This window comes from Rutidosis leptorrhynchoides, chromosome 2 (assembly GCF_046630445.1).
Source record: "Rutidosis leptorrhynchoides isolate AG116_Rl617_1_P2 chromosome 2, CSIRO_AGI_Rlap_v1, whole genome shotgun sequence".
NCBI classification, from domain to species: Eukaryota; Viridiplantae; Streptophyta; class Magnoliopsida; order Asterales; family Asteraceae; genus Rutidosis; species Rutidosis leptorrhynchoides.
In genome coordinates, this window is record NC_092334.1 from 554,484,848 (window position 1) to 554,556,936 (window position 72,089).

General features: G+C 34.8%; 2 protein-coding genes and 1 non-coding gene across 3 annotated transcripts; 1 reads left to right on the top strand and 2 right to left on the bottom strand.

Moving 5' to 3' along the window:
* Positions 1-5,702: 5,702 nt before the first annotated feature.
* Positions 5,703-9,082, top strand: LOC139889697 (uncharacterized). Its single transcript, XM_071872632.1, has 5 exons — positions 5,703-6,219; positions 6,265-6,962; positions 7,067-7,459; positions 7,526-7,674; positions 8,275-9,082. The coding sequence occupies exons 1-5, from the start codon at positions 5,703-5,705 to the stop codon at positions 9,080-9,082; spliced, it is 2,565 nt and encodes an 854-aa protein (XP_071728733.1).
* Positions 9,083-22,061: 12,979 nt separating this feature from the next.
* On the bottom strand, positions 22,062-23,750 carry LOC139889698 (transcription factor MYB52-like). Its single transcript, XM_071872633.1, has 2 exons — positions 23,542-23,750; positions 22,062-22,723 (listed from the first exon to the last, which is right to left on the bottom strand). Exons 1-2 carry the CDS (start codon positions 23,696-23,698, stop codon positions 22,062-22,064), a joined length of 819 nt encoding a protein of 272 aa, XP_071728734.1. The 5' UTR covers positions 23,699-23,750.
* A 12,675-nt stretch (positions 23,751-36,425) lies between these two features.
* LOC139895051 (small nucleolar RNA R71) lies at positions 36,426-36,532 on the bottom strand. Its single transcript, XR_011775521.1, has one exon. It is a non-coding gene; the product is annotated as a small nucleolar RNA R71 (small nucleolar RNA).
* Between the last annotated feature and the right edge of the window lie 35,557 nt (positions 36,533-72,089).

A 72,089-nucleotide genomic window follows, 5' to 3' on the forward strand; every position in this document is an offset into this window, starting at 1 on the left:
GTACATAATGTCCACGCCACTCCCGGTGTCAATATGTATGCGTTTAACTTGTACTCCGCAAGTAGGGATGCGACACTTGATGATAATGGGCTCGTTAACTGTGTCGATTGACATTACAGGAGGAACTGTGATTGGGAGAAGTTCCCAGTCATGGTGATCATTGTACTTTCTCCGCTGGCTAACTTTCTCTGCGTCGACCATATTAATGGTTAAGTCGGCGTTTTTTGTTTTATCAACTTTTTGCCATGTGAAAGTTTTAGCCTTCGACCCTTCTTCTGCGGATTTTCCCTTGTCCTTCTTAGGTGGTTTTAGGTGATCCAATTTACCTGCGCGTAGTGCCTCGAGCACTCGTTCCATCAAGTTTTTGCATCGATTAGTGTCATGCCTGTAATCGTCATGGAATTCGCAATACTTTGTTTTATCCCGCTTACCGAATTCTGTAAGCGGAGTTGGAACCGCAAAGGTTGCGCATACTGGTTCGGTTGCCAAAATTTCTTTTAGCATTTTAGACAAACTTTTAAGCAGCGCATAGTTCTGATTATTGATGCCGCGCTGATTATTGTTTCGATAATTGCCACTTGATTTCCCTTTATCATTCCTGATAGGACCACCGCTAGGATACCTTCCACGAGAGTTGTTGCCACGATTTTGATCACGCGAACGATCATCATCGTCTTTCCTCTCGTTGCGTGAACTAGCTGTTGGAATATCATTATCTTCGCCACTCCGCATATAGTCATGGCATTCATTAAGCGCTTCCGCATAAGTTGTTGGGACTGTATGGCGCAGACGCCTTACCAATGTTGGATGACGTTCTGAGTTTATACCATGTATGAGTCCAGAAATCTATTGCTCTGGCTTGAGATCTGGTATGCGCAGACACTCATTAGTATATCTTGTGAGAAATTCACCCAAAGATTCCTTGGATTTCTGCACAATATCATGACATTCGATATGAGTGCGTTTGCGTGGCCTCTGATTCTGATATTGCAGCAAGAATTTCATCCGCAGATCCATAAACCCGGCTATACTACCCGCCGGCAGTTTATTAAACCATTCACGAGCAATACCCTGCAGTGTCATTGGAAATATCTGGCACGCAACCGGATCCACCCAACCTTGAGTGCGCATTGCGCCTTCAAAACGCTGTAAGAAGTCATCTGGATCAGTTAAGCCATTGTAAGTACCCAACGTATGAGGTATCTTTGGCGCAGATGGAAACGGATATGCAGTTATATGAGGAGGAAACTTATCAAAAGTAGTTGGTAGCTCAAAAGGTGGTTTAACAGGGTCACCTTTGAGCCCTGCGAAAAAATGCCTCATCATATCCTGAACAAAATCAGGTTGTGAAAATAGGTGGACCATGTCAGGAGGTGCCGCCTGCATAAATTGGCTTACGAGATTCGCCTGCCCCTTAATATTTTGCCAGGGCTGCCCTGGCGTCTGCGGATACAACCAAGGCTGATTTAGAAAAGAAGGCAGGCTTGCCGACGCAGAGTATACGGGTATCTGAAAAGGTGCCGAAACCTGTGGCGCAGATGCCTGCGAGACCTGAGGATATGCCGCTATAAGCCCAACCGTATGCGCAGTACTTAGCTGTTCTGCGGTTATCGGCGTCCAATGTGAATTGGCATCCGGAATGACACCGAACCCCCAACTATTAAGTAATGCCTGCGAATCCGCAGGAGTCAAAAACTGCGAAATTGGACGCGGTGGTTGCCAAGATTGCAACGGTGTAAACGATGAATTCTGCTGAACACTCTGCGTCTACAGAGGGATTGAAACCGTGGTACTATAAATAGGTACCTGGCCGCAGCATACTACGTGCGGGCCTACTGTTTCACCGCTAGTGCCTACCAAGATGACCCTTGGATCCACTGCGGAAAAATCCAACCGCGTGGTGGTAATTGGCGAGTTTGCCCTTGGCGGTGTAATCCCATCTGGATATATCGGCTTATACCTCTGAAAAGGCTCGCCGGATACAGGTGGAAGATATGGCGCGTATCATGCCCCCGTAGTCATAGCCTGCGTATGCTGACTGCCAGATGGTGTGTTTTGATTATCCGTTTGAGTACGTTCCGACGAGTCCCCGGAAGTCATGATACTGTTAAAAGAAAAAATTCAAAAAATTTCGTGAACAATAAGCCTTATAATTCAAAACCTTTTAAAAGAGAAAGCAATTAAACAGTCTTGAACTAATTCGGCTCTCAATGAAAGCACCACTTGATCATGCATAAATTTTTCATAGGGTTTAACATGCCTGCTCAATACGTTAGTGGGGTTTAAGGATCTTAGAACGAGGCTCTCCGGTTCGGCTACCGTGAATAACCCCGGCCGACATGATGATGTCGGCGGGGTGGCCAAGTGATTAAGTCCACCTTTTAATGACGATCGTCGATTAGAAGGCCCCAAATAAGGTCGTAGGTGCTAGTTAATCAAGAAACTAACCTGTTAACCTTGAGAAGATGCTATATGATGTTGTTACGTAAGGTGATGATGTCTAGAATGATAGTTAGGGTTTGTATATATAGGCAAACCCTAATTCTAGAACCATCCGAGACAAAGACAATCCTTTCCATAACAAACTCCCCCGAATCACGGATGTAATTATGGAAAAGATATTTACTTGATAGCCAAGTAATTGCTGTACCGGGAACAAAGGCATTAGATACGAATCCGCATACCGCATAGCGCACATGAGCACACGCATACGCACCCTAGCGGTTGCCCGCATACATACGGGGTGCGCATGCGGGTTGCGGTATCATTAATATTAAAAACACAATTTCATCTCTGCCATGAAGTATCCACCCAGGGCACCTTTCCCATATCGTTTGGGGGTGGAGGGTAAAGGGAAGGGGGTTTTACTTGGCCGTGCCCTTGGATCGGTTTCAAGGTTTCCTCCCGGGCAGTGATGGGGGCGGGGTTATTATCGCTGCATCGGCATAGTCGAAACGGGAGATGATCGTAACAGGTGATTTAAGTCCCCTCGAATGATCCCAATCGCTATAAAAAAAATAAAAAAATAATAATCAAGTTTCAATCGCCAAGACAAACACCCCCATAGTAGTAACGAGTATTAGTTAGCATTAATAATTGTCGAATTATTACTGCACTTCGAACAACAGATTTTCATCAGACCTCTATTTTCTGTAACCTACTTTATTTAGTTATTAAAGAAACTCAACGTTTAATGTTCATAAATATAAGTCATAATAGAAAGAAGTAGGATCCCACATTCGGGGAGCAGTTAAAAAGTTTAAAATATGTCACGATAGGCAAATACGCAAATCTCTTCATACCAACTATTCATGCTAACATGATAATATGTAATGAAGTAGAGATTAGTTTACATTATTTGCATTTTAAAAGTTAAATTCTTCTTGAAACGAATATCAAAACTAGAAGTGTATGATTCATGTCCTTAAATCCGTTGCTGCAAAAAAACTTTTAGATGGTTTAACAATCCTAGACACTCACAAACACATAAAGCTTCAATTGAAGTTTGTAGGAAGGCTATCTTTGTTGACGTCCTATTAAATCATGATGTACATTAATGTTATTTTGAAGCTTGAAGATTGTTACGAGCAAACTCCTATATGAGGAGAGATTAAAGACCGGAAGGTAATGTCATATTTTCAATAGAAGGTTAGATAATGGTGTGTCGATATATAAAGAAGAAATACTTTGGAAAGAATTTGGTGTGTTGAAGGTGCGGAAAGTCTGAACATGTGAGAGTAAATTGTCTAGGTGTAGCAGATTCGGAAAAGAGTTCCAATAACGCTAATAATGTCTCCATTGTTACGGAGAATGGCGAATTCCTTTAAAGTCTTATCATTCTCATGGAGGGTCCACGCCACCATGAAAGGTTATGTTTGTTGACGGTTCCACAAGTTTACGCATGTGCATTGATTTAGCTTTAAATCTTTAATGTAAGTTGTGTGGTGGAAAATGTTGTTAATGGCTGATGAAATTCCAGGTTAGCCAAACAGGGAGAGTTGCACCATAAGTTTTCTGCAAGTTTACAATATGTGCCGAGGTATATATCTTAGAATGAGTTATTCTAAGTTGGGATACTCTTTATCAGTGGCGGACTCAGAAATGGTAGTCAGTGGTGTCACTGGAAAAAGACCCAAAACATTTTCTACTAGATGACTTATTTTAGTGGTGTCACATTAAAAAATTTACACTGTCCACTGGTGTCACTAGTTAAAATCCCCAAAAATTTTCAACTACATCGCGTATATCAGTGGTGTCCCGTGCTACCACTCACTTGTATATAGGTCCGCCCCTGCTCTTTATGGTGGAATATGGTTCTTTTAAATTTGATTGTTTGTTTAGACAATGTTTGACGTGGAAACATTATTATCTCTTGTACTGAGTTAAAGATAATGTCAGCGACATGAAGATGTGGATTTTTAAAGTTGTCGTCGAAGAAGCGTCTACGCCAGTGATACTAATGTTGGAAATATGTTCTCGGGTTGGCTAATTTTGACCGTGGTACATATATTCCCAAGGTATGCCCATGACATTAATTAATATAAAGTCCATTTATCCTATTCGGTCTCACGCAAAGGCCAATCGCAAATTGTTTGATCTACCTTCTAATCGGGAATTAATTTATTGAACATTTGATAATGGTTTAATAAATTATATAAGTTTGAGATTTATTTAATTAATTAGTTAAAAATTGTTTAACTAGTAATTAATTAAATAAAGTGTAAGTAACCTAGATACATTGTATCTAGACATGTTTGGTTTAATCAATCTTACACTCCACCTCACACGGGAAAGGTAAAAGCATGCTTGCTTTTTATTTAACCAATAAATGCAACTAGTAGAGTGTGCATTTCAACTAATCTCATCTCAAACTATTCCACATCTTTTCTCTCATATTCAAGTAACCAAAATACTTGAGATCCAAATTGGGGTTCGGTTTTGGTGATCTTCAAAGGAAGAAGAAAAGATCCGATAAGCAGAAGGTGTAGATCGAGCAAGGTTGGAACTTTGGGTGTCTACAGTTTAAAGGAACTCTCATTTGGGTTCACCGCAAGGATCTTCGAAAGGATTCAAGGAACTACAAAGGTTGTAATCTAACCTTCTCTTGTTCGATTTTATATTTTGTTTGCTAAAAGTTTTGTATATGGGTCCTTGGAAGAGTATGATTTTGTAATGTTTTGAATATGCTTCCGTTAGCTTTGTGTTTGTATCATACTCCAACAACTAAGATTGACAAAATTTGAATTAAGGGAGGATTTGTTGGATGTTAATGTTAGAATAAAAGTAACAAAAAGTCAAAATAGTCAAATTACCTTTTTAGGTAATTTGACTCTTTAGGATCAGAAGGCTGCAACTTCATCATCTCCTAATTGAAAGGGTCACAAGAATTCATATGCAGATGGATCCAATGGGCACAAGTCACAGCAAATAGCTACATTTACTTTTTAGTAAAAGTGGTTCCAAAAGGTGTCATGGAACCTAACTTAGATTAGAAATAGCTGTTGCATTATCTGGTGTATATAAACACACTTGTAACTTGTAAAAAAACCAATTCAAATTGTATCAAAAGCTTAATCATTCAATACAACGATCAGTCTTCATTTTATTTCATTAAAATCATGGTATCAGAGCTGATGGTGTAGATCTTGGATCATTACACCCATCGTTAAGCCTCATCATTTACCGTTTTTTAGTTGGCCACCATGTCGAATAACGAAGGCAGCCAATCCCCACCTTCAATACAATCAACCCACATAAGTCAAATAAACGATTTAACAAGTCAGCTAGCTGACCTGTTGAAAAATAGTGTGAATTTCCAGCAACCAAAAATATCAGACACGTTGAAAATTGGCATAAGTTTGAATAGTTCAAACTATGCATTATGGTCTAGAATGATGAGGGTTGCCATTGGAGGTAAATCCAAGGCCCTCCTTGCTCATCTAACCTTAAACCCGCCTAATTCAAACAACAAAAAATATGAACATTGGGAACAAGAGGATCTCATTGTTTTTTCATGGTTAATACAAAATATTGAACCAAATTTGGCTAGCAATCTCACTTCTTTCTCAACAGCCAGGCTATTGTGGGAAGCATTGATCATCACTTATAGTAGTGGTTCTGATAAACTGCAAACTTATGATTTATATGTCAAAGCAACAGAGATGAAACAAAGCAATTCCACTTTTGAAGAGCTTTGGATCCAAATGCAAGGGATTTGGGGTGAGCTCGAAACTCGAGACCCAAATCTAATGTAAAATGCTGCAGATATCAACAAATACAACAAAATTCGAGCTGAAAACAAACTTTTTCAGTTTTTAAAGGCATTGGATCGAAAGCACGACACTATCAAGAGAGAATTGCTCAAATTAACTCCATTGCCAACGGCAGAGGAAGCGTATGCTGCTGTACGAAAGGAAGCAACCCATCAAAAAATTTTAGGGTTATCACAAAACGACTCCTCAACCAATCATGGGATTGCAACCAGTTTAGTTGCAAACGATGTCAAGGAAGCCTCTGTTCATCTAACCAAAACCCACCGGAGTGGGTTTCCACCAAGAATAGACAAATCAAAATTTAAATGTACAAGGTGTGGGAAATCGAAGCATACGATTGATCAGTGTTTCGAGATCAAAGGATATCCAGAGTGGTGGACAAAGCCAAGCAAATGCAAAGGAGCAATGGCAGTAGCGGCTGAGGAAACCACCACCACCATGGACCACGGCTTAAGTGGAATTGCAACTACCACAACTGAATCGATTGGTACACCCTTAAAACCCTTTATCACTTTATTTTCTGATATAGGAGATATAAAGGAATCTAGGGTTAATTGTAGGGTTAGTAAAACGAGTAAATCATATGGGAAAAAGAAAGATGAACAGGTCGAGGTTCATGGGAAGAGGGGAAAAATAAAGGGACGGTTAGGATTAACTGTGGGGATATCCCAAAAATTCGTTAGTCAAATGGTGTGTCAAACAAGACACCTGATCATTATAACGGGCCAAAGGTGGGTATGGGTAAGCCCACTAATACAAATTGGACCTTTTCCAAAATAAAAAACCATGATCAGACTAAAATTATAAATGGGCCATACACTTCAGAATCTAAGATTGGGCCCAAGACTATAACCAAAATTAATAATAATGTGCAAACAAAGCCCGGACCTATTTTGTGTCAAAACAAATACTCCGTTTTAGCGAAAACACAAAAAGATCCGCCCGAGGCCAACGTTGTCTCAAATACTTTTAAAACTAAATCTTGGATATTAGATTGTGGCGCAACGGATACTATGAAATTTGACGAAAAAGACAAAATTTTTAAAACAAACCCTAGGAAAAACAAAATTCAAACGGCTAACGGTGAAATTGTTCAAGTTAAAAATGGTGGGACTATTAAAATTTCACCAACTATTAAATTACCTAATTGTCTATATATTCCAGCTTTATCTCATAAGCTGTTATCGGTAAGTCATGTTACAAAAGAATTAAACTGTAAAGTCCTGATGTATCCGACTTTCTGCATCTTGCAGGACATTCGGACAGGACTGTTGATTGGGCGTGGCACTGAAAAAGGGGGGTTATACTATGTTGACGAGGTTTCTCAACAAGGCACTGTGTCAATTGCTCATGGAACACCTACGAGAGAAGCCTGGTTATGGCATAGGAGATTGGGTCACTCGTCAGCCGGATATTTACATGCTTTATTTCCTAGTTTATTTCCGTCAAATGTTGTTTTAAATTGTGAAACTTGTATTCTGGCCAAAAGTCATCGTAGTACGTTTAAATCTAGTAATTCTAGAACAAGTGTACCTTTTTCATTAATTCATTCTGATGTATGGGGTCCAGCTCCGGTTAATGGGGAAAAAAACATACGATACTTTGTCCTATTTATTGATGACCACACCCGAATGACCTGGATTTATTTTTTAACCCATAAATCTGAAGTATTTGAAAAATTCCGTCTTTTTTATAAAATGGTTCAAACTCAGTTTAATACAAATATACAAGTCTTAAGATCCGATAATGGGGGGGGGGGAATATGTTAACACCTCAATGAAAACCTTTTGCGAAAACAACCGAATTATTCATCAAAAATCGTGTGCCCACACTCCCGAACAAAATGGAGTAGCCGAGCTGAAAAATCGGTTAGTCTTGGAGATGACGAGAGCTTTATTAATTGAATCTAAAGTTCTGAAAAGTTTTTGGCCCGAAGCTCTTGCTTCCGCTACTTACTTATCAATCGATTACCTACTAAGATTTTGGGCACAAAAACTCCTAGGGATACTCTATCTCAATTCCACACTCTACCAAATTCATTAAACATTGAACCACAAATTTTTGGGTGCTCTGTCTTTGTTCACACTCCAAAAACTAAACGTACCAAACTTGATCAGTGTGCCAAAAAATGTGTTATGGTTGGTTACGGCATAAACCAAAAGGGGTATCGGTGTTACAGTCCTAGAAAACGTCATGTCTTCACTGCAATGAACTGTGACTTTATAGAAACTGAATATTTTTACAATACTCAACTCACGAGTGAGGGGGAGAAAGAGGATAATGACACTCTCATTTGGATAACCTGGATAACTAAACCTGGTAACACTCAAACATCGAATCCCGACAATATCCAAATAAATCCTGAATCATCAAACCCTGATCCTGAATCACCAACCCCTAATCCCGAATCACCAAACCTTGATCCCGAATCACCAAACATTGAACCAAATGAAACACCCACAAGTAATGAACAAGTTGAACAAAATAGTTCAACTTCCGCTGAATCATCAGAAAAATATGTTTTACCACAGAGAATTAACAGAGGTGTTCCACCTAAAAGATACTCTCCAGAAAAGGAAAACCAACGATCAAGGTATCCTATTGCTAATATAGCACAAGGAAACCTATCAAGTGAAGCACAAAAATTCAACTCTGCCTTATATTCCGAAGAGATTCCAAGCACTGTTGAACAAGCTATGAAATCTGAAAAATGGAAGATGGCTATGGAAGAAGAAATAGGAGCACTTAAGAAGAATAACACATGGGAAAGATGTGTTATTTCCGAGGGAAAAACACCTGTAGGATGCTGATGGGTATTCACAATAAAACGTAAACCAGATGGCACCGTCGAAAGATACAAAGCTCGTCTTGTTGCAAAGGGATACACTCAAACCTATGGGATAGATTACTCCGAGACATTTTCCCCTGTTGCTAAAATTGACACTATCCAGGTTCTATTCTCTATTGCCGCAAATGAAGATTGACCACTTCACCAATTTGATGTAAAGAATGCGTTTCTTCATGGCGAGTTAAAAGAAGAAGTTTACATGGAAGCCCCACCAGGATTTACAGGAAACTTCAATGATGGGGAAGTGTGTCGACTTAAAAAATCATTATATGGATTAAAACAATCCCCACGGGCTTGGTTTGGGAGATTTACATTATTTATGAAAAAATATGATTTTAAACAAAGTAATTCTGATCACACACTGTGTAGCGACCCGACCAAATCGTCATTGACGGCGCCGTCTACTTAGGTCCCGTTACGTGGTCATAAGTCTTTAAAACAACGTTTGACCAAAAGATATGTCGCATTCATTTCAAATGTAAAGGTTGTTCAAGTTTTACAAGAATAGTTCCACCACAAGTTACGATACAAAGTTTTAAGTACAAATGAAACTTATGCGACACAATTTAAAAGTATCCAAAAGACGCTCCATGTATGCATGTATACTCGACATCCAATGCAAGTATCAAAATAATGAGCGGAAGCATGTATCATGTATCGTTCAAGGACCTGAGAAAAACATAGAAATCTGTCAACGAAAAACGTTGGTGAAATCATAGGTTTAAGTAAGTAAGTACAAGTGAACCACAAGATTTGCATCAATGAAATAATAGTAATACATTCCAAAAGTTTGTTTCACGAGCACCCAATTATCAATGCTTAACGTTTCCTTCCATTGAACCCCATCACTTAGTGCTAGAACATACACTGTTTCTCGAAAATATATTTCATTCGTAAACGGTAGCGAACCGTTTGAATGAGGGTTTGTCAAACCCATATGGATCCATACAACATAAGTTCTCGCTTACACCCGGCAAGTGTAACTAATGATAATCGAATTGAGGATTTTGTTCTAAACTCGTATGTAGAATGTTTGTTTTCCTGTACTTGTGTTCACTTAGTTCAAAAGAATCGTTTATGTTTTCTCATCCCAAATATAAGTTCAAAAAGAGTAAAAGTGGGACTATGATCTCACCTTGAGTGCACGAGTAGTAAAGTACTTCGACAAGTAAACGTGTGCAAAGAACAATGCTAGTCTTGACCTAAACAATAGGTTTGTATCAATAACGGTAAACACAATAGGTCAAGATGTTCAATTAGTCCTATGGCTCGTTACGACTCGATTATGTAGCATGTGACTCAACTAGTCAAGTTTCATGCACGATACAAGTAACTAAGCATGTTGGAACGATCGTATAATTGTTTGGTTAAGTTTGACTAAAAGTCAAACTTGGTCAAAGTCAAAGTCAACGGGGTCGGGTTGGGTATCCGACAATTTTTCTAAGTTATATAATCATATATGAGCATGTTGGCCAAATTTCATGTTAATCGGAGGTCCGTAGCATAGTAAACATTTTTATGTCAAATGACCAAGGTAACAGCCAGTTTTAGCACAATGGGACGGCGTCCCAAATTGCTAGACGGCGTCCCGTTTTTAAGGTTGGGACGGCGTCCCGATAAGCTAGACGGCGTCCCGTTTTTAAGTTTGGGACGGCGTCCCGATAAGCTAGACGGCGTCCTGGTTGGTTTCCAGGCCCTGTTCGCTGCAACTCTAAATGCACGAACCAACAATCAAACCAACCCAAATTACAAACCGCAAACAATTAGAACATGTATTTTATATCATTGGAAAGCTCTTTCGACAAGGAACGCAACTAAGCACTTTTCATCAAGCAAAAACATCATATGCTATAACCGAAATCCCGTCAAGTGATCAATAGAGGTTTATTTTCAAGTTTCAAGTTTATCAATTGAAATTTAAGTTTCGGGAATCCAATTTATACATATGATATGCCGTTTTGAAGGTAATGAAACATGTAACACAACTAAACACTTATCAATAACATTAACAAGCATTCAACGCATCAAAAGTTCATTTTAAGAGTTGTCAACCCTAACCAAAAGTTCACAAAATCAATAATCGCGTTTATGAAGTTTCTTAAATCAATCTATACATCAAAATGAAGCTAATGATACTAGGAACACAATTAGAACATGAACTTTTAACATCTAACAACATATGATCATCCAAAATTCAAGAACAACACACCAAAATTCAAGTTCATGCTAGTTACACTAAAACAACGAGATCGAGCATACAAATTACATACACGACATCACAATGAGCCATGAACACTAACTAACACCATTTCAAGTCAAAAACACGAATTTAGAGAAATCTAGAGTTTTAGAAATGTTACCCAAACGAGATGAAGTTGGTACCAAAATGAAGAGGATGAAGAGAGGATCACGAATATGTAATTTATTTTGTTGTAAGCCTCCTAGATCGGATTTAGATGATGATTGAATGAATTTGGTTTTGAGTGTGTGTTCTTGCTAGAGAGAAAGAGAGAGAGATGGAGGTGGAAATGAATGGGTGAAAGGGGTTGACCCTTTGACCTAGTCAAGGGTTTGATCCCTTGTCAAGTTTAGTCCCTCAACTTTCGTTCGGGTGCGGGAATTACCTAAACGAGATAAGTTAAAACGCTTATCAACGGGAGATGTTATAAACATATAACGGACTTTATATTAGTATAACGGAAAGTAAATGGAAAAAGGCGGGATGTTACATTACCTACTCCTTAAAAGAAATTTCGTCCCGAAATTTAAGTAGGCGTAGTAGTCGTTGTTTCTTCCTCGAGATCTTGCGTTTCCGAATTCACGAATAGATGAGGATACTTCCTTTGCATTTGATCTTGTCTTTCCCAAGTAAACTCGGGTCCTCTTTTGGCATTCCAACGAACCTTGACAATCGGGATTCGGCTTTGTTTCAATGTCTTGACGGAGGTATCCACAATTTCAACCGGTTCCTCCACAAAATGAAGTTTGTCATCAATAGTAAGTTCCTCGAGAGGGATGACGATATCGGGTTCGGCAAGACACTTTTTCAAGTTAGATACATGGAAGGTAGGATGAACGGAGTTCAATTGAGGCGGAAGATCTAAACGATAAGCAACGGTTCCAATACGCTCCAAGATTTCGAAAGGACCAATATACCGCGGATTTAGCTTCCCGCGTTTCCCAAAACAGATTACACCCTTCCAAGGTGCGACTTTTAACATTACTCGGTCACCGACTTGAAATTCAAGATCGTTGCATCGTTTGTCGGTATAGCTCTTTTGACGACTTCGGGCCGTCCTAAGCCTATCTCGGATTTGAACGATTTTCTCGGTGGTTTCGTGAATGAGTTCGGGTCCGGTGATTTGCACGTCGCCTACCTCGGCCCAACAAAGAGGTGAACGACATTTGCGGCCATATAGCGCTTCAAAAGGTGCGGCTTTAATACTCGCGTGATAACTATTGTTGTAAGAGAACTCGGCGAGAGGTAAGTGCTTGTCCCAAGCTTTTCCGAAATCAACCACGCAAGCTCGTAACATGTCCTCTAAGGTTTGAATTGTACGTTCGCTTTGTCCATCGGTTTGAGGATGATATGCGGTGCTCATGTCTAAACGCGTTCCCAACGCTTCTTGCAATGTACGCCAAAATCTAGAAACGAAACGGCCATCTCGGTCGGAGATAATCGATAAAGGTACACCGTGTCGGGCTATGATCTCCTTAATGTAAAGTTGTGCAAGTTTCTCCATTTTGTCCGTTTCTTTCATGGCAAGGAAGTGTGCGGATTTGGTGAGACGGTCAACAATAACCCAAATGGTATCATAACCGCCCGTCGTTTTTGGTAGCTTGGTGATAAAATCCATCGTTATCCTTTCCCACTTCCATTGCGGGATCTCGGGTTGTTGAAGTAGTCCGGACGGTCTTTGGTGTTCGGCTTTGACTTTGGAACATGTCAAACACTTGAAAACATAAGTAGCTACATCCCTTTTGATGTTCGGCCACCAATATAGTTGTTTAAGGTCGTGGTACATCTTATTGGCACCGGGGTGAATCGAGTATCGTGACTTATGGGCTTCATCTAAAATAAGGCTTCGTAGGTCCCCATAACTAGGCACCCAAATCCTTCCGGCGAAATATCGGAGTCCGGTTTCTTTAACTTCGAATCGAGAGGTGAGGACGTTCAAGTGTTCGAGAGAGATGTTTTCATCCTTGAGAGCCTCATCTTGGGCTACCCGAATTTGGCTATTAAGGTTTGTGTGGATGGTGATGTTTAAGGCTCGGACACGAAGAGGCACCACTCTTTCTTTTCGACTTAAGGCATCGGCTACTACATTTGCCTTCCCGGGATGGTAACGAAGCTCGCAATCGTAATCGTTCAAAGTTTCGATCCACCGTCGTTGTCTCATGTTTAGTTGCTTTTGATCGAAAATGTGTTGGAGACTTTTGTGGTCGGTAAAGATAGTACTCTTGGTTCCATAAAGATAGTGTCTCCACATTTTAAGTGCAAAGACGACGGCTCCGAGTTCGAGATCATGCGTCGTGTAGTTTCGTTCATGAATTTTGAGTTGTCGAGAAGCATAAGCAATGACTTTCGTTCGTTGCATCAATACACACCCAAAACCATGTTTTGAGGCATCGCAATATACAACAAAGTCATCATTGCCTTCGGGAAGTGACAAGATAGGAGCGGTGGTTAGCTTCGTTTTCAAGATTTGGAATGCGGATTCATGTTCGGTCGCCCAAATGAATTTCTTTCCCTTGTGAGTCAATGCGGTTAGAGGACGTGCAACCAAAGAGAAATTTTCGATGAATCTACGATAGTACCCGGCGAGACCCAAAAATTGACGAATGTGAGTAGGAGTAGTAGGAGTCTCCCATTTGCTAATGGCTTCGATTTTCGTTGGATCGACTTTAATACCTTGGTCACTTACAACATGACCAAGAAATTGAACTTCCTTTAACCAAAATTCACACTTGGAGAATTTGGCATAGAGTTGTTCTTGTCTTAAAAGTTCAAGCACAAGTCGGAGATGCTGTTCGTGCTCTTCTTCATTTTTAGAATAGATCAATATGTCATCGATGAACACAATAACGAATTTATCGAGATACGGTTTGCACACGCGGTTCATAAGATCCATGAACACCGCCGGTGCGTTAGTGAGACCAAATGGCATGACAAGGAATTCATAACTACCATAACGAGTTCGGAAAGCGGTTTTGGAGACATCTTCCCCCTTAACCCTTAATTGATGATAACCCGAGCGGAGATCGATTTTCGAATATACACAAGACCCTTGTAGTTGATCAAAGAGGTCATCGATGCGAGGAAGAGGATATCGGTTCTTAACCGTCAATTTATTTAGTTCACGATAATCAATGCACATTCGTAGGGATCCGTCTTTCTTTTTAACAAACAAAATCGGAGCGCCCCAAGGTGAATGGCTAGGTTGGATAAAACCTCGATCAAGTAGTTCTTGGATTTGACTTTGCAATTCTTGCATTTCGGATGGAGCGAGTCTATACGGGGCACGTGCTACGGGTGCGGCTCCCGGAATAAGATCGATTTGGAATTCTACCGGTCGATGAGGTGGAAGACCCGGCAATTCATCGGGAAATACATCGGAAAAGTCACTAACAATTGGCACATCATCGATGTGCTTCTCATCGGACTCGACTTTCTTAACGTGAGCAAGGATCGCAAAACAACCCTTACGGAGTAGTTTTCTAACTTTAAGGCACGAAACGAGGTTGAGTCTGGTGCAACTCTTATCGCCATAAACAATCAAAGGTTCACCATTCTCGATAGGAATTCGGATTGCGTTAAGATCACAAAGAATGTGAGATTTCGTTTTGACTAACCAATTCATACCGATTATTACATCAAAGCTTCCTAGTTCCATGGGTATCAAGTCAATTTCAAATTCCCTACCCAAAATGTTTAACGTACACCCCCGGTAATATGTGTCGGCACTTAATAGTTTCCCGTTAGCCACTTCAATGGTATAAGTGGTATCTAATGGAAGAGGTGGAGTGCTAAAAGAATGAGTCAAAGTCTTGGATACAAAGCATTTATCGGCACCTGAATCGAATAAGCAAGAGACATAAGAATTGTTGAGAAGAAACGTACCCGTGACTAGTTCAGTGTCATCCCGGGCTTCCTCGGTGTTTATGTTGAAAGCTCGGCCGCGCGTATTGGGGTTATCTTTCCTCTTCGGGCATGCATTTCTATAATGACCCGTTTGGCCACATTCGTAACAAGTGCCCGTCTTTGGTGCATTGGGCCACTTTCGAGCGACGGGAGTGGTACTTTTACAATCGTTGGCCTTATGACCAACTCCTTGGCACCGGTGGCAAATTATCTTACTACATTCGCCAAAGTGATGTTTGTTGCATTTGTTGCAAAGAGGTAGGTTCCCGGCATAACCCTTCTTGCCGTCGGAAGTGAAAGATTTCTTGGCAAAGTTGTTGTTGCTTGATTGGGAGGGTTCCCACTTTCTTTTGTTGCCGCCCGATTTATCCTCGGCCTTAGGTGCCGGAATTACGATTTCGTCAACCGTTTCAATTAGTTGGCGAGCCATGTTCATAGCGGCTTGATGAGTAGTGGGTTTGGATGACATCACCCCTTGTTTGATGCTTTTTGGAAGACCGAGCATGTAGAGCTCAATCCTTTGAGATTCGGGGTTAACAAGATTAGGACACATCAAGGATAGTTCAGCGAAGCGTTGATTATAAGCTTTAAGATTGTTTCCGACCGCTTTCAAAGCTCTTAGTTCTTCCTCAAGCTTTCGGGTTTCTTCGCGCGGAAAATATTCAACAATCATCTTTTCCTTTAGATTGGCCCAAGAGAGGGCATGAGCTTCATCGGTACCCACCGATTGAACATAAGTATTCCACCATGTAAGAGCGACACCGGCGAAGGTGTGAGTGGAGTATTTGACCTTGTCTTGGTCCCGACAACCGCTTATGCTAAAGACGGCTTCCGTTTGCTCAAACCATCGGGTGAGCACGACCGGTCCCCCGGTTCCATCAAAAGTGTGAGGTTTGCACCCCATGAAAGCTTTATAGGAGCATCCCTCGTTTGAGTTTTCGGCTCCATTGTTGTTGTTGTTGTTGTGGTTGTTGTGGTTGTTATTATTATTGTTGTTGGATGAGTGACCGGCCATGGCCGCATCTACGGCGGTAGCTATCATCCGTTCGAGAGCTTGTTCGGGAGTTTCATTGCGGCGTACACGACGAGGAGCCATTGTTCCTTCAAGACACAAGAATATCATTTATTAGTATTCTCAATAATACTAACCGTGATATAGAATAAAGATAAAGAGAAGTTTTTCCTCGACTCGCCTTAAATTCTTTATGCCATAATGTCGGAACGTTCATATGAGTCACCGTAATATAATCCCGGAAATTATATTACCCTGATTCATATGTGCATTCGACATTATTCTATAAAGTCAAGGTGGCGTGTCAATCAAATTAAACAATGTGAGATTAAGATGAACTAAGAGTAGATATGAGTAGAAGCGTTCGAGTATAAATGCACAAGTAGTCAAGTAATTCCTACTTCAAGTCTATATGCCGGTTGTAGTCTAGACTCATCAATGTACCCTATGACTCGGGGTTGACACTAATGAACTCTAAATCCCTACAACCAACGCTCTGATACCATCTGTAGCGACCCGACCAAATCGTCATTGACGGCGCCGTCTACTTAGGTCCCGTTACGTGGTCATAAGTCTTTAAAACAACGTTTGACCAAAAGATATGTCGCATTCATTTCAAATGTAAAGGTTGTTCAAGTTTTACAAGAATAGTTCCACCACAAGTTACTATACAAAGTTTTAAGTACAAATGAAACTTATGCGACACAATTTAAAAGTATCCAAAAGACGCTCCATGTATGCATGTATACTCGACATCCAATGCAAGTATCAAAATAATGAGCGGAAGCATGTATCATGTATCGTTCAAGGACCTGAGAAAAACATAGAAATCTGTCAACGAAAAACGTTGGTGAAATCATAGGTTTAAGTAAGTAAGTACAAGTGAACCACAAGATTTGCATCAATGAAATAATAGTAATACATTCCAAAAGTTTGTTTCACGAGCACCCAATTATCAATGCTTAACGTTTCCTTCCATTGAACCCCATCACTTAGTGCTAGAACATACACTGTTTCTCGAAAATATATTTCATTCGTAAACGGTAGCGAACCGTTTGAATGAGGGTTTGTCAAACCCATATGGATCCATACAACATAAGTTCTCGCTTACACCCGGCAAGTGTAACTAATGATAATCGAATTGAGGATTTTGTTCTAAACTCGTATGTAGAATGTTTGTTTTCCTGTACTTGTGTTCACTTAGTTCAAAAGAATCGTTTATGTTTTCTCATCCCAAATATAAGTTCAAAAAGAGTAAAAGTGGGACTATGATCTCACCTTGAGTGCACGAGTAGTAAAGTACTTCGACAAGTAAACGTGTGCAAAGAACAATGCTAGTCTTGACCTAAACAATAGGTTTGTATCAATAACGGTAAACACAATAGGTCAAGATGTTCAATTAGTCATATGGCTCGTTACGACTCGATTATGTAGCATGTGACTCAACTAGTCAAGTTTCATGCACGATACAAGTAACTAAGCATGTTGGAACGATCGTATAATTGTTTGGTTAAGTTTGACTAAAAGTCAAACTTGGTCAAAGTCAAAGTCAACGGGGTCGGGTTGGGTATCCGACAATTTTTCTAAGTTATATAATCATATATGAGCATGTTGGCCAAATTTCATGTTAATCGGAGGTCCGTAGCATAGTAAACATTTTTATGTCAAATGACCAAGGTAACAGCCAGTTTTAGCACAATGGGACGGCGTCCCAAATTGCTAGACGGCGTCCCGTTTTTAAGGTTGGGACGGCGTCCCGATAAGCTAGACGGCGTCCCGTTTTTAAGTTTGGGACGGCGTCCCGATAAGCTAGACGGCGTCCTGGTTGGTTTCCAGGCCCTGTTCGCTGCAACTCTAAATGCACGAACCAACAATCAAACCAACCCAAATTACAAACCGCAAACAATTAGAACATGTATTTTATATCATTGGAAAGCTCTTTCGACAAGGAACGCAACTAAGCACTTTTCATCAAGCAAAAACATCATATGCTATAACCGAAATCCCGTCAAGTGATCAATAGAGGTTTATTTTCAAGTTTCAAGTTTATCAATTGAAATTTAAGTTTCGGGAATCCAATTTATACATATGATATGCCGTTTTGAAGGTAATGAAACATGTAACACAACTAAACACTTATCAATAACATTAACAAGCATTCAACGCATCAAAAGTTCGTTTTAAGAGTTGTCAACCCTAACCAAAAGTTCACAAAATCAATAATCGCGTTTATGAAGTTTCTTAAATCAATCTATACATCAAAATGAAGCTAATGATACTAGGAACACAATTAGAACATGAACTTTTAACATCTAACAACATATGATCATCCAAAATTCAAGAACAACACACCAAAATTCAAGTTCATGCTAGTTACACTAAAACAACGAGATCGAGCATACAAATTACATACACGACATCACAATGAGCCATGAACACTAACTAACACCATTTCAAGTCAAAAACACGAATTTAGAGAAATCTAGAGTTTTAGAAATGTTACCCAAACGAGATGAAGTTGGTACCAAAATGAAGAGGATGAAGAGAGGATCACGAATATGTAATTTATTTTGTTGTAAGCCTCCTAGATCGGATTTAGATGATGATTGAATGAATTTGGTTTTGAGTGTGTGTTCTTGCTAGAGAGAAAGAGAGAGAGATGGAGGTGGAAATGAATGGGTGAAAGGGGTTGACCCTTTGACCTAGTCAAGGGTTTGATCCCTTGTCAAGTTTAGTCCCTCAACTTTCGTTCGGGTGCGGGAATTACCTAAACGAGATAAGTTAAAACGCTTATCAACGGGAGATGTTATAAACATATAACGGACTTTATATTAGTATAACGGAAAGTAAATGGAAAAAGGCGGGATGTTACACACTGTTTTTTAAACAAAAAGGAAAGTTAATTACATGCTTAATCATCTATGTTGATGATATGATAATAACTGGAAATGATAAAGAGGAAATTTCTAACTTAAAATTAAACTTATTTAAAGAATTTGAAATGAAAGACTTAGGCAATCTTAAATACTTCTTGGGGATTGAGGTACTAAGATCCCAACAGGGAATATTTATCTGTCAAAAGAAATATATTCTTGATCTTCTTGCAGAAACAAGGATGATTGATTGTAAACCAGCAGAAACTCCAATGATTCCAAATCAAAAGCTATTTATGGAAGATGATGCTGAGATAGTAGATAAAGGACAATACCAAAGGATAGTGGGAAAGCTCATTTATCTTGCTCACACTCGATCAGATATAGCACATGCAGTAGGAGTTGTAAGCCAGTTTATGCACCAACCACAGGTTCATCATTTAGAAGCTGCAATGAGGATTATATATCTGAAAAGGACACCCGGTCATGAAGTTGTATTTAGAAAAAATGAGCATCTGCAAACACATATATATACAGATGCGAGCTGGACTGGAGAAAAAGGAGACAGAAAGTCAACTTCTAGTTTCTTTTCAATTGTTGGAGGAAACTTAGTGGCATGGAAAAGCAAGAAACAAAAGGTCGTTTCTTTATCTAGTGCTGAATCGGAGTTTAGAGGGATAGCAAAGGGAGTAGTCGAAGCGCTATGGATTAGAAAACTTCTAATGGAAATTGGGTTTCCCCCAAAAGAAGCCGTTCAAATATTGTGCGACAACGAAGCCGCAATTGCCATCTCAGAAAATCCAGTCCAACATGACAAGACAAAACATGTTGAAGTTGACAGACATTTTATCAGAGAAAAATTAGATGCTGAAATTATATCACACCATCAATCAGGTCAGAAGATCAGTTAGCCGATATTCTCACCAAATCGGTCAATGGAAGGTTCTTTAGTGATGTACTTAGCAAGTTGAATATTGGAAACCCCAGTATTCAACTTGAGGGGGAGTGTTAGAATAAAAGTAACAAAAATTCAAAATAGTCAAATTACCTTTTTAGGTAATTTGACTCTTTAGGATCAGAAGGCTGCAACTTCATCATCTCCTAATTGAAAGGGTCACAAGAATTCATATGCAGAGGGATCCAAAGGGCACAAGTCACAGCAAACAGCTACATTTCCTTTTTAGTAAAAGTGGTTCCAAAAGGTGTCATGGAACCTAACTTAGATTAGAAATAGCTGTTGCATTATCTGGTGTATATAAACACACTTGTAACTTGTAAGAAAACCAATTCAAATTGTATCAAAAGCTTAATCATTCAATACAACCATCAGTCTTCATTTTATTTCATTAAAATCAGTTAATTCATATACACTAAATTGTAAATCTTCTAGATGTGCAATAATTGGTAGCTAAGGTGAACTTGGGTACCAATGTGAACTTGATAATCAACTTAAGGTGAACTTGGGTACCAATGTGAACTTGGTAATCAACTTAACTTGGTGGATAAGTTGGAGTTAGACTATAAATAAGTCATTATCATTATATTGTTGCTAGGAGAAAGTGTGAAAGAAATGTAGTAGAAAATTTAAAGAGAGGAGGAAGTTGAGAAGAGAAAACAATAGAGAGTGATCAATGTAATTTAGAAAAATTTCATATAATAGATTTCCTTTTTCGTACTATATAAACACTTAAACCGAAATATATGCATATATATAACCCACTATCATCGATAGACATCGCCATCTCCCCACACTTAAATCTGCACAACCACCACCACTCAGTTTCATCTCGATCGACTAGCACAAACATTCAAAATCTTCTACAAATAAAATCATTATACATTATAACACACACACATGTATATATAATCAATAAGCCACAAACTCTACATATATTTACAAAAGCTTTAAGCAGCTGAAACTCTACAAGTTTTAAATCATTTAAATTCCACATTGTATTTATGAAAGGTTCAAACCTATGCACTATATATACACCGGTTGTTCTAAGAACAAAAAAAAAAAAAAAAAAAAAAAAAAAAAAAAAAATACACGATTAATCCACGTGAAAGTCAATTACCGTGGGTTAGCGTGTCCCTGCCATATATACACGTTTTGACACAAGTCAATTACCGTGTTCAATTGCAATCACAAATCTATTTAATTAATCATAGTTGTTGCCATTCCGACAAGCTAGCTACCATGAGTGTCACAATGATCGACCCGTAGAAGTTTCTATCTCGATCAAGTTTACCCAATTTAGGACTCAAAAAATATAATAATAATAATTAACAAACTTAACCATATGAACTCCTAAGTTCAATATCATGTTCTGTTCAGCTTTCAGCATCATGCCATTGACACATGATTTTCTTGTACTTAAGAAGGCCAATTTTGTTGAGATTCATGTCCTCTTCAAAGCAGTTACATACGCCAACTAATTATTACTATAATTTAATTTTCCATTAATAAAATAAGGTAGAAATCTTGACGCAATCATAATAAATAAATTGATAACTCAGATATATATTACAATACAACATCAATTCTTTGATGATACATTTAGTCAAATTCAATTCTCAGTTAATTTAATATTGTGCATGCATGGAATATATGTTATGTAACGTTCTAGCATTACAAATCATGGCATAGTACTTTGGGTCATATTTTATATTTAAACCTTACTAGTAGCATATCTTGTGTGGTCAAGGAATATGGTTGGAAACATTGACCGATAACCTGGTTCGATCACTTACATCGATCTGTTTAAATATACTCTCCTTCTGTGGATAACCTGAACAGAAAAACTTAACTATCTGTTTGATATCAATACAAAATAGAGACTATCATAAATTTTAGTTAAAGACTAGCTAGTTCTACCAGAAAACCTATACATCTGATAATTTATGCACTTGTAAATCAAGAAGAAATCCCCACACCAAGAAAATCAATGAACGGTACATCATTATCATTTTGATTTACACCTTCGTCTATTTTCGTTTCTTGATCACCAACTTCTCGCGTCTTCATCTTTGACATCGAACTTGAATATGTAATCATCTTGTAAGTTTGATCGACTCTATATCCTCCACAATAATTTCGAATGCCCAATGAACTACTCGAAACTTGTGCATGATTGTTACCATGTTGTTTTCCATGACTAAAATCCATGGAAGATGATCTTTTGCTTGCTAACATTGTTGCCGGTCTTACAAAACTCCACGAGTTAATCTTTTCTTTATCGTCGTTGTCAAAATTAAGATATTTCGATCTAGAATATTCATCAGCGCTCAAGCGTCGTTGGTGGACAACATGACCAAAACTATGTAAATCATCTTGGTATCTTGTTGATTTGTCATCAAATATTTTGGATCTTTCCCTTTGTTTTCTTGCCATAATAACATGCCAATGATTCTTGACTGCATTATCCGTTCGACCGGGGAATAACCGTGAGATGAGAGCCCATTTGTTACCGTGTAAACGATGAGCTGCCAATAACCTTTCTTCTTCATCTTCCGTAAATGGCCTTCGGTTGATTCTAGGATCTAGTTGATTAAACCATCTCAATCTGCAACTCTTTCCTGCATGTATATTATATGAATTACATACTCCAATTAGTTATAGCAAATATTCACTCTTAATTTTACACAGAATTATGTATTAGATGTAACTTTGTTGATACCGTTGCAAACTAGTATATAAGGGTTGACTGGGGGTACCAATCCAAAATTCTATATGTAATCATGTGTAGTTTTGTTCTTTTGCTGTTAGTTTCTTACTAGAAATTTTATATGAGATCAAACATGTGTTTCACTAGATTTTTAACTCTAATAATAAAGCTTTTATCGATTAGGATCGGAATAAGTACATAATTTATACTCCGTATATGGTTATCTACATGTGAAAAAATGTTTAATCTGATAAATAAAGGTCTTAGTGAAGGCATATAAATTCATAAAAAATACTAGCCATCAATTCTTAAAAGGATCAAAAGCAAAAAACAAAAAAAAAAAAAAAAAAAAAAAAAAAATTTAACATATGATTAAACATACAAGAACAAAATTAACATCCTTAATTAATTACCCTGTAAGTATTGGATTTTTTAAAATTTGTTTTTAAAAGCAGCTGCCCAAAGTTGCGGGTTATGAGAATTGATCTCCACTGGAGATTTTCAAGTCTCCGTCACCAGACTACTGTCGAGGTTGTTAGGGACAATAAATTTAGGTGGATCATATATACAAATAGTAATCGTTATTTTAGCATAAAAAAAATAGTTTTGCAAGAAAAAGGTTGAAAATTCAACTAACCGATTAACTAAAACTAAAATATGCCTGTCAAAACATATGATGATCGATCGATGAATGAACGATCAAAGATGATATCTACGATCGATATATACCTGATCTACCTTGAAGCTTGTCAGCAATAGAATTCCAGTTTTGGGGGCCATATCGTTGAACAAGTTGTCGAAGCTTTTCATCTTCAGCAGGTCTCCAGTGGCCTCTTGGACAAGTTCTTGCGTAATCGCTAGATCCACCGGCCGCCGTATCCTCCATAAAACTGAGTCAAAAAAGGTGTAATACTATACTTAATAAGATGCAGATTAAGTCAGAAATTAAACACAAAGTGTAGATGAAGTTTTTATAGGAAAGTGGGTTGGTTTAGGGTTGTGGATAAGCAGTCACTTTTGTTGGTTTTGCACGACTCTTTAATTCCATCTCTCGGTCATTTTTTTCTTTTTTAGTTTATGAAAACTAATTCTATCTGTGTATAATTGTACTCGACTGTATCTATAGTATTAGTATCATTGTACTTCTTGTGTTATTCCCTCTTTCGTATGCATGACAAAAATATATATAAAACAGTAACAACCTAAACAAGTGATTAAGGACGTACATTTTGTGAACCCTAAACGGCTAAAAGTACTGATTGTAATAAGTGTGCGGTAACTAGACCATTAATTAAGGACACCAACTACTTGTTTATATAGTCGGGTCATAGTGTCATGATCTTCCCTTAGTTCACTTAAGAAATGGAAGACTATTCGAAACCAACCCTGAAACTTAAGAACTGCCTTCATGATATTTTTCACAAATTAAAGCAATTAAACTTAAATGACCATAGGAAGTTACTGTAACTTTTTATTGTCACCATTGTTTCTTTCTTACAGAATCACCATTTTACTTACTCATTCCAATATTCCATAGAACTCTCTTAGAGGTCTTACGACGCATAGTACTTGCAGGATGATACCTCCAAGAAGCGCTACGTTTAGACAGTGAAGAAGCCACGTAAGTTCGAGTAAGGTCAGTTGTGATTCTAGTGTAATACTGATGTTATATATATGGTTGTGTTTTAAAATTAGGTTTAGCTACGAACCCCTTAATTTGGTAAACAAACATGACTAATTTGTGATCTCTCTGGATCTCATTAATTACTTATATGGTAATGGTCAATTAAATAGATATCTAAAAATTATTGTTTTCAACGGCGAACAGATCATTTATTTCAACGATTATCATCATTTGAACAGCGATATCTACAATCAGTGGCGAGGCCAAGGCATTTCAAGTGGGGTCCTATGTCCCCACTATTTAAAAAAATAAGAAATAATACGAAGTACACTTCAAATTGTATATGACACCACTAAATTTAACTACGGGACCCCATAAATTTTTAAAATTTATGAGTTTTTGAAAGTAAACAACCACTAAAGTACCCTTCAAATATAATTAACTTAAAAAAAAAATTTAGGACCCCATTGAGATTTCATCATAAATTCGCTAGTGTCTACACTATTATCGCTTCTTATTACAAGTGTCCACTTACATTTTTCCATACAGAATGAAATCCTACTAACTTCATTTTTCACAATCGAAAATCTCCTCTCTCACGAATAACATCTTTTGATCGGTTGAAATGCAATATAATGTGTACACTCTAAATGGACATACTATAATAGTAATATGAACATTTTTGGTAGGACGGGTGGAGTAATATTTTACGCTAATTTTTTTTATAACTAATCTTAATCTAAGAAGAATTCATTTGCTTTAAAATATATGGGTTAGTTGGTTTAACGATTAACTTAATTTGATGATGTTGTGTGTACAAATATGGTTAACGGGTCCACTTTTCTTTGTAGATGGTTAGTCAAAATACCTATAACCACAACATATTTCTTTAAATATTTAATACATCTTAACCGACTGAACTATTGAAGTTCTACCAACTTTTACAAAGTTATTACATTATTCCCATCTATGACATCCTTCTTTTCTATGACAGAATGCTACATTAATGTCACATCAGATTTCTCTTCATTTTCTCCCCACTTACTCCTCATCTTACACCACTAATATCCATAACATACTCCCTCCCCATCAGGCCATCACATACCCCACAAAATCAATTAAATAAATTAAGTTACAAGAGTCTATGCTATACATAAAATTCAAACATGCACACTCTCTCCACTATCCGTCCTCAATAATGTCGTGAAAAAGAAATCAACGAGGGCGAGGGAGGAAAGAGAAATTGGGGACGGAGGGAGAGCACGAGAATGATATTGGAGCCCTCGAGGGCAAGGTAGAGGGCGGATGTGAGGGCGAGACGGATGGGATTGGTCTTATACTCGTAAAACACCACAATAAATTTGTCTATCTCGTCACATATTTTACACGCTTTTTAAAAGCATGAACTTTTTTATTAAGTTCTACACAATTATAAATGTGTGTAATTGTATTACATTTATACGCGTGAAAATTGTATTACATTGAGTTATAGCTCAACTGGTAGTGGTCTGATCCTCTTAACGAGAGGTCATGAGTTCGATTCCGCTGAACTGCAACATTGCAATCAATGTTAACCCTGACCTGAAGTATCTTACTAGGCCGCCTTTCGTTTAGTGCGGAGGCAGCGGAGAGGGGGGTTTCTACTGGCCATGCCCTCGAATTGGTCTGGGTTTCCTCCAAGATAGTAGTTGGGGGCGGGTTATGCAACTACGAAAGATGAACGCGTCGATGGTTTAGTCCCTCTGGGTGATCCCAAACTAATATCCAAAAAAAAGTACACACTTATAAGCGTGTACAATCATAAATATAATCACACTTAAGAATAAGTATAATTTGTCTCACTAAATTTGTTCACGCCTTCTCTTACGTGAAGAAATGAGGTGTAAAAAATTACTCATACATCTAGATGTGATTAAATTTGCTTTGTTACACACTCATAAAGTCATAAGTGTGAACATTTTTTTTTAACAATTTTATATGTGAAAGTATAATTATAATTATACACGTAACACACATTTATAAATGTGACGAATTTAATAAAAAGTTTACACTTTTAGAAAAATGTGTAAAAATATGTGACCAAGTGGTTAATTTGTTGTAGTGAAAATAAATCGGATATAAAACTTTAAATTTAGAGGAAAAATAAAGTGTCATTTTGACCCATATACTAAAGCAAACGATATATTTTTGGTTACCTATTAGTGTGTAAGTGAAATTATTCATTTATTTATTATATCCATTTATTTTTAGTTTGTACTTTTGTATTCATATTTTTTACATTAAACGGGTAGATAGATATCTTTACGAAGTGGTTGCAAGACTCCAATATTCTTTGTAAGTTCTTGTATTTTCTCTAGCTCCTTTAGTTAATAAAAATTGTGTCGTTTTGAAGAAAAAAATTAAAATTTGAATTTTAAAATATAATAAAAACTAAAAAAATATTGTAACCATTACATAAGAAAATACAACAACAAATACGTGTAACAATAATCATCTCAAATATTTTTATAGTTACAACGAGTAAACTAAAGCTCGCACGTTGATGTGAGAAATAATTTCGTTCGATAATTTAAATATTGTTACAGTAGCAGATTACACATATAAATGCTTCTCCTATATACATTAAACCTCCTTTAGTAGTTTATGATAACACGTACTCCCTCCGTCCCTAAATTATTGTCCAGTATTCCATTTTGAGATGTCCCAAATTAATTGTCTACTTCCATAAATAGAAAGGAAAGGAGATATTTCATTGGTGGATCTGGAGAGAGAAGATATTTCATTGGTGGAGAAATAAAGTTAGTGTGATTTCCTAAAACTGTGTGTTTTTTGTCTGGGGACAATTAATCTGGGACGGAGGGAGTATATATTAAACCTCCTTTAGTAGTTTATGATAATACGTATATATGGATAATTGATGGTTCATTCGTCCTAACTTAATAGTTCACATAATTATCACATGTATCTTTTTTATCTTTACAATTTTACTTTTTACATATATTTTTATTTTACATGCATGATGTAATTGCAAAAAGAACTCACCGTATTATTAATATTTATTTATTTATAAAAGTAGACTAATAGTAAGGTCATGTCAAAATGAAAAACTTGACTATTAAATTGAGACGGAAAGCTGCAAATATTTTAGTTTAAATTTTACGATTATACTTTTATATATGTGTGATAAATCTTTTAAATTTGTACATTAAAAACTATTGTAATATAGGGAAGAAAAAAAAAAGAGAAGTTGGAAAAAATTATCTGTAAAAAGTAATTATATATATTATTATTATTTGTACAATTATTACAAAAAAAAAAAAGGAAGCTAAAGTCTATTACGAGTAATTAATTATAGGAAGAAGGAGCGTACAGTCAAACCTTGGTCGTATTGGTGGCAATAGACTTGGTAGCCTAAATTTGCCATCTCGGCTAATTAGTTACTTATAAATGGTCAAAAATAAGAATTGAATTCCGGAATTATAAATATGGTGTATTAAATACGGTTAACTCAATAAAATTTACCCATACAATCTAATAGCCTGGTAAAAAAGGTTAAAAATTATTATGGGAAAAAAAAAAACCATATTAATTAAAAATGATATAAATAAATTTTAAGTAATTAATAATCAATAAATATATAAACATTTCATCTTCTAAGTAATGTAAGCTATTTTTTTAGCTTATAAATATGTCATCTCCATTCCATATTTCCATATCAATCATACAAAAGAGCACACTATATTACTAATATTGTATTCCTCGATTTTTTTAAGATGAAAAAAGAAGAAATGATATATATCCGAATATATATATATATATATATATATATATATATATATATATATATATATATATATATATGTGTGTGTGTGTGTGTGTGTGTGTGTGTGTATATATATATATATACTAAATATAATATATGTTTGTTTATTTTTATAGGTATCGAAGAAGCACCAATTTCAAAATATTGTAAAACGCGGACAAGGCAAGAAGAAACGTGTTTGACTCCATGTTGGATCGATTCGTCCGAAGTGTAAGATCCTGTTTCCAGTTGTATGGGACGTCGTCCAGAAGTGTGGGACGCCGTCCAATTGTGAAAGACTAGACGCCGTCCAAATGGTCTGACGGGCCAGCTGTCTTATTTTAGATGTTTTAAAGGGGCTTTTTGGTAATTTCACTTATTAGACGAGTTAAAGGCCACAAGATCAGTTCATAAAGTGCCATTACTCCTTTTCCAACCACCACTTCCTTTCCACTTTAATTCTAGTGAGAGAGAAGGTTTCTAGAGTGAGAGAGCTCAATCAAGGAAGGAAGAAGCGTGTTTCGGGTTAAAGTGCAAGTTTTAAAGTTGTTCATCTAGTCTCTAGCTACGTGGTGATTGTGGTGGTAAGTCTTAACCTTAATTTCCTTATTTTAAGTTGCTTAAGGGTTAGGGTTTGGGTTAGAGATGAACATAGAACCCATTTGTTAGCGGTTTAGGGGTTTTTTTTTGGATAAGATGGGTCATGAGGACTCAAAGATGACTAACTTAGGATTTTGAAATGATAGATGAGCTTATGAGTCTTAAATTGGTTAGTTGATTACTAGCACACCTAGAGATTTAGTAAGTGGGTATTATTTGGGTATGTTGATGACCCAAATGGGTGTGTTAACCTTGAAGTGGGTCAAATAAGTCTTTGATGACCTAGGTTGTTTAATGAGTGTGAAAATACGATAACCTTGTGTTAAAAAGTGTATTAAGACCATAATTGGCTAGTGTTAGGGGTTTTGGCGAAGTTGACCTAATATTATGATTAAGAGTGTAATGGGACGAAATTGCACCATGGGTCAAAATGACATTAGAATGGTGAATGAGTTGGTTGACCAACTTGATCGTATGATTGATTATGTGCATAATGTAATAGGGGCGTTACGTTGAAGGTTGCTAGCTCGAGTTATCATTCACCGAAGGCGTTAAGGTGAGTGGAATAATTATGCGTATATGTATATGGCGTATTTATTTGTGAATGTTATGGTATGAACCAACGAGCCGGTAGTACCATAGCATGTATGTGACGAGTGTCATGATGTGAACCACGAGCCGGTAGCATCAAGTGTGAGCCACGAGCCGGTAGCACTATAAAACGAGGCGTGAACCACGAGCCGGTAGCGCCAAAGTGTGAACCACGAGCCGGTAGCACTATAAAGGAGTATGACTCAAATGCGTAGTGGCGTGAACCAAGGAGCCGATAGCGTCATAGCATTACGTATGGTGTGAACCACGAGCCAGTAGCACCATAACGTTATGGTTAACCATATTGTGTTTGTTGATTATTGTTTAGCATACTATATATATATATATATATATATATATATATATATATATATATATATATATATATATATAGTACTCGTTTTGGTTTTTAGTGAATATACTGCTTGCTTTTCAAAAAAAAAAAAAAAAAAAAAAAATATATATATATATATATATATATATATATATATATATATATATATATATTGTGTTGAGTATATGCTAATGAGGTGTTGTGATAGTGTACGAATTGTTAGCATTATGAGTTTGATGGCATGCTATTTGGGTTATAAACTCGTATGAGGTATTTGGTGGGTGCGATTGCAAATAGATGGGTTATATATGTGTATGTATAATTATTGCACTCACTAAGCGTTTTGCTTACCCTCTCGTTGTTTACTCTTTTTAGGCTCCGGCGCGGACAAGGGAAAGGGTATTCGTTTGGAATAGTGGCCTCCCGCTTTACTTTGGATAGGGGACGCTTTTGGAAGTTTAGCTTTTGAAGTTTGACCAAGATGTGGGTAGTTTAACCCCAAACACCATGCTCTAGGTGTCGTTTGGAATTTAAACTCTTATGGTCGATACTTGTATATTGAACGGAATTCGTAAAACGGGTCATTGTGGGCCCGTTGATGTAAAACTCGGTTTATTTGTGAAAACTTCTTAGTTTTACTTTTTATAAAGTGTTGTGATAATTGGTTTCGTGAAAAAGTGTCGGGAAGCGGATTTTTCGTCTGCTTAAATTGGACTACTGGGACAGTCCCTGGTAGTTCATTTGAATGCCGTCCAGATCTATTGGACGCCGTCCTGCCCTTCACAACTGGACGCCGTCCAGATGGTCTGCTAAAAAAAAATTTTAAGGCGTGTTTTTGTATAAATGAAGTTGGGTCGTTACACGAAGCTTCTCTTTATTAATGTTAATATTATGATATTATGATTATTATATTGTATATTTGTATAACTTATATGATTACTAATTAAGATTATGATTATTATTATTATTGTGATTATGATTATAATTCATAATTATAATTATGAATGTGATTACGATAATTATTTTTATTATTAATATATTTTAGTTATAATTTAATTTAATTATGATTATTATAGATGTAACGTTTCTTATACATGTAAATATAAGATAATGTTTATTTAATTAATTTATATAAATAATTATTAATAATTATAATTATGAATATGATTACGATTATGATTCATAATAATTATGATTATTTTTATTATTATTACATTTTTGTTATAATTTATATAAGTATAAGTATGATTATTATAGGTGTAATGTTTTTATCCATGTAAATATATAAATCATGCTTATTTAATTAATTTCCATAGATAATTATAATTATAATTATACAAAAATGTATATATATATATATATATATATATATATATATATATATATATATATATCGCAACGATATTATCAATGTAAATATGAAAAATTAAAAGTTTGAAACTATTGTTATTATTTATATCATAGCTTAATTTTAAATTTATGATAAAATTGTGATAAGGCAAATGAAAAGATTGAAACTAATCATATAATTTATGATATATAAATTTTACTTATTATGAATGAATGTTTATAACTAAATTTAAATTAAGAAAAATAAAAAGATAACAGTTATTGAAAAATTTATAACGTTTATTACTCTTGGTGGTGTTACATATCTTTATTATAATAGTTAATAAATAATTATTAATTTCATATCAATTGTTATTTAATGTTATGAACCTCCAATTTTATTCTATTAGTAATACCTAACGGTTCATGTTTATATTTAAAAGTTTTTTTATGCACTCCAATTTTTAACAGTAAATTGTAAATGTAATATGTGTTTTTATATTATGAATCGTACTACAATATGTATATTTTATAATGTATTTTGGCATTATTTGTTAACTCATTTGACCACCTTTAGTAAACTTTGGCAAACAAAACATATGCACAAAATCCTACTTGACCACTTGCATAATGGGACCAACATCAACTTTCATTTCAAGGTTAATATATTTTCAACCAACATCAACTTTCGCTGTTGACGAGATTCTTGTACACGAATAGTTCCACGCTAGTACTAGGAAGCCGTATCGTATGAATGTGTTGTAGGGTTTAGGGGAGAAACCCTGTGCCGAGTGTTGATGTTTTGTTTAACCCGTAGTGTATTATTGTCGTCCTGGATTAATCCAGTGACGGATGGTCGTGTGCGGATCGATTGATGGGAAGGAGATGCTCCTAAAGTGATTATTTTGAGGTACCGAAATTTCTTCGTTGAAGGAATGACCGGTTGGGTAGTACGTTTATGAACCGGTGGAGTACGGAGTTTTAGAGAAGCATGAATCCTTCTTGATTTGGATTAATGCAAGACATGGTTCACGACGTAGTGAATTTTAGTAGATCGCGTTGGGTGATGTAGTTAGGGATGTAGCTTGTTGTGGTAGTGCATGCTAGTGATTATTAGCGTGTGGTGAGATATTAGAATTTACAGAAGATGTCATGGATGTCGGGCTTGGTTGTGTTTCGTAGGGTCGTGAGGCGTAACGACGATGAATGTCGGTGAATTGTTCTACTTTTAGGACGATGGTAAAGTGTATGGTACGAGTTGGATACTCGGCATAGGAGCAACGGTTGCGGTTGTTTTGACTCGTGGGTTGATTACTCGATATCGTTGAAAATGATAGAATGATAAGGCCATTGGAGGAATATTATGAAGTTTTTCACGGTGTACTTGATAGTACTCTAAATGAACATATATTTAGATGCAATATCCTTCCAATATGTAAAGTTTTCAGTTGCAATTGTTCTATTTTCAAGTAATATTCGTTTAAATAAATAAGTGCGAAGACAAAAGAAAAAAATGACGATTTGAAGACGCAAATGACCAAAAAGCTCAAATGTACAAGTTACAATCTAAATGGTTCCAATTATTGATAAATAAAGTCTAAAAATGACAAGAGTACAACCCGCGGAACGCAAAGTACAAGATTTCAAAGCGTACGAAAGGACGTTCGAAAATCCGGAACCAAGGCATAAACCAAGCATCAACGCGCGAGTTAACGGAGCTAAAATTACAAGTCAACTATGCACATGAATATAATATAATATATATATATATATATATATAATTATATAAAATTATATATATTATATTATATTATTAAATAAAACGTCGGCAAACTAGAAAACAAATTGGTGTGAGCTATCCCAGGTGGCCATGCGATCGCATGGCCATGAAGAAGAAACTTCATGCGATCGCATGACCCTAGAAATGTGGCCAAGTCCTATAAATTGCAACGAATTCAGCCGAGTTGTTTACACACTTCACACTTATTTCCTTTCTTTCCTCTGTAATATTTATAATTATATTTATAATTATAATTAAGTTTAAGTAAGATTAATAATAAATTATGGTTTAGTTGGGCTATTGTAAGAAATGTTTTACGGGTTTTAAAGTCGAAACTCTGTTCGGGTAACGCTACGCGATTAATAACCACTGTAAGCTATGTTCTTCCTTTTTAAATTAATGTCTCGTAACTAAATTATTATTATGCTTATTTGAGCCGAAGTAATCGTGATGTTGGACTAAATATTAAGACGGGGTTATTGGATTTTGTACCATAATTAGGGTTTGGACAAAAGACCGACACTTGTGAACATTGGACTATTGACTATTAATAGGTGGGGGGTATTGTCTAATTGAATGACAACTCATTGGAACATGTCGAACCTATCTTCAAATTAGTTAATCTAATAATTATTAAATGATTATGTATGTCCTATTTAGTGACGTTTATACGACATCTTTTACAATCATTTAATTAATTATTCGGGTTGGGTAATTGATTATTCATTCTGATCAAGTGGGTAAATTAATATTCATATCTCATTAAAACATGGGTGGATTACATACAAGGGTAATTGGTGTAATTGTTAACAGAGTATTAAAACCTTGGATTACACGCAGTCGATAACCTGGTGTAATTATTAACAAAGTATTAAAACCTTGTTACAGTTCGAATCCCTAATTAGTTGGAATATTTGACTTCGGGAATAAGGTTAATTTGACGAGCATTTTATAATTATGACCGATGGACTATTATGGGCAAAACCCAGATAGGTATCAAATAAACCAGGACAAAGGACAATTAACCCATAGTAATAAATTAAAATCAAAACGTCAAACATCATGATTACGGAAGTTTAAATAAGCATAATACTTTTATTGTATTTCTCATGGTACTTTTATTTACTATCATTTTATTTATTGTCATTTTTATATCGTTATTTATTTTACGCACTTTAATTATTGTCAATTATCTTTACGCTTAAAATATAAAATCAACAACCCGGTCATTAAACGGTAAAACCCCCCTTTTATAATATTACTACTTATATATATATATATATATATATATATATATATATATATATATATATATATATATATATATATATATATATATATATATATATATATATATATATACAAATATAGTTGTTAAAAATATAGTACGTAATCACTAGCTCCCTGTGGAACGAACCGGACTTACTAAAAACTACACTACTCTACGATTAGGTACACTGCCAATAGTATTGTAGCAAGGTTTAGGTATATCCCATTCTATATAAATAAATAAAACTTGTGTAAATCGTATAATATTTCGTCGTATTTCGTAGTAAAATAATAACTATTTCGTACACCTCCGCTGACACATCAAGTTTTTGGCGCCGCTGCCAGTGACTCGGCGAAACGCTATATTTTTAATTTATATTTGTAAAAATATAATTAATAAAAAAAAGAAAAAAATATAAAACATTAAAAAGAAAAAAATATATTTTTAAGATTTTGTTTTTATTTTTAGTTTTAAAATATAAGTTTATTTTAATAAATATTTTCTTTATATATTTTTGTGATGATTAAAATCAGAAAAAAAAGAAAAAAAAGAAAAAAAAAATTTAATATAAAAAGTAATCAGTCCACGATACCGTAACTGCCCAATACATTTCCTGGATCACTGAGCCATGCGATCGCATGGATATATAACCCTCAGCTCATGCGATCGCATGAGATGATGGGACAGCTCTGATCATCAGCAGACATCGATTTAGGGTTAGGGTTTAATTTTAATAATTATAATTAATTAGTAATTAGGGTTTTAATTATTTAATATTTTAGTTTTTAGTTTTAATTAATTAGTTTTAATTAAGTTTTTATTATATATTGGTACTTTTATAAAATAATAATATAAAAATAATATTTTTATAAAAATTGTATTTTTATAACTTTAGTTTCTTTATATATATATATATATATATATATATATATATATATATATATATATATATATATATATATATATATATATATATATATATATATATCGTTTTTATCGTTTAATTCGTGATTTGTATAATTGTCGTTCGTTATTAGTTTTAAATTTCATTTTGCCATAGTTATTTTTATATTCCTAGATTTTTTAAGTTTTGCCGTAAAATCCCTTAAGTGATTTTTTTTTAGATTAAGATTTAGGCGCTTTAGAATTTTGCGACGCAGTTTTTAGATTTTAGTGCCTTTTTAAGTTATTGCCGTTTTGGATTTAGAATTCCTTTAAGCTTTAATACCTTTAGACGTAAGTTTTAATTTTTAGTTTTTAGACTTTTAAGTTTCGACATTTTTCTTTCTTATTTTTATTTTTCGGCGTTTTTCGACGCGCGCTTTTTCTTTCTCATTTCTACGCTCTAATTTTTAGGACATAGAATTTTCGTGATTTCTTTCAATTTTGACGAAAAATTATAAAAAGCGATTAAATTGATAGACATCCAAAATTTTCTGGTTCGTAGTAATAGTTGGATTTGTTTGTGGCGAGTTGTGGGCTTCCGATTTAAAGGGTCCTGGCTACCTACTGCATCTATTGGCTATTCGAAACGTGGGCAAAATCAGAAAAGTCTATTAATTTGAAAGCTTTAATAATTTTTAAATTTATAACTATTAGGATATTCAGTGAATGCACCGAGCAAAACGTTCACCACCTTTCATACGTTCACCACCTGTAACTCGATCAAGACATCTAGCCAATATTTTCGTCATTGATTTTTCTTTAGAATCATCATCTAGTCGAACAAGAACTCCAATTCAAATTTTCGATAATCCATTTTTTGAACCCGACTTTACAAGTGAGAACCCGGAGGATATTCAAGGACAATTCCAAGATCCTGAACCACTAATCATTCCTCCTGAACCATAAACTGTTAAATCAGAATCCTCTAGTGATTCGTATTCAACAAATTCAATTATGGAAGTAACGAAACCTCAAAGTATGGAAGACCGAATGAGAGCCACACGCACTGGCCAAGGTCACACCATTATTTGGCCAGATGTTAATGCGCCAGATTATGAAATTAAAGGACAAATCCTACACATGGTAACTAATCAATGCCAATATAGTGGTGCGCCAAAAGAAGATCCAAACGAACATCTTCAAACATTTAATAGGATCTGTACTCTATTCAAAATCAGAGAAGTTGAGGATAAACAGATCTATCTCATGTTGTTTCCTTGGACTTTAAAGGGAGAAGCCAAAGATTGGTTAGAATCGTTACTTGAAGGAGCGATTGACACATGGGATGTTTTAGTTGAGAAATTTCTTAAAAGATTCTTTCCGGCATCTAAAGTCGTGAGACTTCAAGGAGAAATTGTTACGTTCGCGCAAAAGCCAAATGAAACATTATATGAGGCGTGGACAAGATTCGAAAAGTTGTTGAGAGGATGTCCTCAACACGGTTTAGACACTTATCAAATAGTACAAATATTCTACCAAGGTGTCGACGTTGCTACACGAAAAGACATCGACATAGCAGCTGGTGGTTCCATTATGAAGAAAACCGCAACCGAGGCTCACAAGATAATTGATAATACAGCCTCTCACTCGCATGAGTGGCATCAAGAAAAAGATATCTTTCATTCATCTAAAGTGGCTAGAGCCGATTCTAGCCATGACTTTGATTCCGTTTCCGCATAAATAGATGCTTTCGAAAGACGAATGGAAAAGATGACTAAAGATATTCACGCAATACGAATCAGTTGTGAGCAATGCGGTGGACCACACTTAACGAAAGATTGTAATGTTGAACAAACAATGGAACAACGTGAGAATGTTTCCTACATGAACCAAAGGCTGGGAAATAATTATCAGAATAATTATCAACCGCCAAGGCCAAACTTCAATCGAAATCAAAATGTTCTTTACAATCCAAATGGACCCAACAATAACTCGTACAACTAACAAGGTCCGAATAACCAACCAACTCAAAACAACACTTTCAATCAACAAAGACCTGGCTTGTATAAACCACCACAACAAACCGAAGGGAAAAACCCAAATATGGAAGAAATGATGGCAAAACTAATGAAATCTCAAACATAATTTATTACATCTCAAACCCAAACAAATGAGATGTTTGATCAGTCATTAAGAACTCAACAAGCTTCCATTCTGAATCTAGAAAAACACGTAGGTACTCTAGCTAGCTTGATGAGTAAGAGGGAACAAGGAAAGCTGCGAAGTAATACTGAAGTAAATCCTCGAAATGAGAATGTTAATATGGTGTCAACAAATTCTGAAAAACCAGCATCAGAAGATGGGAAGGTTTTAGATGTGAGTAACAATGAAGAAGTTACAACACCACCACCACCCGAGTATGTAAAGCCAGTGGTGGCACCATACAGACCACCCATCCCATTTCTAAGAAAAGGAGTTGAGTATGAGCAAGTGATAGGTAATAAAGTTTGTGATACCTCTGGAAAGAAGAAGAAGAATAAGAAAGTGCAAGAAACAAAAACCATAAAAGTAAACCCGGTGAAGATAGTTCCACCAAAACATCTACCCAGGTTGGGTGATCTGGGTGAATTTATTGTTCCTTGTCTACTTAGTGATTGTGTCATGTATGATGCACTAGCAGATTTAGGTGCAAGTGTGAGTGTTATGCCCCTTTCGTTATATAAGAGATTAGGTATATGTGAGTTAAGTCCAACAGAAATGAGTGTTCAACTCCTTGATAAAACTATTAAGCACCCAGTTGGAATTGCTGACAACCTACCCGTTCAAGTAGGTAATTTAACCTTTCTAGTCGAATTTATTGTCACTGACATAGAAGAGGATTCAAACATTCCTCTAATTGTAGGTCGACCATTCTTAGCGTCCACCGAGATGTTCATTAATGTAAGAGAGGGTAGAATGACACTTAGTGATGGTGACAAATCGATCACCTTTATGATTCGAAAGTCTAAATCTCCACCAACCAAAACCGTTGAACCAATAAAAACGATTGGTAAGAACCATATTGTTTTACCAACTCCAACGGTAGTGCTTAGCAATAATAAAATGCCTAAGTATGGGGAAAATGAAGTAACACCTAATGATGACCTGATAACAAAGAACCCGTTGTTGATACAAAATTAAATGACCCCGTTATTAATAGTTCAATGAAGAAACTTATTAAACGGATTCGCGATGCTAGAACCAAGGGGAACGTTAAGTTATTTAACCGGTTAGTATCCAATCTATTTCCTAAAGAAAAGGCGAAACTAGTTGAATTTGTGGATATTACACGAGAATCCGACCAATGGCTTAAAGCAGAAGTCACAGATATGCAAGTTGATTATGGTCCAAAAGAAATTGAAGATGAAGTTAATCACAATTTCGACACCACAGCTACCTAAGTGTAGGGAGATTCAAATGTTCTAAGAAATAATGCTGTCTAGAGTTAGTTGTTCTGTTCTCGTGTAATTTCGAGAATGGAATCCGATTGGTCTTTTCCACTAGCAGACACTAAAGAACTAGTTTTCTCCCTCAATTCAGAACTTTTTATTGTTGTAGGTTTTGTATAAAATTAATACTTTTTAAATTTAAGTTTTGTGTGAATTTAAAAACAAAATTTACTTTATTTCATTAAGTTTAAAAAAAAATTGATTTCTAAAATTCGTCGTAAGTTAAAGACTAGGTCATGGAACCGAAATTACTTTACCCGAGGGCGGGGCGAAAAATTTTATTATCATTATTTTAATATTATTGATCTAAAGTATGCCACAAAAAAAAATTATATGTATATATATGTTTGTAGTTTATCTTATGTAAAACAGGGTAAAACAGAGCACTTTCAAAGACTGACATTAAGTTCAGCAAAAGCTACTAATTTTGACGATAATACGCAAAACATATGTGAAATTACAACAAAAGGAATGAACGATGAGACGCGCCATCTATCATTCGACGAGCTTAGTAATTACAAACTGGGTATTTTTAATCACTTTTCTACAGTAATCACCCTCATGAATTTAAATTTTTACTGATTTCTTGCAAATGAGGGCATTGCAAGATCTCAAGTGTGGGGAAGGGATTAAATTCTTTCGAGTTTTAAACAGTTGACTTCTACACTTGGTTTAATAGTCACCGTTAAATTTTACTAGTAAAGCAGTAGTTGTATTAGAATCTACCGCTCTCTGATAATAAAGAACAACCCTAATCTTATATACTGACTACCCACTTCTAGTAAAATTTTTAAAAATTTTCAAATCAATGAATTCAAAATCTTGTTTATACATATTTATGAACAATAAAACTAGGTATTAACAACGAAATTATTGTTACCTCGGAAAGGACATAAATTGAGAAACAACCCAAAATGCTTGAATTCATTTAAAATGGAATAGAAAAGAATAAAAAGGCAAAGAAAGAAATATAAAAGCCAAGTGTGGGAAAAATTTACCAAGTTATTTAAATCATATATCACATATTTTTGTACAAATAATTGAAAGTACTTTTGTTTTGGACGATTTTAATCAGTTTTACCCGATTTTTTATAATATATTTGAAGGAAATGTGCCACTTGATTTTAAAGGAAGTTAAGTCTTCCGGAGAAAGAAATGAAGGAAGTAAAGTCTTCTGAAAAAGACACGCACTTCTTGATTTAGGTCAGGAAGTTGTCGTCCAGACCAGCTGTAGGTTGACGAAAAATCTAGAAAAGTCATCTCTAAAATCAGCAGGAAATCCACGGACCTCGGCATCAAACAGGGTCGCCAAGTGGTCAGACTTATCCTAACCATGAGAGGATCTGTCTCGTAAAATGGGGAGGGCGCCGTGCAAATTAGCTTGATAAGACTAATGAATCAGACCCCCAGAAAGGATAATCTCCTTAAAGATTAAAAATCAGCTTTTAAGCCTGATATTACTCAATTCTCGAGATTGACTTTAAAGATTGAGAATTACAAACTCTTGGAATTCAATGATATCTAAACTCAAGCTTGAACGAGAAAATATTTTGATCAAATTAAAACCGATTTGTTTTCTGAAAACCTATTTTCAATGCGTTAATTACCATTGAATGTAAAATCCTAGGAATTCACCTGGAATTCATTAGGTCACCTGAACCAAATCGAGTGTCAACCGTAAGAACGGTGGTTACATAGCATGGTCGAAGATAGGACCTTGTGCCAGATTGAACAACTATAGGGTGATCTTTACTATTTCTCCTACAAAGGATAGTAATTGCATCCGACCCGTTTTGGACCATGAACATCTGCATGTCATTAGACATTGCCTTAACAGTTGCTTGTTCAACGCTTTCCTTTACAACCGGATGGTAGTTTACTGAAAGGTAATAAACGGGACAAGTAAACTGGACGTGTGCTTTCCTAATACAAGGTTAGCAAGTGGGTGACACAAAACCGTAAGTTTTGAGCTAAAATTTGAAAATCTGAAACTCACAAAACCCACAAAAATATTTTGCAAACACCAGTGAAGGATTATTCTGGAAAACTTATCTAGGGTAAAAGCTAGAATGAATTTTCAAAAGATCAAATGTTTTCATAAAGATCCAATTTCCTTAAAGGATCTAAATTTTTATAGTCATGTGGGACTGTAAACCACATCGTTACTATCATTGTTTATACCGCCGTATCATAATCACTTATGTATAAAGTGTGAAGAATAAAGAAGTGATTCTAGTGTGATTTTATTTCAAGTTCTATATTGCTTGAGGACAAGCAACGTTCAAGTGTGGGGATATTTGATAGTGCTTCAAATGAACATATATTTAGATGCAATATCCTTCCAATATGTAAAGTTTTCAGTTGCAATTGTTCTATTTTCAAGTAATATTCGTTTAAATAAATAAGTTCGAAGACAAAAGAAGAAAACGACGATTTGAAGATGCAAATGACCAAAAAGCTCAAACGTACAAGTTACAATCCAAATGGTTTCAATTATTGATAAATAACGTCTAAAAATGACAAGAGTACAAGCCGCGGAACGCAAAGTACAAGATTTCAAAGCGTGCGAAAGGACGTTCGAAAATCCGAAACCAAGGCATAAACCGAGCATCAAAGCGCGAGTCAACGGAGCTAAAATTACAAGTCAACTATGTACATGAATATAATATAATATATATATAATTATATAAAATTATATATATTATATTATATTATTAAATAAAACGTCGGCAAACTAGAAAACAAATTGGTGTGAGCTGTCCTAGGTGGCCATGCGATCGCATGGCCATGAAGAAGAAACTTCATGCGATCGCATGACCCCAGAAATGTGGCCAAGTCCTATAAATTGCAACGAATTCAGCCGAGTTGTTTACACACTTCACACTTATTTCCTTTCTTTCCTCTGTAATATTTATAATTATATTTATAATTATAATTAAGTTTAAGTAAGATTAATAATAAATTATGGTTTAGTTAGGTTATTGTAAGAAATATTTTAAAGGTTTTAAAGTCGGAACTCTGTCCGGGTAACGCTACGCGATTAATAACCACTGTAAGCTATGTTCTTCCTTTTTAAATTAATGTCTCGTAACTAAATTATTATTATGCTTATTGGAGCCGAAGTAATCGTGATGTTGGACTAAATATTAAGACGGGGTTATTGGATTTTGTACCATAATTAGGGTTTGGACAAAAGACCGACATTTGTGAACATTGGACTATTGACTATTAATAGTGGGGGGTGATAATGCTAAAAACGAACACATATTTCATAGCATTATCCTTCAAAAAAGACAAGCTTTTAGTTGCAATTGTTCTATTTACAAGTGATATTCATTTAAATAATAAAAGGTGAAGATAAAAGACAGATTCGATAATTTGAAGACGGAAATGACCAAAACGCTAAAAAGTACAAAGTACAATCCAAGTGGTTCAACTTATTGATGAGAAACGTCTAAAATTTACAAGAGTACAAGCGTGAAACGCAAAGTACAAGATATCTAAGCGTACGAAAGGACGTTCGAAAATCCAGAACCGATACATGAACCAACCATCAACGCGCGACGCAACGGACCTAAAATTACAAGTCAACATTGCACAAGAATATAATATAATATATATATAATTATATAATATTATATATATATATATATATATATATATATATTATATTATATATTAAATAAATCGCAGCAGCCCATGTTTTGGAAGCATTTGGAGCTGGAAAAGCAGGCCATGCGATCGCATGGCCTGGGTGCCTTATTCCCATGCAGCCACATGGCACCCAATACCTGGCCACATCTATAAATAGCAGCGTATTTCGGACGTTTTAATTACACCTTCATCATCAATCATTAAACTCTCTCTCAATAATATATTTATATTTATATTTTAATTTTAATATTAAGTTAATAATAATAATAAAGTTATAGTGGCGAATGTTTTAAGTTTGTAAGTCGAAATTCTGTCCGTGTAACACTACGCGATAAATACTCATTGTAAGTTATGTTCAACCTTTTTAAATTAATGTCTCGTAGCTAAGTTATTATTATGCTTATTTAAGCCGAAGTAATCGTGATGTTGGACTAAATATTAAAGACTGAGTTATTGGGCTTTGGACCATAATTGAGGTTTGGACAAAAGACTGACACTTGTGGAAATTGGACTATGGGCTATTAATGGGCTTTATATTTGTTTAACTGAAAGATAGTTCGTTAATTTAATATAGAGATTTACAATTTGACGTATCTATAAATAACTACATACACTCGATCGGATACAATGGGCGGGATATTTATAAATACTAATAATCATTCATTTGACCGGACACGGGGATGGATTAATAGTCAATGGACTCATTAAAACAGGGGTGAATTACATACAAGGAAAATTGGTGTAATTGTTAATAAAGTATTAAAACCTTGGATTACACACAGTAGATAACCTGGTGTAATCATTAACAACGTATTAAAATCTTATTACACTTTAAGTCCCCAATTAGTTGGAATATTTGACTTCGGGTATAAGGGTAATTTGACGAGGACACTAGCACTTTATATTTATGACCGATGGACTATTATGGACAAAAACCAGATGGACGTACCAAATAAACCAGGACAAAGGACAATTAACCATTGGTAATAAACTAAAATCAACACGTCAAACATCATGATTACGGAAGTTTAAATAAGCATAATTCTTCTATTTTGTATCTCATCGCACTTTTATTTATCGTCATTTTATTTATCGTACTTTAAATTATCGCACTTTTATTTTATCGTATTTTTATTTATCGTCATTTACTTTACGCTTTAAATTAAGTGATATTTATCTTTAATATTTTACATTTGGTTTTAACTGTGATATATGACTTAAAATCGATAAACCGGTCATTAAACGGTAAAACCCCCTTTTATAATAATAATAATAATACTACTTATATATATATATATATATATATATATATATATACACACACAAATATAGTTTAAAATAAATATAGCGTTAAACTCAGCTGTATCCCTGTGGAACGAACCGGACTTACTAAAAACTACACTACTCTACGATTAGGTACACTGCCTAGAAGTGTTGTAGCAAGGTTTAGGTATATCCATTCAATAAATAAATAAATAACTTGTGTAAATTGTATCATATTTAATAGTATTTCATAGTAAAATATAATCTATTTCGTACTATCCCACGCACACATCAAGTATTTTTGGCGTCGCTGCCGGGGAAAATCACCCCGAAGCAAAACGCTATATAAATTTTTTTTAGTTTTTAAGGTATTTTTGTAAAAATATAATTTTATATAAGTTTTAAAATTCAAAAATATAAAACATAAAAAAAATATTTTTCTATATTTTTAAGTGTTTAAGTAAAAAGAAAATATATTTTATAATTTATATAAAGGTATAAAAGTATTATTTTTAGTTCTTAAAAATATAAATTTATTTATAATAAATATTACTTATATTTTATTTTTATAAATTAAATTCAGGAAAAAAAATAATTAAAAGAGTAAACGGGCCGATCACTGTAGCTGAAATGTCCCGTTCATATTGATTATAAACGTTCCATATTAATTGATTTTGTTGCGAGGTTTTGACCTCTATATGAGACGTTTTTCAAAGACTGCATTCATTTTTAAAACAACCATAACCTTTATTTTATCAATAAAGATTTAAAAAGCATTACGTAGATGATCAAATAATGATAATCTAAAATATACCGTTTACACAAGACCATTACATAATGGTTTACAATAAGAATATATTACATCAAAAATATGTTTCTTGAATGCAGTTTTTACATAATATCATACAAGCATGGACTCCAAATCTTGTCCTTATTTTAGTATGCAACAGCGGAAGCTCTTAATAATCACCTGAGAATAAACATGCTTAAAATGTCAATAAAAAATGTTGGTGAGTTATAGGTTTAACCTATATATTATCAAATCATAATAATAGACCACAAGATTTCATATTTCAATATACATCCCATACATAGAGATAAAATTCATTCATATGGTGAACACCTGGTAACCGACATTAACAAGATGCATATAGAATATCCCCATCATTCCGGGACACCCATCGGATATGATAATTTTGAAGTACTAAAGCATTCCAAATTCCAGAATGGGGCTTGTTGGGCCCGATAGATCTATCTTTAGGATTCGCGTCAATTTGGGGGTTTGTTCCCAAATTCTTAGGCTACCAAGCTAAAAAGGGGCATATTCGGCTTCGATCATTCACCCATATAATGTAGTTTCATTTACTTGTGTCTATTTTATAAAACATTTATAAAATTTGCATGTATTCTCATCCCAAAATATTAGATTTTAAAAGTGGGACTATAACTCACTTTCACAGATTTTTACTTCGTCGGGAAGTAAGACTTGGCCACTGGTCGATTCACGAACCTATAACAAATATGTACATATATATATCAAAGTATGTTCAAAATATATTTACAACATTTTTAATACGTTTTAATGTTTTAAGTTTATTAAGTCAGTTGTCCTCGTTAGTAACCTACAACTAGTTGTCCATAGTTAGATGTACAGAAATAAATCGATATATATATATTATCTTGGATCAATCCACGACCCAGTGTATACACGTCTCAGGCTAGGTCATAACTCAAAGTATATATATTTTTGGAATCAACCTCAATCCTGTATAGCTAACTCCAACATTACTGCATATAGAGTGTCTATGGTTGTTCCAAATAATATATATACATGGGTCGATATGATATGTCAAAACATTTGCATACGTGTCCACGGTATCCCAAGATTACATAATATATTAGAATACATGTATAGTACAATATGATTTAGCTAGGATATGATTAATATAGATTTGTTACCAATTTTCACGTAGCTACAACAAGCAAAAATATCCAATCTTGTTTTACCCATAACTTCTTCGTTTTAAATCCGTTTTGAGTGAATCCAATTGATGTGGTTTCATATTGATCTTAAGTTTATGAATATCTACATAAAAAGTATAAGTTAATAGTCAAAAATACAGGTTACAAGTCGTTTTTGTAAAGGTAGTCATTTCAGTCGAAAGAACGACGTCTAGTTGACCATTTTGGAAAACATAGTTCCACGTTGAGTTTAACCATGATTTTTGGATATAGTTTCATGTTCATAAGAAAAATAATTTTCCCAGAAGAACAACTTTTAAATCAAAGTTTATCATAGTTTTTAATTAACTAACCCAAAACAGCCCGCGGTGTTACTACGACGGTGTATATCCAGTTTTACGGTGTTTTTCGTGTTTTCAGGTTTTAAATCATTAAGTTAGCATATCATATAGATATATAACATGTGTCTAGTTGATTTTAAAAGTAAATTTAGAAGGATTAACTTTTGTTTGCGAACAAGTTTAGAATTAACTAAACTATGTTCTAGTGATTTCAAGTTTAAACCTTCGAATAAGGTAGTTTTATATATATGAATCGAATGATGTTATGAACATCATTACTACCTCAGGTTTTGTGGATAAACCTACTAGAAATGAGAAAATAGATCTAGCTTCAAAGGATCCTTGGATGGCTTGAAAGTTCTTGAAGCAAAATCATGACATGAAAACAAGTTCAAGTAAGATTTTCACTCGAAATAAGATTGTTAAAGTTATAGAAATTGAATCAAAGTTTGAATATGAGTATTAATTTATATTAGAAAGATATCTTACTATAAATAAGAAAGATTTCTTAAGGTTGGATGATCACTCAAAGTGGATTTGCAAGATTGGAAGTAAGCTAGCAAACTTGGAAGTATTCTTGATTTTATGAAACTAGAACTTATAGAATTTATGAAGAACACTTAGAACTTGAAGATAGAACTTGAGAGAGATCAATTAGATGAATAAAATTGAAGAATGAAAGTGTTTGTAGGTGTTTTTGGTCGTTGGTATATGGATTAGATATAAAGGATGTGTAATTTTGTTTATATGTAAATAAGTCATGAATGATTACTAATATTTTTGTAATTTTATGAGATATTTCATGCTAGTTGCCAAATGATGGTTCCCACATGTGTTAGGTGACTCAAATGGGCTGCTAAGAGCTGATCATTGGAGTGTATATACCAATAGTATATACATCTAAAAGCTGTGTATTGTACGAGTACGAATACGGGTGCATACGAGTAGAATTGTTGATGAAACTGAACGAGGATGTAATTGTAAGCATTTTTTTTTAAGTAGAAGTATTTTGATAAGTGTCTTTAAGTCTTTCAAAAGTGTATGAATACATATTAAAACACTACATGTATATACATTTTAACTGAGTCGTTAAGTCATCGTTAGTCGTTACATGTAAGTGTTGTTTTGAAACCTTTAGGTTAACGATCATGTTAAATGTTGTTAACCCATTGTTTATTATATCTAAAGAGATGTTAAATTATTACATTATCATGATATTATAATGTATTAATATATCTTAATATGATATATATACAATTAAATGTCGTTACAACGATAATCGTTACATATATGCCTCGTTTCGAAATCATTAAGTTAGTAGTCTTGTTTTTACATATGTAGTTCATTGTTAATATACTTAATGATATATTTACTTATATAATATCATGTTAACTATATATATATCCATATATATGACATCATATAGTTTTTACAAGTTTTAACATTCGTGAATCACCGGTCAACTTGGGTGGTCAATTGTCTATATGAAACCTATTTCAATTAATCAAGTCTTAACAAGTTTGATTGCTTAACATGTTGGAAACACTTAATCATGTAAATATTAATTTCATTTAATATATATAAACATGGAAAAGTTCGGGTCACTACAGTAGCAGCCCAACAAATTTGGCCTGGTATCCTAAACCATGCGACCGCATGGAATTATAACACTCAACTCATGCGATCGCATGAGTTGATGTGACAGATCAGAAACCTCAGCTGGTACGATTAGGGTTAGGTTTTAATATAATTATTATTAATTAATTAGTAATTAGGATTTAGTTTTTTAATATTTACTTTAGTTTTAAATTAATTTGTATTTTTAAGTTTTAATTTAGTTTTATTAATATATAAATTAATCCTTTTATAAAAAAAATAATATAAAAATAATATTTTTATAAAAATAAGTAATTTTATCATTTTTTTATATCTTTTTATAAATTGTATATTTTTAACGTTTAATTTGTAATTTATCGTTCGTAACTAGTTTTAAACTTAGTTTTTGCCATAGTATTTTCTATTTTTAGATTTTTAGGCTTTGTCGCAAAATTCCTTAAGTGCTTTTTCTTTAGATTAAGATTTGGGCGCTTTAGAATTTTACGACGTCACTTATCGCTTTAATATTTAATAGGTTTTAGTGCCTTTTTAAGTTATTGCCGTTTTGGATATAGAATTCCTTTTAAGCTTTAATACTTTTAGACGCAAGTTTTAATATTTAGTTTTTTGACTTTTAAGTTTCGACGCTTTACTTTATTATTTTTATTTTTCGACTATTTGTTTTTCGACGTTTGTTTTTCGACCTCTTATTTCTCGACGCGCTTTTTATTTCTCATTTCTACGCTCTAGTTTTTAGAACATAGAATTTTTTTTATTTTCTTTAAATTTCGACGAAAAATTATTTTAAGCGGTTAAATTGATAGATATCCAAAATTTTATGGTTCGTAGTAATAGTTGGATTTGTTAGTGACAAGTTGTGGGCTTTCGATTTAAAGGGTCCTGGCTTCCTGCTGCATCTATTGGCTATTCGAAACGTGGGCAAAATCAGAAAAGTCTATTAATTTGATAACTTATATAATTTTTATCTTTATAACTAATAGGATATTCAGTGAATGCACCGAGCAAAACGTTCACCACCTTTCATACGTTCACCACCTGTAACTCGATTAAGACATCTAGCCAATATCGTCGCCATTGATTTTTCTTTAGAATCATCATCTAGTCGAACAAGTACTCCAATTCAAATTTCTGATAATCCATTTTTTGAACCCGACCTCACAATTGAGAACCCAGAGGATATTCAAGGACAATTCAGAGATCCTGAACCACTAATCATTCCTCCTGAACCACAAATTACTCATCAAGAGATTGTCGAGGAAGAAATCATTAAATCAGAATCCTCTAGTGATTCAGATTCAACAAATTCAATCATGGAAAATCAGGAACCTCTAAGTATGGAAGACCGAATGAGAGCTACACGCACTGGCCAAGGTCATGCAATTACTCAACCAGACATTAATGCACCAGATTACAAAATCAAAGGACAAATCCTACACATGGTAACTAATCAATGCCAATTTAGTGGTATGCTAAAAGAAGATCCAAACGAACATCTTTGAACCTTTAATAGGATTTGTACTCTATTTAAAATCAGAGAAGTTGAGGATGAACAGATCTATCTCATGTTATTTCCCTGGACTTTAAAGGGAGAAGCCAAAGATTGGTTAGAATCATTACCTGAAGGGGCGATTGACACATGGGATGTTTTAGTTGAGAAATTTCTTAAAAGATTCTTTTCGGCATCTAAAGCCGTGAGACTTCAAGGAGAAATTGTTACGTTCAAGCAAAAGCCAAATGAAACTCTATATGAGGCGTGAACAAGATTCGGAAAGTTGTTGAGAGGATGTCCTCAACATGGTTTAGACACTTATCAAATAGTACAAATATTCTACCAAGGATGCAACGTTGCTACACGAAAGGATATCGACACAGCAGCTGGTGGTTCTATTATGAAGAAAACCGCAACTGAAGCTCACAAAATTATTGATAACACAGCATCCCACTCACATGAGTGGCATCAAGAAAAAGATATTTTTCGTTCATCTAAAGCGGCTAGAGCCGATTCTAGCCATGACTTTGATTCCATTTCTGCAAAGTTAGATGCTTTCGAGAGACGAATAGAAAAGATGACTAAAGATATTCACACAATACGAATTAGTTGTGAGCAGTGTGGAGGACCACATTTGACAAAAGATTGTCTCACTATTGAACAAACAATGGAACAAAGAGAGAATATTTCATACATGAACCAAAGGCCTGAAAATAATTATCAAAATAATTATCAACCGCCAATACCAAACTACAATCAAAATCAGAATTATAATCGAAATGTTCCATACAACAACCAACAAGGTCCTAGCAATCAACAAGTATCCAATAATACTTACAACCAGCAAAGACCTATTTTTCCAAATAAACCACCACAAACCGATGATAAAAAGCCAAATTTAGAAGATATGATGTCGAAGCTAGTTGAAATCTCAAATGCAGTTTTTCACATCTCAGAAACAAACTAATGAACAAAATGCTCAAGCATTTAGAAATCAACAAGCTTCAATTCAAAATCTGGAACAAGAAGTAAGTAACCTAGCAAGGTTAATTGGGGAAAATCGGAGAGTTTACCGAGCAATACAATTGCTAACCCCCGAAATGAAACAGCTAAAGCCATTACCACAAGAAGTGGTATTACACTCAAACCACCTAAAATACCTGTAATTTCTGATGACTCTATTCCTACTACATAGGCACCACAGCCTGAGCAAGAGAAGGAATCAGAACCGGTAGTTGAAAAGGTTAATGAAGATAACACAGTTAAGGCTAAACCTTATGTTAAACCATACTAACCACCGCTTCCTTACCCGAGTAAAATGAGAAAAGAAAGACTTGAAGCCGAGCAATCTAAATTCTTGGATATGTTTAAACAAATAAATGTAAATCTTCCTTTCATTGATGTGATTTCAGGAATGCCAAGATACGCTAAATTCCTGAAAGATCTAATCACAAATAGAAAGAAAATGGAAGAACTCTCGGTTGTTACAATGAATGCTAATTGTTCTGCAGTGCTGTTAAATAAGCTACCAGAAAAATTATCAGATCCAGGAAGTTTCACAATTCCATGTTTTCTAGGTAGTCTTAGTTCAATAGAAGCATTGGCAGATTTAGGTGCTAGTAGGGATGGCAATGGATCGGATATGGATCGGGTGAGGCCGTATCCATATCCATATCCATTTATTTTTGTTACTTTTCATCCATCCATATCCATATCCGTCGGGTGAAGCGGGTTAATGGATAATTATCCATATCCGTTTAAATTTATTTTATTTTTAACAATTATAAGCAGTGGTTCACTATATACGATCAAAAGTAATATTTTTAATAGTTTATGCGACTAAAAGTCACATTTTACTAATCTATATAACAAATATTCAATAGATAACCTATTAAACGTGTAAAGATATCGACATGTAAGTTGCTTACTTTTAGTTACATGGAATCACATTTGAACCAACAAAGTACGATAAATACATTTGATTATTTAAACAAAACAAAATATAAGAAAAAGGTTATATTTTTAGAAAAAATATAAAGAAAGATGAATATGAATATAATTAATGAAATATCACTAAACAAATGATACTAACTTGAGTGATAAATTTCTATTTTTAGTTATTTCGGGTGAAAGCGGGTTCATCCATGGATGAAATTTTTTCATCCACATCCATATCCATATCCATTTATATCGTCCATATCCACGAATAATCGGGTGGATTGGATGGATATCCACTGGATCGGGTATCCATTGCCATCCCTAGGTGCTAGTATAAATTTAATGTCATATTCATTTTACACTAAACTAGATCTAGGAGAATTGAAACCAACACGAATAAGCATACAACTAGCCGATCGATCAGTAAAATATCCTAGAGGGATAATGGAGAACATGCTAATTAAAGTTGATATTTTAGTATTTCCAATAGACTTTGTTATTCTGGACACGGAAGAAGATTCTCGAGTTCCTCTCATATTAGGAAGAACATTCTTAAACACGGCCAAAGCAATAATAGAAGTGTTCGGTAAGAAACTGACCCTAAGTATAGAGGACGAGAGTGTTACCTTTTCTGTTGATAGAGCCATGCAACAACCGCAATCTGCAGATGATACATGTTATTATATTCAAACTATAGATTCACAAGAAGAATTGTTACAAGAATTTCCAGAATTACAAGGAACAGGAGAATGTTCTTTAGGAGAAGGAACTGAACCAATTGATGAAGCTGAAATGTTAGCTACACTCATGGCTAATGAATATAAACCAACAACAGAAGAACTTCAAATGTTAAAAGAAGAAGACAGATATCGATACATATCATCGATAGAAGAACCACCGATATTAGAGTTAAAGTCACTTCCAAACCATTTGGAATACACTTATTTACATGGTGAATCTGAATTACCTGTAATAATATCGTCTTCTCTTACGGAAAATCAAAAATCTCAACTCATTTATGTGCTAAAAGCTCATAAACCAGCTATTGCATGGAAGATTCATGACATTAAAGGTATAAGTCCTTCGTATTGCACACATAAAATCTTTATGGAAGAAAATCATAAAACCTATGTGCAACACCAACGAAGACTAAATCCAAATATGCAAGATGTTGTTAAGAAAGAAATTATTAAACTGCTCGATGCAGGTTTAATTTATCTAATTTATGATAGTCCATGGGTAAGCCCAGTTCAATGCGTACCTAAGAAGGGTGGCATCACTGTTGTCACGACCCTACTTTTTCCGTTATCTTTTACCGTTAATTATTTAACGACCGTTAACTGTTAATTGTGCTACGTCATTTCTATGACCTATATTATTATATTAATAATAATATATTAATTATTAAGTGTTATGTGAATAATTGTATTCATATTTTAATTTATACGTTTCTACGTGTCGAGGATTTCTATCCGGCGAATCTTTTCTGTTTTTAAACCAACGGTCGCGTTTTTGGGATATTTAAATCCTAAATATTTTAAATATGATATTTTAAGATCATATAATTATATAGGGTATTTATATTTATTTTTCGTCACGCGTTTGTTATCTCTCCGAATTTTTAATCGCGTAAGCGTGTTTTCGCGTTTCGGGATTCGTTCGGGCTTTCGGGCCATAAGGATTTGATCATTTAGCAAAAGTGGGCCATGGGACCCACCCCATGACCCCACCTTCGGCCGAAGCAAGCAAGGGGGAGTAATACTCCCCATTTTCCTATTTTTCTCATTTTATTTTCTCACATTCTAATTTTGATCAAAACCTAAATTTATTTTGTGCTCTCCTCTTTTTCTCCTCCCTTTGCCATCACCTATCACCTCCCCAACATCATCATCTTCATCAATTTTTATTACTTGGATCAAGGATTAATCAACACCAACGCGTTCCTCATTCCGTTCTCTACGCGATAACATCCATTGATTATTGATTAGGGTATAAACCCTAACCCTAAAACTTTTGATTTTCTTTATTTTTCTGTATTTTGATTATATTTTAATAGTATGATGATTACTTGTTGTTGTAATGGTGTTTGTATGCATAGAATTACTCATAAACACATGTTTTCGGTTTGATAAAATTGGGACAGCAGCTATTTCGTGTATTTCTGATATTTTGACTGTTATAAAAGGTAAATAAAGTATCTAGATGAGTTCCTCTCATCAAGACATTAATTTTAGACTCCAGATTCATGTCGTTTCGATTCCCGGAGCCCTAGATATGATCAAAATGATATTTTGCTAAGATTGAAATGTGATTTTGGTATGAACCAGGTTTGGTCCGACTTTGTGACCATATTTGGTGACTTTAGGGTGTGTTAGTGTGTTAGGATTAATGGTGGGATGAACTTTCATGTTCGGGTCATCTAAATTCGAGCCACGAATCACCCGTTGCGTCTAAAACACGATTTTGATTGAATTAAAGTTTTAAGTGGTGTCATGGCAGATCACCATGACTTGTGGGCTATTCTTGGTGTGTTCTGGAGTGTACCAAAGTGTCGGGTGGTTTGATTAGGCAAAGATATATGTAAGGCTCGCCGAAAACCGACACCCGGGACTCAGGATACGACCCGATGAACTTTTGATTTGAAACTTGTAACTAATTATTAAACTTATTATAAAAATAATGGATTTCATTATCATTTAATTACTTATGATAAAAAAAGTAATTATTATTATTTAAGACTTATGATATATATTTATTATATCATTTAATTAATACTTATGATTTAATTAACATTTAATTAAACATATGATTAATAATACTTTATTATTAATGGAAAATACTTATGATAAGTATTAAACTTATATTATGAGATTAATATAATAAGACTTATAATAAGGATTAAATAATTATTTAAATTATTATAAGACTTGGTTATTATTTAATTATAATTTAATTATTAAATACTTATGATTTAATAATTATAATTAGGAACTTATGATATGATTAATAATTCATTATTAATTAATAATACTTATGATATGATTTAAAATTTATTATTAATTAATAATACTTATATTATGACTAATATTTAATTAACTAATTAAATACTTATGTTATATTAATTATATCATTTAAACTTATATTAATTTTAATAATTCATTTTAATTTAATTAAACTTATGTTATGACATAATTAGACATATTTAACTTTAATAAACATTATAACTTACATTATTATTACAACTTACACTTTTAAAATTAACGTTGACCATGTTTGACCAAGGTTGACTTTTGAGTTGACTTTCGGTTGACTTTGACTTTCAGTTGACTTTTGTTGACTTTCTAATTAAGGAAACTTTCCTAACTTATAAACTTTCCTAAAATAGCAACTTTCTAAATTTGAAAACTTTCCAAAAATAGAAACTTTCCAAAAATAGAAACTTTCCAAAAATGGAAACCTGCTAAAAATAGAAACTTTCTAAAAATAGAAAGTGTGTGTCCGTAAGCTGTTCCGATCAAACCGATGCATATTGAGTATTGTTCTATGACTACTTGCAACATGTACAATAGCTATCATACTAAGACTTGACATAAGTTAGTTATTTATATCGACCTGTTTTATTTATAGGTCGGCGTTGTGATCATTCCTGATCACTGTACTCATTTGCTGTTCGCTTAATTGTGTTGGTTACTTCGTTACTATTAAGGTGAGTTATAGTCCCGTTTTTACATACTTTTCAAAGTATATTTTTGGGATGTGATTACATGCATTTTATTTCACGTTTAGACACAAGTGACAATTAAATTTAAATTATTCATTGTGAGTTGGACAAAAATATTCCCTAGTCTGGTAACTGTAATCATTGGTTTCTACCAGTGAACGCGAATCCTACAGATAGATCTATCGGGTTTGACAACCCCATTTCGAGCTAGTCGCGCTAGCAATTTATAATCGGAATGTTTAGTACTTCGTATTTTGTTGTAGATACACTGTCCAGTGTATATTATTATTGTGTTTGGCAAGGGTAAATAAAGGGTTAAGTGGTTACCAGGTAGCTCATTGATAATGGAATAATGTTTAATGTTTTCTAACATTTTTAAATCTTGTGGTCTAAAGTTTATTCAATTATTTAAACCTATAATTCACTCAACCTTTATGTTGACAGTTTACTCGCATGTTTTCACATGTACTTGAGTTTATGTGATGCTTCCGCTGTGTTTAGAAGAGTCTGCATGCATTTGGGCAGATTTTAATGAAACAATTTATGAAACTTTGGCTTGCATTCGGTTTTTGAATAATTAATACTTGTGGGTTGTTGACAATGTTTTGTGTCAACTTTGGATTATTAATATGTTGAATTACTTTTAAACTACATATTTTGGTATGCTTTCCTTTTTGGGAAACTTTTGAAATAAAAGAATGCAATGTCGTTTGTTAAATTCATTTAAGTTCGATCAAGCTGTGGGACCAAGTGACGGAGCCGTTAAGTGTTTTGACAGGGCCATCATAGTTGGTATCAGAGCGCTGGTTATAGGGAACTAGGCGGTCTTAATATGGTCAACCCGTGGTTCTTAAGGTGCATTAGAGTCTAGTCTACAGCCCGACCCTTTTGCTATAGCATTATTATGCATTTCATTTCGTATGAGTTATATCATAAGCATTTATTCCTATTTGGTATATGGTTTGTGGTTTTACTGTTTGCAGATGTCGACTTCGAGCGATAACTCCGTTGCTGCTCCTGCTCCTCCGGCTGCTGCCAGATGTCATGCTGGTCAACCTTTGATCGACGATCCTGTTCACTACTACTTTTCCACCCTTACTCACATGAACAGGGCTTACAATGAAGTGACGCGTATTAATGCTCTTAGTGATTGTATGCGTACTTTGCCACATAACGAGATGATGGACCAGATTCGAGCTAGTATGGATTCGTTTGTTAGCTTTAAGAATAATGTTGGGTTCGAGAATCGTAAGCGTAACCGTGAAGTTAACGCTAGGTTCGAGGCTCTCTAGAGCACAGTTCGTGGTTTGAAGGCAGAGTTAGAAGAAGTGAAAGGAAAGTTGCGGAAGTATGAGCCTTTTGCCGAGACTCATGCCGGCCCAGCTTATCACACCCGCTCTAGGCAGATGTGATATGATGATTCATGATTGATTACTTATTTCATAAGACTTAATGTCCTTTTATACATACATTTTTGGATTATGTACGGCGTTTTGCCGAGGATTTTATTAAGGATTTGTTATGGGATGTTTTTCATTATGTATGGATGGTTATTTTTATGACATCTATTATCGTTATCACATTTTATTTCTGATGTTGTGACTCTTGGCATGTTATATTATGCGTAATGTAGATCATGTATGTTAGGTGCTATGTATGTTGTATGATGTTATCATAAAATATGTATGCATGTGGTGGCTATTTCTATAACTATCATAACTGTCATGTTATTACTCATAGTGTTTACTGACTATTATTTTAATGGTTAATCTTTTTGTGCTCGATCTATTCCTTTATAATACTAGTATTATTCTTAGTACTAACGGTTGTGTTATTCTTTTTTGAAGATCATGCCTCCTAGAGAGTCCAATGAAGCCCGTATGCAACGTCTTATTAACGAAGGGATAGTTGCTGCTATGGCAGTGAATGCTAATGCTAATGCTAATGCGAACAACAATCAGGTGGGTTGCTCCCACAAAACGTTCATGGCAAGTCGTCCACAGGAATTCAGTGGTACGGAAGGACCTATAGGACTCACCCGCTGGTTCGAGAAAATCGAGTCTATTTTCAGGGTTAGCCGTGTCCGAGAGGAGGACAAGGTTAGTTTTGCTAGCTGCACTTTGAAGGATAGTGCATTGACCTGGTGGAACAACTTGGTTAATAGTTTGGGAAATGATGTGGCTTATGGTTTAACTTGGAATAATTTCAAGGAAAGAATGATCTCCCGCTACCGTCCTAGGGGTGAGCTTAAGAAGTTAGAGGTTGAACTTAAAGACTTGAAAATGAAGGGCACCGAATTAGATGCCTACGAGCAGAGATTCTTTGAGTTGACTTTGTTGTGCCCTAATGTTTATGCCGATGAGAATCTTAAGATCGAAGCTTACATTGATGGGTTATCCGAGAAAATTGAACATGGGGTTGAATCTAGTGAGCCCCAGACTATTGAGGCCGCGATGTCGATGGCTCATAAGTTGAATGATAAGATCTTGAGAAGAAGCAAGGCTGCTGTAACCGAACCCAGTGAAGAGACTGTTAAGAAAGCTGATAATGGGAAGAGAAAGTGGGATAATAACCGCAATCAAAGCCAAGGTCAGCAGAAAAAGCAGGACACTTCTGGTCCAAATAACCGCAGTCAGCGTGTGTATCCACGTTGTTACAAGGCTCATGATGGTTTCTGTACCGTGACTTGCAAGAGGTGTTCCAAACAGGGACACATTGCTAAGGATTGTACGGTGCTTCTGCCAGGTTCTGCTACTCCTGCTGTAGGTGGTAAAAATGGTAATAATGCTGGTAATAGAGGTGGAAACTGTAATGGTAATGGAAAGTCGAATAATGGTGGTAATCCGAGGGTTTGTTACAAGTGTGGGAAGCTGGGGCATTTCCGTGATACCTGTCCCAACAAGAAGACTGCAGAGACTGCACGTGGTAGAGCGTTCAACATTAACACTAGAGATACTGAGGAAGATCCTAAACTTGTTACTGGTACGTTCTCGGTCAACGATTTATCAGTTTATGTACTATTTGATTCAGGGGCTGATTTAAGTTTTGTGTCGAGTAGATTAAGTCCAAAAATCAAAACACCGTTAACTCCTTTAGACAATACTTATGTTGTTGAAATAGCTAATGGTAAAGTGCTTACTGCTAAGACTGTGTATCGTAAGTGTAACATTAATCTGGCGGGTAGAGATTTTGAGATAGATTTGGTACCGATTGAACTTGGTAGTTTTGACATTGTTATTGGGATGGATTGGTTATCTACGAATCGTGCTGAGATTGTGTGTTATGATAAAGCTATTCGTATTACTAATGTGGTTGGAGAGCCGCTGATGGTTTTTGGAGATAAGAAATACCAACAGTTAAATCTTATTAGCTGTTTGAAAGTTCTTAAACATCTTCGCAAAGGCTGTCATGCTATTCTAGCCCATGTTGTTGATTCCGAAAAAGAAACGAAGAGCGTTGGAGATGTTCATATTGTTAGAGATTTTCCCGAGGTATTTCCCGAAGATTTACCTGGCCTTCCGCCGCAACACGCGGTAGAATTTCAAATTGATCTTGTTCCCGGTGCTGCTCCTGTAGCATGTGCTCCTTATCGTCTTGCGCCTTCTAAACTTCAAGAATTATCGAGTCAACTCCGTGAGTTGTTAGACAAGGGTTTTATTCGTCCTAGTTCGTCCCCTTGGGGAGCTCCTGTTCTGTTTGTTAAGAAGAAGGATGGTTCTTTTCGTTTGTGCATTGATTATCGTAAGTTGAACAAGCTTACTATTAAAAACCGTTATCCTCTTTCGAGAATTGATGATCTGTTTGATCAGCTTCAAGGTTCATCTGTTTATTCAAAAATCGATCTTCGTTCCAGCTATCATCAGTTGCGTGTTAAAGAATCTGATGTTTCAAAAACTGCTTTTCGCACCCGTTACGGTCACTTTGAGTTTCTTGTTATGCCGTTCGGATTGACAAATGCACCTGCTATGTTCATGGACCTCATGAACCGTGTGTATAGACCCTATCTGGACAAGTTCATTATTGTGTTCATCGACGACATCCTTATTTATTCAAAGAGTGATGAAGAGCACGAGGAACATTTGAGGTTAGTGCTTGATCTGTTGAGAAAAGAAGAGTTGTACGCTAAGTTCTCTAAGTGTGCATTCTGGTTATGAGAAGTTCAATTCCTTGGACATATTGTTAGTAAACAAGGGATACAAGTTGATCCTGCTAAGATTGAGGCGATTGAAAGGTGGGAAACTCCGAAAACTCCTACCCAGATTCGTCAGTTCCTAGGATTAGCGGGTTACTATCGAAGGTTCATTCAAGATTTCTCTCGTATAGTGAAACCTCTGACTGCTTTAACGCATAAGGGGAAGAAGTATGAGTGGAAGGATGAACAAGAGGCTGCTTTTCAGATTTTAAAGAAGAAGTTGACTACTGCTCCAATATTGTCACTACCTGAGGGTAATGATGATTTTGTTGTTTATTGTGATGCTTCGCGTCAAGGCTTTGGTTGTGTTTTGATGCAACGAAAGAAGGTCATTGCGTATGCGTCACATCAATTGAAGATTCACGAACAGAACTATACAACTCATGATTTAGAGTTGGGGGCCCTTGTTTTTGCGCTTAAGATTTGGAGACATTATTTGTATGGGGTCAAGAGTACTGTGTACACAGATCACAAAAGTCTTCAACATATCCTCGATCAGAAACAGTTGAACATGAGACAACGAAGATGGATTGAGATGTTGAACGATTACGATTGTGAACTTTTGTATCATCCGGGTAAGGCCAATGTTGTGGCGGATGCGTTGAGTCGTAAAGAAAGGGCTGAACCTCGCAGGTTTAGAGCCTTGAATATGACAATTAGAACAAATCTCGCAAGGCAGATTCTTGAGGTACAACAAGAAGCCTTAAAGGAAGAGAATTTTGTGAAAGAGAACGTAAGAGGTATGGCTAAGAAATTTGAGATTCGAGCAGATGGTACTAGATACTTTGCAGGACGTCTTTGGGTTCCGAAGTTTGGTGAACTGCGACAACTTGTTTTAGATGAGGCTCATAAGTCGAGGTACTCTATTCATCCTGGTTCAGGAAAGATGTATCATGATCTTAAGGAGCTGTACTGGTGGCCTAATTTGAAAGGTGAAGTGGCTACGTATGTGGCTAAGTGTTTGACCTGTGCTAAGGTTAAAGTTGAACATCAAAAACCGTCTGGACTTTTGGTGCAACCCGAGATTCCCGAGTGGAAGTGGGAAGGAATTACAATAGATTTTATTACTAAGTTACCGAGAGTTGCGGGTGGCTATGACACTATTTGGGTGATTGTAGATCGACTCACTAAGTTGGCTCACTTTTTTCCGATTAGGGAAACAGATTCAATGGAGAAGCTTACTCGTTTGTACTTGAAGGAGATTGTTTCTAGAAATGGTGTTCCCGTATCCATTATTTCGAACCGAGACAGTCGATTTGTATCAAGGTTTTGGCGATCTTTACAGGAAGCCTTGGGAACTAGGTTAGATATGAGCACCGCTTATCATACTCAAACAGATGGTCAGAGTGAAAGGACCATTCAGACGTTAGAAGATATGTTACGAGCGTTTGTTATTGATTTTGGTAATGGGTGGGATAAATACTTGCCGCTAGCTGAGTTTTCTTATAACAACAGTTATCACGCAAGTATTCAAGCCGCACTGTTTGAAGCTATGTATGGTAGGAAGTGTAGGTCTCCTTTCTGTTGGAATGAGGTTGGGGATGCTCAACTCACAGGTCCAGAAATTATTCACGAGACTACCGAGAAGATTGTACAGATTAAGGAAAGATTGAGAACTGCTAGAAGTCGGCAAAAGAGTTATGCCGACAGGGGAAGGAAAGATGTAGAATTTCAAGTTGGTGATTGTGTTATGTTAAAGGTTTCACCTTGGAAGGGTGTGATCCGTTTTGGTAAGAGGGGAAAGTTAAGTCCTCGTTTTGTTGGACCGTTTGAGATTGTTGAGAGAGTTGGACCGGCGGCATATCGTTTGAAATTGCCACAAGAACTCAGTGCTGTTCACGATGTTTTTCATGTGTCGAACTTAAAGAAGTGTTTGGCCGAGGCCGACAAGACTATTCCTCTGGAAGAACTTCATGTTGATAAGCAACTACACTTTATTGAGGAACCTATTGAAATTATGGATCGAGAAGTTAAGACTCTTAAGCAGAGCCGAATTCCTATTGTCCGGGTTAGATGGAACGCTAGACGCGGTCCCGAGTTCACTTGGGAGCGTGAAGATCAGATGAAGCAGAAATACCCGCATTTGTTCCCAGATGTTGAGTCAACCCCTGCACCTGCTTAAATTTCGGGACGAAATTTCCGTAATGGGAAGGTACTGTCACGACCCTACTTTTTCCGTTATCTTTTACCGTTAATTATTTAACGACCGTTAATTGTTAATTGTGCTACGTCATTTCTATGACCTATATTATTATATTAATAATAATATATTAATTATTAAGTGTTATGTGAATAATTGTATTCATATTTTAATTTATACGTTTCTACGTGTCGCGGATTTCTATCCGGCGAATATTTTCGGTTTTCAAACCAACGGTCACGTTTTTGGGATATTTAAATCCAAAATATTTTAAATATAATATTTTAAGATCATATAATTATATAGGGTATTTATATTTATTTTTCGTCGCGCGTTTGTTATCTCTCCGAATTTTTAATCGCGTAAGTGTGTTTTCGCGTTTCGGGATTCGTTCGGGCTTTCGGGCAATAAGGATTTGATCATTTAGCAAAAGTGGGCCATGGGACCCACCCCATGACCCCACCTTCGGCTGAAGCAAGCAAGGGGGAGTAATACTCCCCATTTTCCTATTTTTCTCATTTTATTTTCTCACATTCTAATTTTGATCAAAACCTAAATTTATTTTGTGCTCTCCTCTTTTTCTCTTCCCTTTACCGTTGCCTATCACCTCTCCAACATCATCATCTTCATCAATTTTTATTACTTGGATCAAGGATTAATCAACACCAACGCGTTCCTCATTCCGTTCTCTACGCGATAACATCCATTGATTATTGATTAGGGTATAAACCCTAACCCTAGAACTTTTGATTTTCTTTATTTTTCTGTATTTTGATTATATTTTAATAGTATGATGATTACTTGTTGTAATGGTGTTTGTATGCATAGAATTACTCATAAACACATGTTTTCGGTTTGATAAAATTGGGACAGCAGCTATTTCGTGTATTTCTGATATTGTGACTGTTATAAAAGTTAAAATAAAGTATCTAGATGAGTTCCTCTCATCAAGACATTAATTTTAGACTCCGGATTCATGTCGTTTCGATTCCCGGAGCCCTAGATATGATCAAAATGATATTTTGCTAAGATTGAAATGTGATTTTGGTATGAACCAGGTTTGGTCCGACTTTGTGACCATATTTGGTGACTTTAGGGTGTGTTAGTGTGTTAGGATTAATGGTGGGACGAACTTTCATGTTCGGGTCATCTAAATCCGAGCCACGAATCACCCGTTGCGTCTAAAACACGATTTTGATTGAATTAAAGTTTTAAGTGGTGTCATGGCTGATCACCACGACTTGTGGGCTATTCTTGGTGTGTTCTTGAGTGCACCAAAGTGTTGGGTGGTTTGATTAGGCGGAGATATATGTAAGGCTCGCCGAAAATCGACACCCGGGACTCAGGATACGACCCGATGAACTTTTGATTTGAAACTTGTGACTAATTATTAAACTTATGATAAAAATAATGGATTTCATTATCAATTAATTACTTATGATAAAAAAAGTAATTATTATTATTTAAGACTTATGATATATATTTATTATATCATTTAATTAATACTTATGATTTAATTAACATTTAATTAAACATATGATTAATAATACTTTATTATTAATGGAAAATACTTATGATAAGTATTAAACTTATATTATGAGATTACTATAATAAGACTTATAATAAGGATTAAATAATTATTTAAATTATTATAAGACTTGGTTATTATTTAATTATAATTTAATTATTAAATACTTATGATTTAATAATTATAATTAGGAACTTATGATATGATTAATAATTCATTATTAATTAATAATACTTATGATATGATTTAAAATTTATTATTAATTAATAATACTTATATTATGACTAATATTTAATTAACTAATTAAATACTTATGTTATATGAATTATATCATTTAAACTTATATTAACTTTAATAATTCATTTTAATTTAATTAAACTTATGTTATGACATAATTAGACATATTTACCTTTAATAAACATTATAACTTACATTATTATTACAACTTACACTTTTAAAATTAACGTTGACCATGTTTGACCAAGGTTGACTTTTGAGTTGACTTTCGGTTGACTTTGACTTTCAGTTGACTTTTGTTGACTTTCTAATTAAGGAAACTTTCCTAACTTATAAACTTTCCTAAAATAGCAACTTTCTAAATTTGGAAACTTTCCAAAAATAGAAACTTTCCAAAAATAGAAACTTTCTAAAAATAGAAACTTTCCAAAAATGGAAACCTGCTAAAAATAGAAACTTTCTAAAAATAGAAAGTGTGTGTTCGTAAGCTGTTCCGATCAAACCGATGCATATTGAGTATTGTTCTATGACTACTTACAACATGTATAATAGCTATCATACTAAGACTTGACCTAAGTTAGTTATTTATATCGACCTGTTTTATTTATAGGTCGGCGTTGTGATCATTCCTGATCACTGTACTCATTTGCTGTTCGCTTAATTGTGTTGGTTACTTCGTTACTATTAAGGTGAGTTATAGTCCCGTTTTTACATACTTTTCAAAGTATATTTTTGGGATGTGATTACATGCATTTTATTTCACGTTTAGACACAAGTGACAATTAAATTTAAATTATTCATTGTGAGTTGGACAAAAATATTCCCTAGTCTGGTAACTGTAATCATTGGTTTCTACCGGTGAACGCGAATCCTACGGATAGATCTATCGGGTTTGACAACCCCATTTCGAGCTAGTCGCGCTAGCAATTTATAATCGGAATGTTTAGTACTTCGTATTTTGTTGTAGATACACTGTCCAGTGTATATTATTATTGTGTTTGGCAAGGGTAAATAAAGGGTTAAGTGGTTACCAGGTGGCTCATTGATAATGGAATAATGTTTAATGTTTTCTAACATTTTTAAATCTTGTGGTCTAAAGTTTATTCAATTATTTAAACCTATAATTCACTCAACCTTTGTGTTGACAGTTTACTCGCATGTTTTCACAGGTACTTGAGTTTATGTGATGCTTCCGCTGTGTTTAGAAGAGTCTGCATGCATTTGGGCAGATTTTAATGAAAAAATTTATGAAACTTTGGCTTGCATTCGGTTTTTGAATAATTAATACTTGTGGGTTGTTGACAATGTTTTGTGTCAACTTTGGATTATTAATATGTTGGATTACTTTTAAACTACATATTTTGGTATGCTTTCCTTTTTGGGAAACTTTTGAAATAAAAGAATGCAATGTCGTTTGTTAAATTCATTTAAGTTCGATCAAGCTGTGGGACCAAGTAACGGAGCCGTTAAGTGTTTTGACGGGGCCATCACAACTGTCATCACAAATGAAAAAGACGAGCTTATTCCCACCAGGACTGTAACATGATGGCGTGTTTGTATTGATTATAGAAAACTAAATGACGCCACCAGAAAAGATCACTTTCCCTTACCTTTATTGATCAAATGTTGGAAAGATTAGCCGGAAATAGTTACTACTATTTTCTTGACGGTTTTTCTGGATACTTTCAAATTCCAATCGTACCCGAGGACCAAGAGAAAACCACATTCACATGTCCTTATGGTACTTTTGCTTACAAACGCATGTCATTTGGACTTTGCAACGCCCCTGTAACGTTTCAAAGGTGCATGATGGCGATTTTTCACGACATGATAGAAGAATGCATGGAAGTTTTCATGGATGACTTTTCAGTCTTCGGTGATACTTTTGAATCATGTCTAGTTAATCTTGAACGAATGCTTATTAGATGCGAGCAATCAAATCTAGTACTTAATTGGGAGAAATCCCATTTCATGGTTAGAGAAGGCATCGTTCTTGGTCATAAAATTTCAAGGGAAGGAATTGAAGTGGATAGAGCTAAAGTAGATGTAATTGCCAAACTTCCACATCCCACCAATGTTAGAGGAGTTAGGAGTTTTCTAGGGCATGCCGGTTTTTACCGACGTTTCATAAAAGATTTTTCTAAAATTGCCATTCCTATGAATAAACTCCTTGAAAAGGATGCCCCATTCATCTTTTCAGATGAATGCATCAAATCTTTTAATATTCTTAAAGAAAAACTCACTAATGCGCCGATCATGATAACTCCAAATTGGAATCTACCATTTGAACTCATGTGCGATGCAAGTGATTTTACAATGGGAGCCGTTTTAGGCCAAAGAATTGAAAAACGATTTCAACCTATCTATTACGCTAGTAAGATGTTACAAGGAGCACAAACGAACTACACAACTACTGAAAAAGAACTCCTTGCTATCGTCTTTGCTTTTGACAAATTTCATTCATATCTCGTTCTAGCTAAAACGGTGGTCTATACCGACCATTCTACTCTTAGATACCTATTTTCAAAACAAGATGCCAAACCACGATTAATCCGTTGGATCTTACTCTTACAAGAATTCGATATTGAAATCCGAGACAAAAAGGGAGCAGAAAATATCGCCGCTGATCATCTTTCTCGCCTTGAAAATCCTGAATTAGAAGTGAAATGAATCGGCCATACAAGATAACTTTCCTGATGAATATCTATTGAAAATCGATTATAGTGAAATTCCATGGTTTGCAGACTATGCAAACTACTTAGTATGTGGATTCCTTGAAAAAGAGTTGTCGTACCAAAAACGAAAGAAATTCTTTAGTGATATAAAACACTATTTTTGGGAAGATCCACATTTATTTAAAGTTGTCCCGATGGAATAATACGCCGATGTGTATTCGGGGAAGAAGCTAGTCAAATCTTAAACCATTGTCACACAGGACCAACAGGAGGGCATTATGGGCCTCAGGTTACCGCAAGGAAAGTCTACGATGCTGGATTCTATTGGCCTTCAATTTTCAAAGACGCACATCTTCTTTGAAAATCCTGTGTTGCATGTCAAAGGCCCGGAAAAATAAGTCAACGTGATGAAATGCCACAAAATGTCATTCAAGTATGTGAAGTATTCAACGTTTGGGGTATTGACTTTATGGGTCCATTTCCAAAATCTCATAATAATCTCTACATTCTCGTTGTCATTGATTATGTATCTAAATGGGTGGAAGCACAAGCTCTCCCAACTAACGATGCACGAGTTGTAGTTAACTTCTTAAAACATCTTTTTGCTAGGTTTGGAACACCGAAAGCTTTAATAAGTGATTGGGGTACTCATTTATGTAATAATCAACTTGAGAAAGTTCTCAAAAGATATGGAGTAACTCATAAAATCTCAACCGCTTATCATCCATAAACAAGTGGACAAGTTGAAAATACCAACCGAGCATTAAAATGTATTCTAGAGAAAACTGTAGGGCAAATCTGAAGGAATGGTCCATGAAATTGGAGGATGCACTCTGAGCTTTTAGAACAGCCTACAAAACTCCAATTGGAACCACACATTTTAGGCTTGTTTACAGAAAAGCATGTCACCTTCAAGTAGAAATTGAGTACAAAGCCTTTTGGGCTTTGAAGAAATGTAATCTTGATTTACATGAAGCCGGACGTCTACGATTAAGTCAACTAAACGAATTAGAAGAATTAAGACATGATGCATATGAAAATTCGTTAATCTATAAGGAAAGAACAAAGAAATGGCATGATAAAAGAATCAGAAGTTCAAAAGAATTTAAGGAAGGAGACAGAGTTCTTCTTTTCAATTCACAATTCAAGCTATTTCCTGGAAAATTGAAATCAAGATGGTCTGGACCATTCATAGTCAAAAGAGTTTTCCCATACGGAACAATAGAATTGATAAGTTCAAACGTGATTGAATTTAAAGTTAATGGTCACAGAGTTAAACATTACATAGATGGTCCGATGGAAGTGAATGATGAAGTTAATCACAATTTCAACACCACAGCTACCTAAGTGTGGGGATATTCAAATGTTCTAAGATATAATGCTGTTTAGAGTTAGATTTTCTGTTTTTGTGTAGTTCTCAAAAATGGAATCCGAATGGTCTTTCCCTAGCAGACCCTAAAGAACTAGTCTTCTCCCCCCATTCTGAATTTTTATTTTTTTTAGGTTTTACGAGATGAAGAATTCCTTTGATTTGAACCATGGTCTACTACTACATGCTATGATTACTAAACGTAATAATAACACTTTCCCGAGTGAACTGGTATCATTCATAAGAGGCAAAATGGACGAAGTGAGGAAAGAAATCAGAAACAATCAGATACATTTTGGTAAAGGAAAATCAAAATCCGCAACAAAAAGAAGAGCACGACACCTTGAAAGATGTCATAAATGCGTAAAATGGTCACACGAAGGGAAATGTTCGAACAATCAAACACATTCCAAATCTGAATTCGTTACTCTATGCAGAGAAGGACCGTTCATATGTTTAGAAGAAAAGTTATTAAAAAATCGAGGTTACGCTTACGTAGCTATGGAAAACCAAATCGAACGACTCTCCTATGAGTCGACTAAAGCAGGTCTCTGAGAATTCTATCTCATAGGTAAGTATGTACAGTTTTTATTTTTATTTATTGCTTTTAACCTTTTGATAATAAACGCTGAATCGTTCGCTATAAAGTATTAAATTGATATTCAATATAATTAGGTATAATAAACCAAAATTATTGATATCATTCAAAAATTTAATTCATCACTGCGAAATTTACCATTTATTCATAAGGTATAAATATCTTTAATCAATCAATCCAAAATATTTCAAAAATTCGTCAAGAGTAAAACTAGGTAATATAGCCGAAATTACTTTACCCAAAAGAGGGACATATATTTTTGTTAATATTTGATTGATTAAAGTGGGATAAAAGACCAAAAAGATTTTCATTTTATTTTTACCTTGTTTTCTAAATTAATATAACAATTATAGTATTTTAAATATAATTATTATATTATAAAACTAATGTATATATTAATAATATTTATATAAAATTTTATGCATTTTAAATTTAAGTTTGGTGTGAATTTAAAAATAAAATTTACTTTAATTCATTAAGTTAAAAATATGATTTCTAAAATTCATCGTGAGTTGAAGACTAGGTCGTTGAACCGAAATTGCTTTACCCGAGGGTGGGGCGACAAATTTTGTTATCCTTATTTTTAATCTTATTGATTTAAAGTATGCCAAAAACATTAAAAAAAACTCAAAAATCTTTGCTTTTAAAACGATCGCTTTGAAATGGAAAATTTTAAAATTTTGTAGAGGGACGAACTAGGTACACGTACCGAAACGATCTCATTCTAAATATCAAGGAACACAAAATTTTAAATTAATTAATTAATTTTTTTATAAGTTAAAGGTTTTATATTAAAAAAAAAAACCACACCCCATGCGATCGCATGGGGTTTGCACTTGGAACCCATACGATCGCATGGGGACTAAATGCAGGCCAGGTACAAAAATCCCAGCGTGCTGTTTATGTTTCCCCATTTTTACACACACACATACGCAAAAACCCTCAAAAACACCCCTAAATTCATCGATTTTTCACTAAATTTCACCAAATCTTCACTAAAATAATGATAAGGAGAATCCTACCAAGAAGTTTTTCAAGGAGATCGGTAATTTCTACATCCAAACACTCTTAAATTCGAATTATAGTGTTCTTGAGCAATTTTTTTTGCCTAATTTAATTTTGATGATTTCTAGCTTAATTAGAGTTAAATTGATAGTATATTATGCTTGTATAACCTAGATTGATGCTATTTGTCATGATTTGAAGCCTTAAACTTCAAAATTTTTAGAAATCTAGGGTTTGTGTTCTTGAGCAATTTGGGGCTTTTTGATATAAACAGGTTATGACCAATTTTTGTTATGAATTATTGCTAAATTAAGTAGTGTAACATGTTTAGGTTGCTAAATGATCAAAATTTTGATCTTAAACATGATTTTTGAGCATCAAAGTGGACTTTTTAAGTCTAAAATTCATGAACTTGACTAATTTAATATGAATGCCATTTGAAACTTGTTTAATTGCTAATAATGATTATTTTGACATGTTATTTGAGATAAATGCTTATGAACATTATATACATTTTCATATGTGCTTATTTGAAAAAATATAGAAATGCTAAATTTGTGAAAAGGTGTATAGGTTTAATTTTGATTAAACATGTTATTGTAATTATGTTAATCTGTTATTTTGCTAACACTAATGCATTATTTGGAAGCATAAAATTTTGTGTTTAATGTGTTTTGCAGAGAGATACAGGTACTGATGGTGTATCATCGTCTAAACAAGCTGATCAAGAGCCACAGCAAGAACCACAGCCAGAGATGCAATCGGAACCACAACAAGAACAATACCAATATTATGATCAACACCTACCATATGATGAACCAAATCTACAATTTGTTAATGCCTACATACAATTTCTGCTTCATCAGTTAATAATAAACTCAAGAGTTCATGAATAGAAATTACATCCCAATCTGAGGTTTGAACGAAACTGGATAGATTACCCGACGTACCAAAGTAACAAATTTAAGCTTTACACCAAAAATGTGGAGGTGTCAAGGGTGATAGATTGGGGACCTTTGGAAAAGTCAGCCTAGCTAACTCAGTTAGGCTGTTACTAATCTAAAGGTATGAGAACTCTTCTTTTCCTGATTGGGAACGTTTGTTTACCACTCATAGGCCTGTATATAAGGAGTAGTGTATTGAATTAATGAGTACTATAGCATTAAATAGGGATGTAGATAACGTAGAAGATAGGAGCTTTCTTAGATTTTTACTTGGAGGTGGGATGTACAGGATGTCCATGCTGGACATGGCTAGGGCTTTACAGATTTACACCCCCGCTGAATTATTATCACCTGATTGTACAGCTTTAATTCATGAAGGTGAGAGGGTAGATAGAGATTTTGACGCTAATGTCATATGGAGGCGTATGTCAAATTTTAATGTATTTAGGCGGGGTGGAAGACACTCCTATTTAGATATTAACAAAGCAGAGCTGCGCATAATTCATAGGTTTTTAGCAAATTCGATTACACAATGCCATATGGAGGTTTATGTCAAATTTTAATGTATTTAGGCGGGGTGGAAGACACTCCTATTTAGATATTAACAAAGCAGAGCTGCACATAATTCATAGGTTTTTAACGAATTCGATTACACAACGAGGTAAAAACAAGGAGAAAATAACCCTAAACGATTTATTCTACCTCAAGTGCATTCAAAGCCCCAGAAGCTTTGTTAACATCCCCTACTGTGTTGGTTATTATTTGTTTAAAATGGTGGAAGGTATACAGGAGGGGGGGAATAATAGGAGGAGGAATTTTTGTTACTCTAATTGGAGAGTATTTAGGTGTAAATAGGGAACAAGGGGGTCCAATGATGGTGGTGCAGGAATAAACCGAGACTATAGGTCTATCGGTTTATAGTGGGGCGAAGGTATTGTTAAGAAGACACGATAGGCCAATACCATATCAGGGCACCCATCCACAGGTAGAGAGGGGTTCGGATGAGGAAATGGAGGAAGCAGATGACATTAGGGATGTCATTAGGGATACTTATACTTATGTTTATCAGCATATAGATGAGGTGGAAATGAATAACCAGGCTAGGCATCGTCAGTATGAGCAGTGGAGAGCCGCAGATGAGTATGATCAATCTAGGCGATGCCAACACGATAGCTAAAAACTTCATCAGCACCAGATCATGAGCCAACTATCATATCAGGTACCACATAACTGTATCCCGACTCGACATGCATACTATCCAGCACATCAGCCTCATATGCGACCACCCTTTAACCTGTACGACCCCAACCAAGCCTATCAGGACGCCTATCACCAGCCATAGAACCCGAGCGATGACATGAACTGTAATCCATATCCAGATTGATACAGTTCCATTGGTGATTTCTTTTTTTTTTTTTATCTATAGTTGTTTAAACATATAATATTTTGACATTTTATGTAATTTTTAACATTTTTATTATTTTGTTACTAATATTTCATATTTATAATTAGAAAGTTGGATACTAAGCCCCATTTCAAATTACCATGCATGTTTATATTAGTATTGTATGTATATTGTCAATTGTACAAAACAGGGTAAAACATCGCACTTTCAAATACTGGCATTAAGTTCAGCAAAAGCAACTAATTTTGACGACAAGATGCAAAATAAATGTGATATAACAACTGCAGGAATGAACAAATGACGTGCACCATTTATCATTCAAACAAACAACAATATGTTTAGAAACTTTAGTAAAAATTTTAATCAATTTTCTACGCTAATCACCCTCAATAATTTAAATTGTTACTGATTTCTTACAAATGAGGGCATTGCAAGATCTTAAGTGTGGGAAGGGATTAAATTCTTTCGGTTTTAAAAATTTGACTTATACACTTGGTTTAATAGCCACCGTTAAATTTTACTAGTAACGCAGTAGTTGTATTAGAATCTAGTGCTCTCTGATAATAAAGAATAGCCCTAGTCTTATATACTGACTACCCACTTCTAGTAAAATTTTTAAAAATTTTCAACTAAATGAACTCAAAATCATGTTTATACATATTTATGAACGATAAAACTAGGTGTTAACACTGAAATTATTGTTACCTCGGAAATGACATAAATTGAGAAACAACCCAAAACGCTTGAATTCATTTAAAATGGAATAGAAGAGAATAAAAAGGCAAAGAAAGATAAATAAAAGCCAAGTGTGGGAAAAATTTACCAAGTTATTTAAAACATATATCACATATTTTTGTACAAATAATTGGAGATACTTTTGTTTTGGACGATATTAATCAGTTTTACCCAGTTTATTGTAATATAAATGGAATTTAAAAGGAAATAAAGTCTTCCGAGAAAAAGACACGCACTTCTTGATTTAGGTCAGGAAGTTGTCGTCCAGACTGAAAGGACCCGTCCTAATCCATCCGGACGAAGTCCATATCGATTACAAACGATTCACAACAGTTGATTACATCGCGAGGTAATTGACCTCTATATGATACATTTTACAAACATTGCATTCGTTTTTAAAAGACAAACTTTCGTTACATTGATAGTTGACAGGCATGCATAGCATTTCATAATGTATTCAAATATAATTGACTTAATAATAATCTTGATGAACTCAAAGACTCGAATGCAACGTCTTTTGAAATATGTCATGAATGACTCCAAGTAATATCTCTAGTATGAGCAAATGCACAGCGGAAGATTTCTTTCATACCTGAGAATAAACATGCTTTAAAGTGTCAACCAAAAGGTTGGTGAGTTCATTAGTTTATCATAAATAATCATTTCATAATTTTAATAGACCACAAGATTTCATATTTCCATTTCTCATAAACATACGTCCCATGCATAGAGACAAAAATCATTCATATGGATTGAACACC

Bases quoted from the DNA above. Each gene is read 5' to 3' on its own strand.
- LOC139889697 (XM_071872632.1), top strand. From the start codon at position 5,703: ATGTCGAATAACGAAGGCAGCCAATCCCCACCTTCAATACAATCAACC. The intron at 6,963-7,066 runs GTGTGTCAAACA...AACCATGATCAG, and splicing joins AAAAATTCGTTAGTCAAATG to ACTAAAATTATAAATGGGCC. The intron at 7,675-8,274 runs GTCAGCCGGATA...AAAAACTCCTAG, and splicing joins CATAGGAGATTGGGTCACTC to GGATACTCTATCTCAATTCC.
- LOC139889698 (XM_071872633.1), bottom strand. From the start codon at position 23,698: ATGGAGGATACGGCGGCCGGTGGATCTAGCGATTACGCAAGAACTTGT. The intron at 22,724-23,541 runs GTATATATCGAT...ATATACATGCAG, and splicing joins CAAGCTTCAAGGTAGATCAG to GAAAGAGTTGCAGATTGAGA.